The sequence below is a fragment of the Lygodium microphyllum genome, chromosome 15 (assembly GCF_053477565.2).
Source record: "Lygodium microphyllum isolate KBCC chromosome 15, Lygodium_microphyllum_v1.1.10, whole genome shotgun sequence".
NCBI classification, from domain to species: Eukaryota; Viridiplantae; Streptophyta; class Polypodiopsida; order Schizaeales; family Lygodiaceae; genus Lygodium; species Lygodium microphyllum.
In genome coordinates, this window is record NC_141149.1 from 50,710,686 (window position 1) to 50,782,774 (window position 72,089).

Here is a 72,089-nt window from a genome sequence, read left to right on the forward strand (position 1 = left end):
AAGCAAGTGCATCTGCAATCTTCTTCACCTTCATGTGGTAGTCATTGATGCTCATACTTTCTCTTTGCACATTATGCAACTCTTGCTTGAGCTGCATTTTCCTGGCTTGTGTATTTGTGCTATATATTTTTGACAAAGTATCCCATGCCTCCTTTGGCGTACTTGCATCCTGAATATGCACAATCATAGAGTCTGAAATACTGATAGATAGCCAGTACATAACTTTCCTGGCTCTCTCATGCCATGCTTTGAATGCCTGCATTTGCTGTTGACTGGGAACATCAGGAAGAACTCGTTCTTCTTCATTTCTTGCAACAAATTCCCAATATCCTTTTCCCATAAGGAAATTTGTCATTCTAAACTTTTATGCTTGGAAGTTGTTCTTGTCAAGCTTTTCAGTGACAATCTGTGAAAGAGAATCAGATGCCATTACAAAACACTGCAAAAAATTCTGTCAGTGCAAAAAAACACAGCTTCACCCTCACAAGGGAAAATCTGTAAAACTGGCGAAAGTAGTATTTGACCACACAGTCACTTCCTAGTGACGATTTTGCATCAACAGGCAACAGGGATGATTCTGTAACTCCCAATGTCTCTGCGCACAAGCATACGATGCAATTTCTACAGTAACTTTTCACCAACCTGTAGAACAGTGGCTGCACACCATAAAACAGGGCCTTTTCTTGAGTGCGTGCAGAAAACTTCCACCTCCAAAACAGGCCCCGAAATGGCCTCAAATTAAAAAAACAAGGTCACCATGAGCTAAAGCCCTCTCCCACAGCATATACTGCCCTCTTACTTCACCGCGAAGGGCGTCTCAACCTGAGACAATGCACTCCTGCACTTTCCGGCTGTGCTACCTGCAGAGATCTGCTCCCAAAACAGAAAATGAAAGCACACTGCTCCTCTTACCAGAACACCGCGAGCTTGGCTTGCTTTCTTGAGCTCCTTACCACGAACAAGGCTCTGATACCATGTCAAGATTGTGGGAGAGAAGGAAGGAGTCTCACTTGTAGCTTTCTTGCTTGCACAATGGGGGAATACACACAGAGGTGGAGGCTGAAAACAATTTTCCTCTTCTTAGTTGTGTAAGCCAAAAGAACTCTCGTACAAAGAAATAGAAGAACCCTATATATGGGTCTCAAACCAAACTCAACTAACTAAGGTGGCATACTAACTGAGCCACGAACTAGAGTAGATAAGGATAGCTATCATGTAGCTATTATTCATGGGCGGTGTACCAACCGCGTCTACAAACTGACAAGTCGGTGACATAAATACACAACGATCACCCTGGCGTATCACGAGTGGATCTCGATATCTCAACAAGCCCTACTGGTGAAGTTGTGCATTGTCGTGACCCTGCGTATCCATCATTGCAAACCTGAGGGCAGAGTTTTTTGCCAATAATTTGAACACATTAGTCAGCATCATTAGGAAAAATTTTTCCATTGTGTGTCTTTTTGTTTGCATTTTTGCATGACGTACGAGCACATATAGTTTGGCTAGGCACGTTCTCTTCAGTGCATTCATAATTTTTGTGTGGAAATTGTTTGATTGGTTGCATATCATGGATTTGACATTGCATTTGATCTTGAATCATGAGTGGATGAGCTCAAAGTTCTATTCCAAAGCATAGTTTGGTAGGACACATTGCATAAACAAGTATATATGGAGGAGTTTTCATGATTTTGTGGAAGATACTACATGGAGAGAATGCATATTATGGAGTGATGAATTGAATCATTGCTTCCATAGAGTTTGTGCAAGGTGGATTTGGCTAAGTAAAATGTTTGAGGACTATATAGGAGTTTAATGGAGTTGTTATAATGCCATGGTGGCTATTTTATTGTTGATGGGAATGGAGGAAGTATGTTTGATGTTCAATGTGGATGAAGTCACAAGCAAAGATGAATGCACAAAACTTGTACAATGTATGGAGGAGCTTGTTCAAGGATTGAATACCTTATATATTAGAATGTTAAAGATAGTTGTTTCTAGGGACCTGTCATTAATATTGAAGAAAAGGCACCGAAGATGAGGTTGTCTTATCAATGACATTTAAAGGGGTTGAATTTGGGTGGTAAATATGAAGATTAACCAATTCAATTGCAAAACTTTACAAACCGCTTCTAGATTGGACAAGGTGAAAAATGTAAATTGATTAAAATTGACCATGTGAAAAGAGCTTGAGATGGAGGAGGTCGAGGACAGGCTCTTCCATGAAGTCATTAGCACCTTCAAGGTCCCCTTTCCCTACGACAAGATCTCACAACACCTGTGGGTTCGCCTCCCAGCCTTCTTTTGAGACCTCCATGTGGCATGCCCCTACTGTGGTAGCCGCCAACCCATCAAATACCACTACCTTGACAGCATCAATATGCTTAGAACCAAGAAAAAGGAAGAGCATTGTGCTGAGCTCAAGTGATTGGTGCTTGGAGGTGGCACCCACATGGCCCCGCAGGATGGTCCCTGCATGGAGCTTAGCCACACTTTGATGCGCACTCTCAAACCAAGCGTAGTAGTGCCTCATTCCGCTCCATCTCCTAGCAACTTCGATACGAGTGCAAGAACAAGGAATGTTTCGAGAAGCTGGCTTCAAGGCTAGAACCACAACTGGTATTGACACTTGCAATGATCACTTTGTCGACATGTCTGCCCTCCCTGCAATAATACTGTCCCATTGCCTTTCACAACATAGGGTGCAAATTGAGGACCACACCTGTAGTTCAGTCATATTGAGGAGATGATGACAGTGGCACAACAACGTAATCTATGATGTTAATGAGAGACAGAATATAGAATTCTTTTTTATAAAGCTTTTTATTTTTTCTGATGGTGCCTCAAAACAATATTATTGAGGATGCCTTCAACGTCATCATTGATGTTATGAATGATGCTTTTTCTAAAGCTTTTCTAAATCTATCCGAGGTGGCAGATGGTTATAAAGACGACAAGAAGGCGACAATGCTGAAAATGAGGGGATGGAGTGTAGCACCAAACTAATCTCTCAAACCTGATAACTTCTCCGACCTGACGTCCTGCATTGATTGGATGGGAGAGCGATGATGAGGATGAAACCATCTTCCTAGCTACCTGCCTGTGAACGAGGCATTATGACCATCTTCTTCAACGTCTAAAATGTCTGATTCTCAATTCTGTCACCTACTCCTCTTCAACAATGAGAATATACATGCTGAAGAATAAGTATGTCAATCAAGCCATGTCAAGGCTTCTTCTACAGTAGCACAAAGACAATTATCTGTGGAAGATGCTGGTGAATTAAAAGAAAAAGCAACCCTTTGACTTCTCCACCGACTAATGATCAATGGACGAATGCAAATCTGGATTGATGTTGAATTAGAAGCCGCAAATATTTTGTAGAACTCTGGAGCTACTTGCAAAACTATAGCGAAATTGATGTCAATTGCTACAAAAATTTAATGCTATCTTACTTGAGTTTTGATGTGTTACAAGTTGGCAAGTCGAGAATATCATGGCAAAAATAGAAATAATATTAAAGGAGCATAGGAGGCTAATGTTCTCTGGAGACAAAGTAGATGATAGGGAGGGAGTGATTTCTTTTTCTCAAGGAAAGATGAAAATTTATCGAGCTTGAATTTTGATTGTATAAATTTAATCTTTTCTATAGAAAGCACCCCTATCCACGTGCACATCTCTAGTTCTCCACTCTTCAAACATTTTTGCAGCTCTACAAGAAGCCATTGTCAAGACCACATAAGGTGTTGACATCTTAATTGGACTAGAATCTTCAAGGAGTTGTATGCATTAACAGTTGGATTACCTTCCATGACCTACTCAAGCCATGCTTATCTTGCCCTACTCCTTTGTTAACCCCAACACGAAGAAAGCAAGAGAAAGTGGAAAAGACGTAGGGCAAAGGCGGAAAAAAGGTAGCCCGACTGAAGACAGAAAAGGAGAAAAGGCCAAAAGTGCAAGGACAACCTTAAAAGTCCAAGGCAAACACAAAAAGGGAAAGGTGCATTTTTGAATAAAAAGGCGCACCCTAAAATCTTGTAAAAGAGTGCCGGGCTGTCACCCGTGCAATTTGTAAATGTAGAAGGGCGGTGAAAAGGAAGCTAGGAAGATAAAAGGACAATGGAAAACAGGGCCTAGGCTATGACCGGCCATGTAAAAAAGGGAAAAGGAGATGACCGCCCAAAAGGGAAGTAGGGTTTTGTATATAAAGTTGAAAAGTGAATGAGGAGCTCATTCTTTGGTGTGTGGCAAAACTAGTCTTCTTCTTCCTCTCTTCTTCTCCCCTTCTTGTTTGTGTGTGCTCTTGAGAGAGGGAGGGTGAGAGTGTGAGGGAGTGAGTGTATGTGAGAGTGAGGGATCAAGAGGGTGAAGCTCTTCACCATCTCCTCTTCTCTACTTCTCTTCTCTTCTCTTCTCTTTTCTTGCGCGCGCGGCTATGGAAGATGGAGCTTGGAGATGGAGGAGGCTTGAGGATGCTTGAGCTAGCATCTAGAATCGTGGAGCTACCGGAGTGCAAGAGAGAGGAGGGTACTCGATCGAGCATCAAGGTAAGTTCACTGCATTTGTAGGATCGACGGCGCGTCGGCTAGGTGAGAGATAGCCATTAGTGCTCGGCTTGGAACGCTTGAAACAATAAGCGGTCCGTGGGTCTTGGCAGTTGAGCGAAAGCTCCCACATTTTGGTTCCGTTGCCGGGACCACGGATTCAAGCTTGAGCACTTGCGCACCTCATATCGAGAATCGAAGTAGGGTATTCATCCGTGAAACAGAGCTTGAGATAGGTAGGAAGTTGGGTGTTTTCAAACTTCAGAACATGTAAGTATTTTGGAATATTTTGGTTATTGATGATTGGAAAACATGGAGAAACTAGTTCAGTGTTTTGCTTTCGATTCAGGTTGTGTTTAGGATAGATTAGCAATAGGAAATCACACACGAAGAGGCAGAGGGCTGATGCTGTGAAACAGGGGGAAAACCACAGGAAACAAAAGGAAAAATGGAGTAAATGCAAAGCTAACTGCGTAGGAAATGCCAGGGAAGGAATCTATAGTGTTCAGGGAAGAACTAGCAGGGTATAAACTCTAGGAGGGGAAGAGAACCCCATTTCCAACCAACAGAGAGTGAGAGAGATAGAGAGTGAGAGAGAGAGCGAGCTTGGCAACCGTCCGATCAACCAGGGCACGGAGGACATCGCATTCAGCGACTCCCAGGTAACCGATCTCCTCCTCACCACTTCAACTCCGTCGCTGGTTAATCGCATGGTCAATAGGATAAAACATCTGAAGAAAATCGAGCAAATCCGTGTGCGCAAGCTCATCAGATTGGACACTCGGACAACCGTCCGATCGGAACAACCTGTTCGAATACTAGGATCGGATCAACTAGTCCGATTAGATGTGCCACATGGCACTCGGACCAACCCGTCCAATTTTGAGAATCGGACGCTCGGACCAACCTATCCGACTCGGACACTCGGACCGCTCGGACGCTCTGACTCGGACCCACCCTGTCCGATCGGATGAAGTAATACACGTCACCAATTGGACCACCCAGAATCGGACCGCCCAGAATCGGACCCCCTTGGCCGATTCTTCGAACACTTGCTCGTTCGATTTTTGAGAATCGGACACGCGGACCTTAAGATTGCCACTCAGCCCTAATATACCTGGTCCAATTCCCACAATCGGACCACTGGTAAATCGGATGTCCGATTCCCAGAGTCAAACCAAAACAAAACCTGACCCATCCAGGGACACACTGGGGCACTCCCCCAGCGACCAACCCCGCGTGAACAACATGAGGCAGCATAGGACCCTAGGACCCGTAGAATGGCTAGAACTAGAGTAGCAAAGCCTGTCAGGCCTAAAACGAGCAAGAGTGAGGAAGACGCCGGGGAATTACTCATAGCACTCAGGTTGAATTTTCGCACTTGAAGTACACTTAGGAAAGCCGAAAGCCTGATTGAGCACAGGTGCACGAGGAACAACACACTCACGAGTGACCATAAGTTGAGCACTGCATTCAAAAATTAAAGGAACTCACTCAGATAAATCGCCCAAAAAACCCACCAATAGGAGAAGACCCAAGGTGTATGCAAACGCGCGGAGCGTAGGGTAGGATCAAGCAAGGAGCGTCAACAACAAGGATCTGACTTACGACCAGGCGCAAGAATTCAACCATGAGAGAGGGAGGCTCAGACCATCGGTTTACAGGGGAGCTAGATGTTAGCGCATTTCCAGACGCCATACAACAAATGGTGAGCAGTTACGATGCGCATGCCAGGTACGAACACCGTGGCAGGATGGCAGATGCAATCATTGCGGACCTAGAGGAGGCTAGCCCGCAAGGCATTGCAGGGCATACCCGAGTACAATAGGGACCAACAAGCCAGGAGCCTAAGGCAAAGCATGGAGCTGCATGAGGTGCATCGAGTGCTGAACTTGGCTGGCCGGAACCGGACAGACCAAGAAAGAGCACTAGAGGAAGACCTGACGCTGGGTGAGCTCCTCATGAAACGACTGCTCGATAATACCGCGATAGAACAGAATGCCACTGCGCTAGCAACCTCGCTACTTGCAGGGCTGAGGGCAAACCAAGGCTCAAAGAGCCAAGCCAAAATACCTATTGTCGCTAAGCAACTCAACAAGTACTAGCCACTGGACGACCCGTGCAGCTTTGTCGAGTAGTTTGAGCAAGTCTGAGAAGCCAATGGCCTCAACGACCAGGCCCAACGTTTGCAAGCATTCGGACTTTGCTTAAGCGATAAGGGTAGAACGTGGTATACAAGCCTAGACGCCATAGAACGAGCCAACTTCAATAACCTCAAGGACCTTTTTGTCAAGAGGTTTTTCGAACTCGGATACTCTGACAACCTGCTAGTACGCCTAATGAACGTCAAGCAGAAGGAGAAGGAGGGCATCCGCGACTATGTGACCCACGTGAGAAGCCTCCTTAAAAGAATCCCCTTAGGCGAAAGACCGACTGACAGGGCAGTGTCGACCGTATTCATCAGCGGGATTCGGGATGAGGAATTGTACAAGGCACTAGTAGGAAACTCAAGCTTGCAATGAGACGTGGTGGCTAGGGATTTTGAGGAAGCCATTAGGGTTGATGACCAGTTGAAAGAGCGGAGCTCCAGGAGCTCAAACCTAGAAGAAACCAATCCACGCAGTTTAGAGCGAACGCCAACCTCTAGCGAGTGATCAAACCCATCATCCCAAGATAAGGGAAAGGCCACCGAGACGGACCACGGCTTGGCTGAGGTCAAGACGGAGTTGGCCAAAATACAAGACATGTTGAGGCGACCGACGCGACCGCACGTCCTGTGCGTGTATTGTGGAGGAAACCACCTGCCAACAGAGTGTCAGGACCCTAGGTCAAGACCCTGTGCTAAGTGCGGTAGGTTTGGCCACGATGCCGCACACTGTAGACCACCACGAAGACTACCATATATGCAATCCTACGCCCAACTTTACCCGGCTAACAGGCCACAGCCATTCTTCGGAAGGGGAGCCCCGCTAGCCCTACCGGTGCCTAACAATATGAAACTAGTGGTCCCTAGGCTGGACATAAATCATGTCGGTATTCCTAGACCGCTTGGTCCCTATGTGACCCACCCACCGAGCAATGCTCCCGTACACTACGTAGAGGAGCCCAGTGACGAAGAAACCTACATATACCCTTACGTCTCGCATGATGACGAGGGCAATGCAATCCTCATGGATTACTGACCCATGCCGGTGATGGCATTAGGATGAGGACGGGGTACAGGCCTAGGAGGGCAGCCACAAGATCCGGTCACTTGTTGGACTTGTGGACATCCCGGTCACGTCTCATCACGCTGCCCCGAAAGGGAGCAGCAAAACAGGGACAAAGCTGACCAAAGGTGCGCAGATTGCGGAATCACCCATCTTTTCATAGACTGCCCAAAACGGAAGTCGTCTTCCGGTTCAGCTAATTTGTTGTCCGTCCTGCTGTAGCTGTTTGGTGTTGAAAACCCCGATGGGGAGGCCACACCTATTCCCTTGCGAGTTATGACCCGAGCACAAATGAAGGAGGCCGGCGTCTCTCTGCCAGGACCTAGCAATCTTGACGTGACCTCAGTAGGAAAGAAGAGCCGTAGGTGGAAAAAGAAGAGATCAGAAGCTAAGGTCACACTAAAAACCGACAGCGTTACGACCTTACCCTAGGGGAAGAAAGTCTCAGACACAGAGGCAGAGACTTCAGCCCCTAAAACAGCCCAAAAGGGAAGCGCTAAGGTAGGTGAATACCCACACCCTTAGTGGCAATTGGAAGCCATAGAAAAGGTGAAGGAATGGGCGAGGGAGGCTCAACAGCACCTCAAGGATGTTGAACCCATCACGGAGGATGAGATTGATGATCTCTCCAGCATGAGCACGCCACTATCACTGCCCCAACCACAAGCAGTGCCATCAAGGCCAAGCCTAGATGCAACAGATCCGCAGGTCAGGCGCGGCCATTGGCCCGGACAGTCTGAACTAAGGGAAGGATGAGTGTTTAGCAATCTCCTGACCACACTAGTGACCATCCCCATAACGGTTGGCATGGGAGATCTGCTTAGGCAGCACTCTGCCCTATGGCAGGACCTCAAGCATTGGGTCGAGAGACCGCACGAGCAAGCTTCGGAAGATACTCAAGACCAGGATGCGGAAACGCACTTGCCAAGTTTGATGCTACACTCCAGGCCTAAATCCTTGCACGTCAATGCCTTCTGGGAGGGCTCGGAGATGCATGCAGTCCTGCCAGTCCTAGCCCTGGGAGACGCAATGAGAAAGGGGATTGTAGACACAGGAGCTGGGGTTAGTGTGCTTAGCCACACAGTGTTACAGAAGTGGGGAAACCCTCCTGTCAAAGCTGCTCAGTTTAACGTCACGCTAGCAAACGGTATGCGAGTGAAACCATTCGGGGTCTTGAAGAATTGGCTAGTGAAGATTGTAGGAGTCCAGTTCTCTGTCGACTTTATCATCATGAAGGGAGTGGACTATGATATCTTATTGGGTCGACCCTAGATGCGCAATGCTAGAGTTATCGAAGACTGGGGTAACAGCCTGATCTTCCTGGGCAACCGAACTAATGATGTGAGAAAAGAGATGGACACTTGGAAGACCTCGCCAGTCAACCTAGATGCCATCTCTACTCTACTCAAGGGAAACACCAAGGACAAGGAACCGTATGGGTCCTTAACTAAGTATATCCCATGCCCAGAGGACGAGCTGGATTGGATGCACGTTCTTGCTACACTCGACCTGCCGTTCTCAGATCATGAGGTGTACGAGCAGGCTGTCAAAACAATTGGCAAGCCAAAAGAAACACTTCCTACACCTGTCTACATGATGGAAGCAAGCCTCCATGAAGGGCCTAAGCTTGTCGCTTTCCAGGTGCCTACCAATAGGAGGGAACTCCAGGGAATACTAGGGCACTTTCGACTGGCACGCAACGCAGTCGCCAATCTCAAGCCTCTCCAGGACCTCTTGGAAGAACTCGAGTGCAAGTGGACTAGGGTACATGAACTGAACCTCAGGTACAACTAGGCGTTGGTTCCCGACCAACAAGACGAGGCAGAGCACGCCTTGGGGGATGATGAGCAGTCTAGCGATGCAGATTCCTGTGATGAATATGAAGATTGCCAATCCTTCGATGAAGAAAGTGAGGGTGAGGTGGACACCATAGAATACGACACCGAAGGGCGAGAAATTGAGAAAATCCGGGCAAATGCTAAGCCGCAGACGAGACCGGCCCTTAGAGTGGACCAAGGAGTCATGTGTACGGAATGCGATTGTGCTTGGTTGGAACAGATGGGAGCTATGGATTTTGAGCACGCCGGCCTGGCCCAACCAGGAACGGCAGCAATGCTTAGAACCAAATCGCCATCCGAACTGCAGCCGCCAGGGGAGACCACCTCCTCTAGTGAAAATGGGGAATTCGACTCTGAATCTGAAGTTACTTCAGATGGTGACCCAGAAATCCCTAGGTCACCCATGACTAGACGCACCAAGGGAAACTTACCTATCCACTTGAGGCACAGACGGTTATGGTAGAATGAGGATAGGCGTCCCAACGATGCATGATCAGAGGAACAAAGGAAGCCACAAGACCTCCCTAAGCGCTTTTCGAAATTCAAAAGAGGGGACAGGGTAGTGGTTATGCTAAGTGCCAAGCGCCAAGGGCAAACCCGCGAACCAATTGAAGGGCCAGCCAAGGTCAAGGAGGTAAACCTAGCCCTGGAAAAGGAAGTACCCCAACCAGTGTTCATTGCTGAGGACTTGACCACGGAAGAAGAGTCCACTCTTGTCACTCTTTTATGGGAGTACCGGGATGTATTTGCTTGGTCTTTAGATGAGCTATGAGGGGTAGATCCGAGTGTTGTGACTCACAACATACCCATGACAATGGATGCAACGCCGGTCAAGAAGCGACCATACCCCATGAATCCAAAGCAGATCATGCTGTCAAGAAGGAAATTGACAAGCTGATGAGAGCCGGATTCATTTACGAAATTGAGCACACAGATTGGGTGTCACCCATAGTCATTGTGATGAAGAAAAACGGCAAGATTCGAGTGTGCGTCAATTACAAGAAAGTAAACGCCGCTACAAAGAGAGACAACTACCCCTTACCGTACACCGAGCACATGCTTAAGAGGGTGGCAGGTAAGGAAGCCTATAGTTTTCTGGATGGCTTCTCGGGGTACAATCAGGTGCAAGTGCATCTTGCAGATAGGCACAAGACCGCCTTCGCCACTGAGTGGGGTGTCTTTGCATACGTAGTTATGCCCTTTGGGCTAACCAATGCCCCCGCCACCTTTCAATGCCTCATGTGCACCATATTCAAGGACATGCTTCGCAAGGAGTTAGAGGTCTTTGTCGATGACCTGTGTGTCCATTCGGCCTGGACCCAACATCTCGACAAACTTTGCGCGGTCTTTGAACAGTGTCGCTTATATCGTCTCTCCCTCAACCCCCTGAAATGTCAGTTTTGGGTGAAGCATGGATGCATCTTGGGACATGTGGTGTCAAAGAATGGCATTGCCACGGACTTCTCGAAGGTCAAGGTCATCGTGGACCTTCCACCCCCAAGTAATTACAGGGGAGTTCAATGCTTCTTAGGTCACACAGGATACTATCAGCAGTTTGTACTAAACTACACGCTGATCGCTAGGCCATTGTACAAACTGCTAATTGTCTTTGAGTGGACTGAAGCGTGCCAACGGGCCTACGAGGAACTGAAAAAAGTCCTAACAACAGCACCTATACTACGAGGCCGAGATTGGACTATGACTTTTCACGTACACATCGACGCCTCTAAGTTTGCTGTGGGGGCAGTGCTGTGCCAACCTGATGAGCATAACTTAGATTACCCAGTGAGTTTTGCTAGCAGGCAACTCAGTGAGACAGAGATGAATTATTCGACAACGGAAAGGGAGGGATTAGCCATGGTATTCGCCGTGAAGAAGTTCCGGCATTACCTACTGGCCACCCCCTTCACCTTCTTCGTAGACCATCAAGCCCTGCTCTATTTAGTCAACAAACCTTGCGCTACACGACGTATAGCTCGATGGCTTCTCCTGCTCCTAGAGTTCGACTTCTCAGTGGTGGTACGGAAGGGAAAACAACATTACATGGCTGACCATCTGTCCCGTATACCCACAGGAGAAGCTGCTAGACAAGGCATCATGGACGAGCTACCGGACAGCCACTTATTCCATGTGTCCAGTGAAAGAGACCTATTCAGGGCCCATCTGATACCATACTAGGCAGACGACATAGTCCAAGTGCTCGAGCATGGGCTACCCAAACGACCAATAGAACGGGCACGGCTCAGGTGCTTAATCCTGAAAATCCAGCCCTATCAGCTGATTGCAGGCCAGCTCTATAGGATGGGCAAGACGGATTGCTACGTAGATGCGTATGTGAGCATGAGATGCATGATGTGCTCTCAGAGGCGCACAACGGTATTGCAGGAGGACATTTTAGTAGGGACACTACAGCACAAAGGTGTTGCAGTCCCAGCTATGGTGGCCCACACTCTTCCGCGATGCCACACAATTTGTCAAGCATTGTGACGAGTGCCAATGGACAAAGGTCCCGGTTTGTAAAGATTAGATGGAGTTAACCCCTGTTATTGCTCACCAACCCTTCGAAAAATGGGGGATTGACTTCATAGGACCCATCAGCCCCGCGTCACAATATTCACAAGCCACGTACATCGTGGTGGCCACGGATTACCTCACCAAATGGGCGGAGGTGAGAGCCACGCGGAGAAACGACGCTAGGACGACTGCCAAGTTTTTATGGGAGCAAGTAATCTCACGTTTTGGTTGCCCCATCGAACTGGTTAGCGACCAGGGAACGCACTTCATCAATGAAGTGATAGCCCATCTCCTATCCACCTTTCTCATCATCCATCGCAAATCCTCACCATACTACCCTCAGGCTAATGGCCAGGTTGAATTAACCAACAAAATTCTCATCACTGTCCTGACCAAAGTAGTCTCAGCCTCACGAAGTGACTAGGATAACAAGTTGATGGTGGTAGCCTTGTGGGCCTACCGAACAGCTTATAAGACGGCCGTCGGTCAAACGCCTTTTAGGCTAACCTATGGGACTAAAGCTATTCTCCCATTAGAATTCTTCATCCCTAGCATGTGGATAGCAATCCAAGAACGATGGGAAGGGAAGGAAGCATGGACGCAACACTTGGTTGAGCTAGAACGCCTACTGTCAGAAGTTTGTCTCCTAGCCACCCACGCACTTATCTGTGAGAAAGCCGGACGCAAAAGCTAGTTTGACAAACATGTCAAGCAACGAGAGTTTGAGCAGGGTGACCTAGTGCTCCTCTACTCAGTTAAAGGACATAAGCAAAAGATGAAATTCAGAGGTCTCGGACCCTTTAAGGTTCGCACAATCAGCCGAACTGGTAATGTCAAGCTGGAAACACTGGATGGTGAGGGAATGGGCTTCTTCAATGGCAGTCGAATCAAGAAGAACCATCCACCCACTCATCCGCTGCATGAACCACCAATGGTAGAACCACCTGTCAAAATATAAGTAGCCACAATTACGAAAATCTGCGAGAATGAGGAGGAGCCTGTAGAACCCGCCTACCTCCACATCATGGTCATGGCCAAGCAGACGTGCTCCTTCAATGCCCTGATTGACGAGGGGGCAGATTTTAACATTTTGACGCATGAGCATTGGAACCGGCTTGGTGCACCAATACTTCATCCCACAACAGCCAGATTGAACCCATACGGGGCTCAATCCTACCCGATCCTTGGCACGTGCAAAGTTGCCGTTTCTATCGAGACTGAAGCTATTCCCATGCTGTTTTATCTCTTACCAAATGCCATGGATGCAAGCATAGAGTCATTGCTCGGGCGAACTTTTAAAAAGCAGACCCGTTGCAATGTTGATTATGAGTCACAACGCATCCACCTAACGATCGGGAGCGTACCTATTGTCACGACTTTCAGCAAGGGCCTCGTAACCCCATCACCGCCGCTCACGGGGCCACCGATAGAAACAGCTGCACCTAGGACTAAGGAGGGGGGCCATGCATATCTACCACACCCAGATTCCCACGCACCGCGGCCTACCGCACCCAAAGCAAAACCCCAACAGACTCGCTTGCAATGGGTACCTAAGAAGCCTCGAGAACTGCCTAGAACTAGACGCTCGTGTCCGTGGAACACCTACAAACTTAAACCTAGGAAACCAAGACGCCATCATCGCAAGTGCCACGTGATTAAACAAATATGGATCCCTAAAGTCCTCTTGCATGCACAAGGCTACTATGAAGGGAATGCCTTGTTGTGGATCTCCAAAATCCCAATTGTCACAAGCCCTAGTTCTACGTCGATCTCAAGGCCTTGTCCCTTGACACCTCAAGACCACGAATCGCAGGGCCCACCCCAGTCATCCAACTCCTCTGCGAGTCAACCCACGGGCGTCACACACACCCAACGACCCAAGCAACGGCCATCACCACCGGTGGCATTATCCAACCAACCCAACCCACAGCTCAGCAACCCCGCTGACCGCAGTAGCATAGCCCCTAAGATCAAACTCGATCCATCCGTCCAACCAATGCCCGGGTTGCCGACTCAAACGGGCCCCCAGCTGTTTACAGCTTTGTAGTGTCAGAACCTCCAGCTCCAGCAAACCCCAACCACCCGCCGGCCTTAAGTCCTCCTATGAACGGAAGTCATTCCTAACGCTGGCTGCTGCTGACCTCGCAGAGGACATAGGGGAGGATGTGGTGGATTGCATCAAACAACTCGATGCCACCTTTGTTGCACTGGTCCTCAGCTATGACCGCTTGGATTTGGGACTATTAGCAGAACCCCTTGCAACTAACGTGCGCAATATGCCTTGCTCTTGGGAAACTTTTGAATTCGCCTTTGCACAAGCACTGAGCTACTCGCTCGCGAGGTCTCCAAAGAGCAGGCCATTAAGCAATGCCTCATCACATCATTTGACCCATGCACGACGTCCGCCATCACTAGCCAAGAGAAAGCAAGGTTGTCCCACCTGGCGGACACGAAATCACCCTTCTTGAAGCAGTGATACGCTCTTAGATTGAAATGGGAAGTTGATGGATGCCGCATAATGACCAACGCCGAACAATGCCGAGCCATCAAAACGGCCGAGTATGATCCCACCTACATCGCGCCTACCTCGTATCAAGTGTTAACCACTCTTCGAGGTCAGACCATGGAGGATCATATCTTAGGGCAGCCCTATCTCGACTGCATCTTGACAGAAGAAGAGCTCCACATTGCAAGTTGGGTCAACTCCAGTGATTTGCTCACAGATGTCCTCACGTACATCACCCATGTAGGCATCCAACCCTGTGACCTGGACTGCGCTGCACACTTGGAATATAACCCCAACTTCTATGATTGGCTCCTCCACAAATAAACATGAACGCCTTGGCCCCACAACCTCCAATCCTGAGACAGATTTTTCTTTTCCATGAGGGGGATGGGGCAGTAAACGGGGTTAAAACTAAAAAGTAAACCAAGCATGAAAAGGCTCAAAATTGAAATGCCATACAAAAGTAGGTGATAGAAGTTTGAAAGGAAAAGTTAGGGTTATGAACGATAAAATCTGCTATGATTGTGGTCGTCCAGCAAATTGGTTGCCAAAAAATACTAAAAAGTTAATTGATTGAATGTACAGGTGGTGACCATGGCAAGTCCAGAAAAAGCTAGCAAACTCCCCTTCTCGGAGGAAGAACAGGTGTAGTACGGCCTCACGGTGGAAACAAGAGCGTTCAATCAGCTGAAGTTCCGCCACATATTCAACTTGGAAGATGTGGTCATTGAGGAACCAACGGTACGATGAATTATATAGCAATGCCACTTACAAAGGTACCTGGATGTAGTGGGCCAGAGGATAAACTACATCCTGTGCGCCGAGTTCCTGCGCACCTTCAACAAAAACAGGGGCACCATCACGGTGCGGGACAGGGAAGACACCAGACAAGTGTAGGTCGCGAACTGACCCCCGAACTGATAGAAAGGGCACTAGGGCTTCCGAACAAGGTGGAGAAGAAACCAAAAAGGGACGTCTATGCCATGTTGGGAATGGACAAAGTGAAGGTCCACACCAACGAGACGGAGTCAGCCTGGCAGACATCCCCGATCAAGAGATTCAACTGCAGACGAAGATGGTGCATACCCTATTTTCGAGTCAGCGGTACAATAGCATCATGTCCAGAATCAATGTACCTCTACTCAAAGCATCATTGCTCAAGCATTGGACGAGGTGAACCTCAACGGGTTCGTAAGAAAGATAATTGAGGCTTCGGCAAAGGCCCTGGCAATAGGAGGAAGGGCCGTAGCAGGAGAATCCCCTTCACCCCGATCAACCCACAAAGCCTCATCCTCCAAGGCCTCCACCATAGGTTTTGGAGGTGCCCTCACCGTGATCATCCATGAAGAAATAGGGCAGGGACGAGCAGGAGAAGATAAACAGGGAGATGAGGGGAAAAGTGGCGAATCGCCGTCGTAGTCCCAGTCTCAGGCGGAAGAGCAGTCTGATGAAACAGAAACGGACACCGACGAGGAGGGAGAACCACATGCTACGCCAAAAAGGAAGGCGGAGCAACGGACTAAAGCCCTGCATGGAAAAAGAGAGGACAGCCAACCTGGAAGCGCAAAGTCACCTTGAGAAAATTAGACAGGAGGCTGCAGAGCTGGATCAGTTAAGGGCAGAACAGGTGCGCAGGTTGTAGGTAAAGCTGGACCAACTCAATGCGCAAATCGCAAAGGAACACCAAGAGCAGTCCCGCCTGGCAACAACAACTCATGGCAATGACCCTCCATCAGGGGGAAAGCTTGGAAGATATGGAGAGAAGGGCAAAAGAATGGTCCAATCATAATGAGCAGAGAGTACGGGACTTAGCACGTCGGCTAGCCAAGGCCGAAGGAGACAGGGTGCTGGCTGAGAATCAGGCAGAGATAGCCCAGCTCTTTATGATAGCTTAACAGCGCACTTTTATCAACATGCTGCTCCACACCACCCAACCAGAAGTAGATGAAGCAGAGAAAGCTAACCATTGCGCGTAGAGCTCTCACAGCGGGCCTACACATACCGCTGCAGCTAGGAGGGCCGCCGCAGAGCCTAGAAGAATAGAGAAAATATCTGGCACAAGTAGGCCTGACGGCACAGGAGATGGACGACCTTGGGTTCACTGAGGAGAAAACACAGGAAGACGAGAAAGCAGAAGGGGGTGAATCAGAGCTTGACCTGGGGCCTTAGGAAGAGGAATATGTCCCACCACCCCCTCAACCACAACAAGCGGAAGTACCACCCCCTGACACATCTGCCGAGCGAAGAGCGGCCCAAACCAACCGAAGAAAGGAGATGGTGGAAAAGGCAAGAAGAAAGCTGAAGGCCAGACTTGTCCAGAAATAGCCTGCCCCTCTTCCACTGTGCACCCAAGTCTCCCCTGCTGAATACCACACCAAAATGATTATCTGGGAACAGCAGGAGTATAGCGGAGACCCCTTCAATCTGCGCTTCGAGTTTCCCACCGCCTTGAATAGGGTGCTTCCCATTCAGCTGGTGGAGGATGTCATTGCCATGGGGGCCATGCTCAAGGCCAAATGGTTAGTAGAGCGTGAGGCCCATCCAACTGCTTGGGGAGCCGAGGACCGCGAGTTTTGGCAAGACAAAGTCCTCCAGGTACCTCGCATAGTGGAAGGCTATAATTGCCAACCCACCTGGAGGAGGCCCATTTTTGACGTCAACCTGGAAGCATGGATGGCATTTTGCAACACCCTCCCTTCAAAGAGGAACGACCCCACCTTTATGCCGTATCCTCGAAGGGTAGGAGTGGACTTCAACCCGTCCATCCATGGCAGGTTCGACTTCCCCATCATTTATAATCCCAATACCACTTCCCATAGGAACGCTCTCCTCTTCACCCTTCCCGACTTGTACAGCTCTATAGATAAATTCCTTAACGAATTCACCTCTTGCCCCGACCCAGCATTCATCACCACCTGTAACTATCTTAGGTTAATTAGAATCCTAGTACACCAAGAATCCGCACCCCAAGAACGCCACCTTCCACCCCTCTATTTTCACCCCAACGCCATAGACAACACCACCATGACTTGCCTCATGATGTGTGCTGCTCTTTTGCCATCCTTCTATGGTGCACTGCTGAAAGACATGAATGATAGCAAATTCACCCAGTGCAACCATCCCTTCCTCTCTACCACCACCCTCAAAACCCGCCTCCACATTAAGGGCTACTTGCTAAGTCGAAAATTCCTTAACAAGCCCCCCCCCCCCACCCTTACCCACTATTCGGATGATGAGTAGAACTCCTGTTATGCCTTGTATCGCTGCCTCCATATACACGCCTCATCATGGCAAAAAAAAAAAAAACGAAAGCAAAGCTTCGACGACAATGGAAAACCCATAACGACGTCTCCAGCAATCTTCAAAAGTGTACTCCATCTTCTTATCAACACACTTTTTCACCAACATAGCTCCTTGCTCTACAAGGCACCATGCCGACCAGTCTTCTAACTAAGTAATACCTAAGTATGCACAAGCATCGCACTCACATAATGCCTACACTGAACTATATTCACAGTTTGGGTCCTCAAGTGCAGGACAATACGCTCAGCTTTCTTAGAGTTTGACCTGTCTCCCAAACTAATAAAATATATATTGTGCACAATATCGAAGACTAGCACTACCCTTAGGGAGAGACCACCTGAGAGGTTTTCAATTGCAGGTGTTGACGACAACAACGAAAGTGTCATTCGTTCTTCACCAACGCCCAACGCTAATTGCCCCCTCAACATCCAACAAGCCCGGAAAGAATCATGCAAGGCAGTATCCCCAACAAACCCCCACGTGTGCCGGTCACCAGTGTACGCCCCAGGCGTCCTTGTCCCCCAAGTCTTCGGTGCATGCTCCCACCTGCTACCTACGACAATGAGTGCCATGGGACTGGCACTCGTCTAGGAGGGGGTAATGTTAACCCCAACACGAAGAAAGCAAGAGAAAGTGGAAAAGACGCAGGGCAAAGGCGGAAAAAAGGTAGCCCGACTGAAGAAAGAAAAGGAGAAAAGGCAAAAAGCGCAAGGACAACCTTAAAAGTCCAAGGCAAACACAAAAAGAGAAATGTGCATTTTTGAATAAAAAGGCGCACCCTAAAAACTTGTAAAAGAGCGTGGGGCTCTCACCTGTACAATTTGTAAATGTAGAAGGGCAGTGAAAAGGAAGCTAGGAAGATAAAAGGACAATGGAAAATAGGGCCTATGTAAAAAAGGGAAAAGGGGATGACCGCCCAAAAGGGAAGTAGGGTTTTGTATATAAAGTTGAAAAGTGAATGAGGAGCTCATTCTTTGGTGTGTGGCAAAACTAGTCTTCTTCTTCCTCTCTTCTTCTCCCCTTCTTGTTTGTGTGTGCTCTTGAGAGAGGGAGTGTGAGAGTGTGAGGGAGTGAGTGTGTATGAGAGTGAGGGATCAAGAGGGTGAAGCTCTTCACCATCTCCTCTTCTCTACTTCTCTTCTCTTCTCTTCTCTTCTCTTGCGCGCGCGGCTATGGAGGATGGAGCTTGGAGATGGAGGAGGCTTGAGGATGCTTGAGCTAGCATCTAGAATCGTGGAGCTACCGGAGTGCAAGAGAGAGGAGGGTACTCGATCGAGCATCAAGGTAAGTTCACTGCATTTGTAGGATCGACGGCACGTCGGCTAGGTGAGAGATAGCCATTAGTGCTCAGCTTGGAACGCTTGAAACAATAAGTGGTCCGTGGGTCTTGGTGGTTGAGCGAAAGCTTCCACATCCTTGTAAAGTTTATTGTATTTGGATAAGTGTCACTCACCTTATTTAATATATTGCCTTCTTCGAAGTTTTCTATTGAATCCAAGAGTGAAGGCTTGAGGTCGAGCTTTAAGCCCCTTGCCTAAGCTTGAGATCGAACTTTATGTCCTCACCAACATCAAAGTTTCTGAACTTGTAACTTGCCTATATTGATAATCAAGAAATTGTTAGCTCACTCAAAAAATTTGTTGAATCCTCCCATCTAAAGGTGTCCCAACGGTGAGTGACTTTCCCAAACTTTTGCACATATTATTCCATACAGCATCCGGTGAACACGACGTGAAAGCATCACTTTTGATCATCCAGATGGGAGACTCTTCGAATAATCCACCCACTTCATCGAATACTTCTTCCCTTTTGATTGATGAGATGAAGACTTTATTGCAAACTCTTTTTTCAGCTATTATGATGCAGAATCAATAAATGTAGTTTTCTATGCAGCAATGGCAGTAGTTACATCAATAGCAATTGGATCAACAACGAACGTTGCATCAAGAATGAGAGCATATGAATGGTGTGACCAGGGTGATCGAGGTTGTGGTGGGCACAAATTATTTGATGGTCGGAATGTTTTAGTCTATCTTAAAGCCTTTGAAATCCAGATGCGATTCTTCGGAGTTCCTACCAACTTGAGCAACTATTTCCTACGGCTTGTCATGCATGCTTTGCAGGTTAGGGTGACATATTTATTTATGCAAGACTTAACTTGAATGCTTTCAAGAAAGCGCTCAAAGATGTATATTTTTTGGAGGATTATGATATTGCTACACAAAAAACATTCAGAGAGTGGGTCTATCATCCCCTTGTTGCTTTTGAGTTGTTGTGGGAGTTTGAAGAGTGATATAACCAGTTGGATGTACTAGAGCAAAGAGCTCTAAACTCGGAGAAAGTGGAGTTATTCTTACAAGCAATTGATCTTGTAGTTCAGGATGAGTTAGGAGAGCTTCTTGAAGACCGTACGAAACATATGGGATTGAAGATGGATTGGCAGGATGCTGTCAATGTAGTTTCTACTCTAACAAAGAGGCGAAGATGGAACGCTCGCTTGTAGAGCAGAATGCAAATACCATCAGCAATGTCTTCTCCTACCATGACCTCTCCTACTTCTCCTATTGCACCATCCACTACTTCTCCTATTTCTCATCTTGTGTAGATGCCTACTTGTATGACTATACCTATTCCTGCTATGGTTGTCAAATCAATTGTCAAAGATATGATGGAGGACATATTAAAGAACTTAAAAGACCTACAAAATAAGATGACTAGAAAGGATTAGCAATTGCTTAGTCCACCTCTAGTTTTAGCCCCAATTTCATCTATCCTTACAAATTTTTCCATGATGGTGAAATCTCAAGGAGTCGAAGCCCTTGTTGAGGAGAAGTAGAAAAGAGATGATAATCTAGTTTCTCGGCCTTCTTCTTTAGACCTAGAGCAGAGTATGATTGATGTTCAGAAGCCGCATGTTTTAGAATATCAAAAAGCCTCGAAGACAAAGGATCCGAAACTGGAAAAGCAACTTGAAATTAAGCTGCTTTCCAATATTGAGACAACTACGGACTTGAAGAAGATTGAGGAGAAAAATTCTAATGAGAAGATTATTGATGGTCTCTATGATGGGCTATTATGCTCAAATCCTATGGAGGATCTTTCAGCATTGCTAAAAACTGAAAAACAAGAGTAGTCATGTGTCTTACAAGTCAATTCTCTGGCGATGAATTGCAAAATTATTGATTTCATGCTACAAGAAAATTTGGATGCTGAGAATTCTCAGCAAATAGTGTTCTTTGCTAAAATATTTCAGCAAAAAGATTTACAAAGTGCCAATTTGTAGCAGCAAATAGAATTTACAGCTGTTGTAAGCTGTGAGCCTCACTGTTAGGCTATTTATGCAGTTTGCAAAAGATATGGATGATTTTTGTCAATCAAAAGATTTGGGTACTATTTATACACAAAAAAACTTGTGTTTACTAGGGTATTTACCACAAAAGCTTAAACTTCTAGGTTATAGCAAAGAAGCCAAAGTAGAGAGACAATATAAGTTAGTTGACCAAAAGGTCAGATTATCTGTGGATAGTGATGAGGATTTGCCTATGATGGATATGGATATAAACGTCAATGTGGATAAGGCACAAACAAGACTTTATCCATTGAAGGAGAAAAGAGAATTTGGAGTGACGGGATTAACCAACCAAAATAGATTTGAATGTTTTGAAGAAGATTTTTGCAGGAGAGAAGACTATGCCATTGGATGCTATAATGATCTACAAAAACTTACCTGCTTTGATTTGTACATATGATCCAGGAGGATGCTATGATAACTTATGCTAGTCTACCTACTTGTCATATTACCCAAATGATTTCCCATATGATCCTAGTGAAAACAATGTTGCGAGTGGTAAACAAGTTGGTACATGTCGGAGGATGTGCAGCTTTGGAGGGGCCCGATGTCGTGACGCTGTGCGTCTACCATTGCAAACTTGAGGGCGGAGTTTTTTGCCAAGAATTTGAACACATTAGTTAGTATCATTAGTATTTTTTTTTCCATTGTGTGTGTCTTTTGCTTGCATTTTTGCATGCCGCACGAGCACATATAGTTTGGTTAGGCATGTTCTCTTTAGTGCATTCATAATTTTTGCGTGGACATCGTTTGATTGGTTGCATATCATGGATTTGACATTGCATTTGATCTTGAATCATGAGTGGATGAGTACTAAGTCCTATTCCAAAGCATAGTTTGCTAGGACGCATAGCATAAATAGGTTGTTGAGATATCGAGCTCCACTCGTGATACGCTAGGGTGACCGTTGTGTATTTATGTCACTGACTTGTCAGTTGTAGATGCGGTTGGTACACCACCCATGAATAATAGCTACATGACAGCTATCCTTATCTACTCTAGTTCGTGGCTCAGTTAGTATGCCACCTTAGTTAGTTGAGTTTGGTTTAAGACCCATATATAGGGTTCTTCTATTTCTTTGTATGAGAGTTCTTTTGGCTTACACAACTAAGAAGAGGAAAACTGTTTTCAGCCTCCACCTCAGTGTGTATTCCCCAATTGTGCAAGCAAGAAAGCTACAAGTGAGACTCCTTCCTTCTCTCCCACAATCTTGACATGGTATCAAAGCCTTGTTCGTGGTAAGGAGCTAAAGAAATCAAGCCAAGCTCGCAGTGTTCTGGTAAGAGGAGTAGTGTTGCTTTCATTTTCTGTTTTGGGAGCAGATCTCTGCAGGTAGCACAGCCGAAAAGTGCAGGAGTGCATTATCTCAGGTTGAGACGCCTTTCGCGGTGAAGCAAGAGGGCAGTATAAATGTTGCGAGAAAGGGCTTTAGCCCTTGACGACCTTGTTTTTTTGATTCGGGCCTGTTTTGGAGGCGGAAGTTTTCTGCACGCACTCAGGAAAAGGCCCTGTTTTATGCTGTGCGACCATTGTTCTACAGGTTGGTGAAAAGTTATTGTAGAAATTGCATCGTATGCTTGTGCACAGAGACATTGGGAGTTTCAAAATCATCCTTGGTTCCTGTTTATGCAAAATCGTCACTAGGAAGAGACTGTGTGGTCAAATACCACTTTTGCCAGTTTTGCAGATTTGCCTTTGTGAGGCTGAAGCTGTGTTCTTTGCAGTGACAGAATTTTTTGCAGTGTTCTGTAATGGCGTCTGATTCTCTCTCATAGATTGTCACTGAAAAGCTTGCCAAGAACAACTTCCAAGCATAAAAGTTTAGAATGACAAATTTCCTTATGGGAAAAGGATATTGGGAATTTGTTGCAGGAAATGAAGAAGAACTAGTTCTTCCTGATGTTCCCAATCAACAGCAAATGCAGACATTTAAAGCATGGCATGAGAGAGCCAGGAAAGTTATGTACTGGCTATCTATCAGCATTTCACACTCTATGATTGTGCATATTCAAGATGCAAGTACGCCAAAGGAGGCATGGGATACTTTGTCAAAAATGTATAGCACAAATACGCAAGCCAGGAAAATGTAGCTTAAGCAAGAGTTGCATAATGTGCAAAGAGAAAATATGAGCATCAATGACTACCACATGAAGGTGAAGAAGATTGCAGATGCACTTGCTTCCATTGGGTCGCCAGTGGAAGATGACGATTTAGTTTTTGTGACCTTGAATGGTCTAGGAAAGGATTATGCATAGTTCCGAACATCCATTTCCGTCCGTGAAAGATTTCTTGATTTTGAGGAGTTGATTGCTCTTCTAATTTCTGAGGAGCAGAGAAATGGTGGTGCATTTTCTTCAGGAGGAACTTCAAAAGAAGATGTCTTCTACTCAAATGTTGGAAGAGGTAGAGGCAGAGGTAGAGGAGGCCGATATGGAGGCCGTGGTAGAAATCAGAATATGCAGCAAACTCAAGAAAACCAGTCCTATGGAGGAGGACGTGATAACTCTAGAGGCAGGGAGAGCCAAAGAGGTCGTGGTGGATGGCAAAGAGGCCAAAATGCAAACAATAATGTTGAATGCTACTATTGTGGTAAAATGGGTCATATGGCTAAAGACTGCTATAAAAAACAGAATAACATCATGAATGGAAAACTGCAACAAGGAAATTATGCATCTTCTAGTAGACAGGGTGATGACAGAAATGAGCACTTGTTTATGGTGCAGCACATGAACAATTCTGTGACAAGTGGAGAAGAAAGCAATGATGTATGGTATGTTGACTCAGGTACATAAAACCACATGATAGGTCATGCAGAATGGATGGAGGATGCAAGAAAAATGGAAAAACCAGGATTTGTGGAGACTGGTGATGATACTGCACATTCTATTGTGCAGATTGGAAAAAATCCTTTGTCTATGCAGGATGGGAAAAAGAAATAACTGTCCGATGTATTTCATGTCCCGAATATCACCAAGAATCTGGTTTCTGTTGGTCAAATGGTTGAGCAGGGCTTGCAGGTTACATTTAATCCTCATGGATGCTTTGTTGAGGATATGAAAAATAAAGGTCGCTTGATAGCAAAAGGAAAGAAGAAGGGTAGAATGTTTACGTTGGATGCAGACATGTCTGAATTGAGTGCAGCAATGTTTGCACATGGGACCGGTGTAGTTGCAGATATTAATATCTGGCATAAACGCATTGGTTATGTTAATGTACAGCGACTTAAATCAATGCAGGCCCAAAATATTGTTGCAAGATTGCCTAAATTCAAGGTTGCAGAAATGCATAAGGTATGTGAAGCCTGTCAGTTTGGAAAACAGGCAAGGAAACCATTTCCTAGACATGTTCAAGAGAGTGAGAAGCCATTGGAATTAATCCACTCTGATGTGTGGACTACTAAAGCTGCATCTCTTGGAGGCTGTCATTATTTTGTCACTTTTATTGATGACTATAGCAGAAAAGTTTGGGTGTATTTTATAAAAAAGAAAAGTGAAGTTTTTGGGCACTTCAAAACTCTTAAAGCTATGGTTGAAAAAGAAACAGGCATGCAGATAAAATGCCTAAGGTCAGATGGAGGGGGAGAGTACCTCTCAAATGAGTTTGCAAGGTTCCTGCAGGAGCATGGCATAAAACAACAATATTCATAGTCATATGCCATAACAAAATGGAATTGCAGAAAGGAAAAACAGGCATATTGGAGAGGTATCTCATGCCATGCTCAATGAAAAAGACTTGCCAGATTTTTATTGGGCTGAAGCAGTTGCTACAGCAGTCTACATAATGAACAGGACTCCCACTGCTGCAATACATGGAATGACTCCAGAGGAGAGGTATATTGGTAGTAAACCAGATATTTCTCATTTGAAAATTTTTGGTTGCATTGCCTATGTACATGTGCCAGATGAGTTGAGATCCAAGTTGGATCCAAAAGCTGAGAAGTGCATCTTTATTGGTTACTCTCTGCAGCAAAAAGGGTATAGATGCTATAACCCTTCTACTTGTAAGTTTACAGTGAGCAGAGATGTTGTTTTTGATGAGATGAGTAGCTGGTATAAACCAGTAAATGTGATTGATGATGTAGATGCACAAAATGGTAATGCTACATAGAATTCACAATAGCAGTCACAAAATATTAGTGGACTTGGAGCGTCCTCTAGCAATGGTTCACATTCTTCGCCATGGACAGGTAGATTGAGATCAAAAGAATCTTCTCAAAGTAATGCAGATAGTGGTATGCATGTATCACGAAAAGGAAAAGAGAAGGTTGATCAACCCATGTTTGATGTGAATGCAGGTCACTCTTATGTGGATGGTGAATCCAGTGGCTCAGAACAGAGCATTGATGATGAGTTGGGTATTCCTTCTATTGTTACACATGGAGCAAGGAAGACCAGGGATGTTTTGAGAGTACCTGGGAGTGAACCTACTTTGCGCAGGTCTACGAGAGCTAGGTATCCTGTGGATAGGCTGAAATATGATGGATTTACAACCATTCACTATGCATATATGGTCAAAGTGATACAGGAACCAGAACCCACTTCTTTTGAGCAAGCCATGGAAAAAGAAAAATGGGAGAAAGCCATGGATGAAGAAATGGATGCCTTGGAAGCAAATGTTACATGGGAATTGGTACCTTTGCCTAAAGGTAAAAATGCAATTGGCTGTAAGTGGGTTTATAAGGTGAAGCACAATGCAGATGATTCTGTGAACAGATACAAGGCAAGATTAGTAGTCAAGGGGTATGCACAAACATATGGCATTGACTATGAAGAAACATTCAGTCCGGTTGCAAGGATGGCAACCGTAAGAGCAGTCATTGCTATGGCTGCATCAAAGGGATGGTCTTTACATCAGATGGATGTAAAGAATGCCTTCTTGCATGGTGATTTGCAAGAAGAGGTCTATATGGAGCAGCCACCAGGTTATGTGCATGCTGTTCATCCTGAGTTTGTTTGCAGGTTGAAGAAAGCCTTGTATGGCTTGAAGCAAGCACCTAGAGCATGGTCTGACAAGATAGGACAGTATCTTGTCACTATTGGCTTTCAAATTTCCAAGGCAGATTTCTCACTTTATGTGAGAAAAACAGAGAAAGGTATTATGCTACTTGTCATTTATGTTGATGATTTGATTATGACAGGTGACAGTGATGAAGATATCCTTCATGTGAAAATGCTATTGAAGCAGAAGTTTGAGATGAAGGATTTGGGAGAGCTGCATTATTTCTTGGGCATTGAGGTGATTAGATCACCAAGTGGGATACAGCTCTTGCAGAGGCAGTATGGATTGGACATGCTGTCCAAATATGGGATGACAGGTTGTAAGCCTATTTCAGTTTCTTTGGAGCAGAATGTGAAGCTGAGCACAGATGCAGGTGAGCTTCTAGAAGACTCTACTATGTATAGACGCATAGTAGGAAGTTTGATTTATATGACTATTACCAGGCCAGATTTGAGCTATGTTGTTGGATTGGTAAGTCAGTTTATGCAAGCTCCAAGGAAACCACATTTGGATGCGGCTAGACGCATACTCAGGTATGTGAAGTCCACATTGCAGTATTGACTATTTTATGAGACTGGGGTTCAGATATAGTTGCATGGATACACTGATGCTGATTGGGCTGGTAGTATTTCTGATAGACGATCTACCAGTGGATTTGTGTTCTCTTTTGGGAGTGCTGCAGTCACTTGGAGTAGCAAGAAACAGCCTACACTTTCCTTGTCGAGCACAGAGGTTGAGTACAGGGGTGCAACAATGGCTGCATGTGAGGTAGCTTGGTTGCATAAGCTACTTTATGATATGCATCAGTCTACAGATGGGCCAGTTGTCATTTATTGTGACAACATGAGTAGTATACACTTGGCAAATAACCCAGTCTATCATGCTAGAATAAAGCACATTGAGGTGCATTAGCACTATGTGCGAGAGAGGGTTTTACTAGGTCTTATTGATCTAGTTTATGTCAGCACAGAGGATCAGGTAGCTGACATATTCACGAAGGCATTGGGCGCAGAGAAGCTGCGCAAGTTCAGAGACCTGCTTGGTGTACAGGAATTGGGATTGAGCTTGAGGGGGAGTGTTGAGATATCGAGCTCCACTCGTGATACGCCAGGGTGACCGTTGTGTATTTATGTCACCGACTTGTCAGTTGTAGACGCGGTTGGTACACAGCCCATGAATAATAGCTACATGACAGCTATCCTTATCTACTCTAGTTCGTGGCTCAGTTAGTATGCCACCTTAGTTAGTTGAGTTTGGTTTAAGACCCACACATAGGGTTCTTCTATTTCTTTGTATGAGAGTTCTTTTGGCTTACACAACTAAGAAGAGGAAAACTATTTTGAGCCTCCACCTCAGTGTGTATTCCCCCATTGTGCAAGCAAGAAAGCTACAAGTGAGACTCCTTCCTTCTCTCCCACAATCTTGACATAGGTATATATGGAGGAGTTTTCATGATTTTGTGGGAGATACTACATGGGAAGAATGCATATTATGGAGTGATGAATTGAATCATTGCTTCCATAGAGTTTGTGCAAGGTGGAGTTGGCTAAATAAAACATTTGAGAGCAATATACGAGTCTAATGGAGTTGTTATGATGCCATGGTGGTTATTTTATTGTTGATGGCAATTGAGAAAGTATGTTTGATGTTCAATGTGGATGAAGTCACAAGTAAAGATGAATGCGCAAAACTTGTACAATGTATGGAGGAGCTTGTTCAAGGATTGGATACCTTATACATTAGAATGTTAAAGATAGTTGTTTCCAAGGACCTCTTATTAATATTGAAGAAAAGGCACCAAAGATGAGGTTGTCTTATCAATGATATTTAGAGGGGTTTCATTTGGGGGGTAAATATGAAGATTATTTAGTTCAATTGCAAAACTTTACAAACCACTTCCAGATTGGACAAGGTGTAAAATGTAGAGTGATGAAAATTGACCATGTGAAAAGAGCTTGAGACGGAGGAGGCCAAGGAAAGACTCTTCCATTAAGTTATTAGCACCTTAAAGGTCCCCGTACCCTACGACGAGCTCTCACAATGGCTATGGGATCGCCTCACAGCCTTCTTCCGGACCTGCATGTGGCATGCCCCTACTGCGACAGCCGCCACCGTATCAAATACCACTAGCTCAACAACATCAATAAGTTGAGAACCAAGCAAAAGCAAGAGCACTGCACGGAGCTCAGCCAACTAGCACTTGGAGGTGGCGCCCACAAGGCCTCGTAGGACGGTCCTCGTGTGGAGCCTAGCGATAGCTCCTGGCGTGGAGCCTAGCGATAGTTCGACGCGTGCTCTCAAACCAAGCGTAGTAGTGCCTCATTCCGCCCCATCTCCCTACGTCTTCGATATGAGTGCAAGAACAAGGAATGTTTTGAGAAGCTGGCTTCGGCCAAGGCTAGAACCACAACTAGTATTTACGTCTGCAACGATCACTCTGTCGACCTGTTTGCCCAGCTCCCCTACAATAATACTACCCCATCACCTTTCACAATGCAAGATGCAAATCAAGGACCGCGCTTGCAGTTCACGGTCTGATTGAGGCGATGGTGACGGTGGCACAACGATGTAATCTCTAATATCAATGAGAGACGAAATTTTTTACCAAAAAATTTGTTTTTACTGATGGCGCCTCAAACAGAATTGCAAAACGCTATTATTGAGGACGCCTTCAACATCATCATTGATGTTATGAACGATGCTTTTTCTAAAGCTTTTCTAAAGCGATTTGAGGTGGCATATGTTTATAAAGAACGCGGGAAGGCGACAACACTGAGAGTGAGGGGATGGAGTGTAGCATCAAATTACGAGTCTTGAACCTGATGACTTCTCTGACCTGATGTCCTGCACTCGATTGGATGGTGGAGCAATGACAAGGATGAAACCATCTTCCTAGCTATGTGCCTGTGGACGAGGTGTTATGACCATCTTCGTCAACATCTAAAATGTCTGATTCTTGATTTGATCACCTACTCCTCTTTGACAATGAGCAGATACATGCTGAAGAATAAAGGCGTCAATCAAGCCGCGCTGAGGCCTCTTCTACGACAGCACAAAGACAATTACCTGTGGAAGATGCTGGTGAATTAAAAGAAAAAGCCACCCTTCGACTTCTCCATCGACTAATGATCAATGGACGAATGCCAATCTGGATTGACGCTGAACCAATCTTTTTGTAGAACTCTAGAGCTGCTTGCAGAAATATAGCAAAATCGATGTCGATTGCTACAGAATTGTAATGCTATCTTACTCGAGTTTTGACATGTTACAAGTTGGCAAGTCAACAAATCTCATGAGAAAAACAGAAATAATATTGAAGGAGCATAGGAGGCTGCCGTCCTTTAGAGTGAGTGTAGATGGTAGGGACCGAGCGATTTCTTTTTCTCAAGGAAATTTAATCTTTTCTACATAAAGCATCCCTATCCACATGCACATCTCTACTTCTCCACTCTTCAAAGCTTTTTCTAACCACATGAGGTGTTGACATCTTGATTGGACTAGAATCTTCAAGAAGTTGTATGCATTAACAATTGGATTACCTTCCATGACCTACTCAAGCCATGCTTATCTTGCCCTACTCCTTGTAACGTTTCTTCTATTTGGATAAGTGTCACTTGCCTTATTCAAGATATTACCTTCTTTGAAGTTTTCTGTCGAATCCAAGAGTGAAGGATTGAGGTTGAGCTTTTAGCCCCTCGCCTAGTTCTAAACTTGTAACTTGCCTATATTGATAATCAAGAAATTATTTGCTCATTCAAGAATTTTGCTGAATTTTGTTAACCCTCAGACGAACAAGGTGGAAAATCTAGAAAATCTAAAGCGGAAGACATGGCCAAGGCAAAGTGAAACAGAAGACAAAGGCGCATCAAGAAAAATATAGAAACACAAGAAGTGCTAAAAAGTCCTAAATCAATAAGAAAGATGCACAAGAAAAAGCACAAGTCAATACTTTTGCAAAAGAGCGCAAGGCGTACCATGGTTTATTTTAAGAGCGCATGGCTTGCACTCGTGCAAATTATAAAAGTAGATCGGCAGTAGGAAGGAAGCTAGGAAGATAGGAGGACAATGGGAAAAAGGGCCTAGGCCACGGCCGGCCATGTAAAAAAGGGGGATAAGGGGATGAACATCCAAAAGGGATTTAGTGTTTTGTCTATAAAGTTGAAAAGTGAATGAGAATCTCATTCTTGTGTGTGGCCAAAAGTAGCTCTCTTTTTCTTCTTCTTCTTGCTTCCTTGAGCTTGTGGTTGAGAGAGGGAGTGTGAGAGTGTGAGGGAGTGAGTGTGTGAGGCTGAGGGACTATGGTGGAGAAGCTTTTCATCTTCTCTTCTCTTGCTCGCGGCAATGGAGCTTGGAGCGTGGAGCTTGAGAATGGAGCTTGCTTGAAGCTTGCACTTGGATCGTGGAGCTACTGGAGTGCTCGGGAGAAGAGGCCGCAACTCGATCGAGCATGGAGGTAAGCTCACTACACTCATAGAGATGGATAGCATGTCGGCTATGTGAGAGGTAGCCATTAGTTCTCAACTTGGAACACTTGAAACAATAATTGGTCTGTGGGTATCAACGGTTGATCACCTGTACAGATGCTAATTAGAGGTAGATTAAAAGCTAAGATTACAGGCTGATTAGGGTCTATCATGACTGAAATCAAGAGAAAGAGACAATATCCAACTGGGTAAAAAAGAACACAAATATAGTGAATCAAAGGGGTGTAATTGTGTGATTTGAATGTTAATCCAAGTTAAAATTGGCATACATTTTCTTTGCAGAATGCAAGAGCAGGACGTACCAAGAGAAAGAGAGATATTCACTTTCAATTAGAGGGTAAATATGCACCAATGTTCAAAAGAACTATGGAAAGGGATGATGCAATAAGATACAAGATGTAACAAGAAAGAAATGCAAGGAAAAAATATGGACCTTTGGGTTGATGGGTGCATTTATCCAGGAAAGACAAGCATTAAGAACTTTTGGCACATGGGATGACCTGAAGGTGACCTTTCTTACCAAATTCAAGTATAAATTTTTGAAGAGCAGATGTGAGAGGAGTTCATGAACTTAAGTCAACAGCCCTTTGGAAAATGGGCGGAAGTATATGTCTATAGAATGAAATCCATATTGAAGAAATGGACAAACCATAATTTGGATGAAGATATCCAAAAGGGAGTTTTTCTTAGAGACCTACATCTAGAAGTGCCTAAGTTTGTGGAACTAAGAAGACATGTCAACTTGCAAGATGTAGTGAAAGGTGTAAGATTGTATGATGAAATTGATGCAAGGTTGTTTATGATCTCAAGAAGAGGGGTCTTACCTCCTCCAATGCTAGGAATGGTATTATCCACCAAATGAAGTCTAAGGGACTATTTTCTACCCCTATCCCCAGATGCAAATAATGCCAATATAATGCACCAAATCCACATTGGTTGCAGATAGTAGTACCTCAAATGATGATTCAACCACAATAACAGTGGCCTCAAATATTTTCCCCAATGGAAACTCAACAACAACAGTGAAACCCTACCAAATAGAACCAACAATCAGTATCCTCAATAAGAGCTTTGAATCAAAATCAAGACAAAGGATCCTCTGGACTAGTCTATATATTGATTGCAGAGACTTCCCAAAACCTTACTACAAGTACTCTAAGAGACAATATATTTTGAGGGAATATTTATCCAATTCAGTTAAGCATCAAGAAAGAGTTGATGGATGTGATTATAGAACAACTACAGATACTGAAAATGAATATAGCTAGCATATATAATATTGTAGGAGTAGGAAGAGATGTGATGAGATTAAACACGTGGTGTGGGAAGTGCCATCAAGTGGAACATTTATCCAATACTATAGGAGTAGGAAGAGATGTGATGAGATCAAACACATGGTACATGAAGTGCCATCAAGTAGAACATTTAGCCACCCACTGAATATACCCAAAAGCCAACTATTCTTGGAGAATTCTATTCTTATTACCTAAGCAAAATCACACAAAGAATATTTTCTCTCTGAAGGAGATGTATAAAAGGAGGAAGAAAGATGAGGAAACAAGTTTCAACGCACTAGAATCCAATATATTGGACCAAAGCCTAGAGAGTTTGGTCCAACTTTGGCCCAATGAGGTTCCCCTCCCAAAGCTACAGAGGAAGACACTCTAGTGGTGATTAGAGATCAAAAGTGGAGTGTTATAGATGTGGAGAAAAGGGACATATTTCACCAAATTGTCCAAACCCTAGAAGGACTATGGACTACAAGCCCTTATGTAGTTGATGCAAAGAAGGACACATTGCCAAGGACTATTCCAATTTAGCCCCTGTGAAGGATAACACCACTAATAACCAATAGAAGGCCAAGAGTCTACCTCAAATTTAGCAAAATTGAAAGTTGCCACAGTAATGTGTGCTAGGAAGAAAGAACCACTCATCTAGAAGGAAAATATTCCCCTTGTCGAAACTGTAAAATTCAAGCTCCAACAAAAAACCAAAAGTAGTAAAGTCCAAGACAATATAGTGCAGAGCACTCTAGTTCCACAGAAGGATATGGAGGCAATTCCATGAGTAGGACTAGAGGTCTAGGAGATAGAAGAGGTGGATGTATCTCCAATAATAGAAGAAGTGGTGATGCAACCATTTCTTGAATATAGAGAAAAAATAAAAATAGGTGTTGCCCCGTTCCAGTGATAGAAGTGGTGACATAACCATTGCTTGAAGATAGAGAAAAAATAAATCTAGGTGTTTCCCCATTCCCTTGTTGGTTAGCAAAGCCAATGGACCCCATAAAGAGTATGACCTAATTAAGGACCTAGCTAATTAGACATTTCGATAACTATTGATGTTATCTCCCAATTGCTACAAGAGGTTCAAAAGAATTCTAACATGAAGACGTGGACTAAGACTTGCCAATCAATCATCTACATCAAAAACCAATAAAGCTCGAGCCTATGAAAGAAGTGGACATGGCCAATTCCTTCATGGATCTTGGCACTCTAGAGATTAGTATTATGATAGAAGGATACTTCATTACAAGTGCATTGATAGATAGAGACTCTTCAGTGAACATCATGACCTTCTAGTTTGAAGTGATTTTTTAAAGCTATGTGGTTTTTATGCCTTTCGTTGACCTTCTGTAATGTTCTTATAACTTTTGTATATGTTCTATAAGCCTATGTTTGCTTCTATATATGTTTTGAGTGATATATGTTTAGCTTGGGGATGTTTTTTGATCTTGAAAGAGAAGGAATAAAAACTTGAAATAGCTCCAAGAAGAAAATAAAGTACCTGACGAAGACTTGAAGTGATGAATAAAGTGATAATGAAATTGATGAGCTCTCAAGGGCCACTATAGTAGCTCTAGTGACTATCAAGCATAGATCTTGGGAGGGGTATCCACACCTAAGAGAGGATTATTGAGAGTTATTCTTGGTTATTTCAATGTACTATTGAGAGGGAGCATATGTGAGAGAGATGATATATGAGAGATGGCCAATTTTCTATGAAAAATATTATATCTATGAGTGAGACTATGAGAGAGATTGAGAGAAATACTATGAAGATGATGAAATATAAATACTATGTGATGAAATCATTCAAAGTTGATAATTCCTTTTTGTTCTTTTGGTGCTTGGATTGTTTTTATGAAGAATATGTTAAAGATTTATTGTGATAAATCAGTAGGAGAGTTAGTTGCTATATGATACTATTGGTTGTTCTTGGTGTTCCTTTTCCTCTTGTGGTTGATTAAAATATAAAGAATATGCTTGTTGGTGTGACAATATATATTTTCTTATAGTAGCTTCCTTGCTTTCTTAGTGTTCCTGTTGGGGCTCCATGTCTTTTGTGTGCAGCTAAGGAAAGCTGCCATCAACAAGCACCAATAGAGGCTAAAAATGGAAATGCATTCTTAAAGAGGAAGAAAAGCAATGGAAGGTTGTAAAATTCTTACTATTATTGAAGAATTGGAGATCTTCATTGCCAAAGCCACTTTCTACAAGAAGTGTATTTCTCAATGGCGGAAACATGCCACTATGTTGATGTAGGCTCTATGTGACAGACTGATCCCATTGTCTTTGTAAGCTATGACAATTCATATTATTATAGCTAATTGTTTCCAACAAAGCTAAAGAGTAAAGCAGAAACATAGAGAATGACCATCCATGGGAGATTTATTCTTCATTTAAGAATTTTTGGACATTGTCAAGTGGAAGATTGTGAAGAAGCTTCAAGAGTTGTGGTTACAAATAAGAAGGAAAAGAGTTAGAATTTATTCCTGGATGCCCAATACCAAGATACGTGAGATGCATTATGGTGCATTGACAATCTTTTGTTTCTCTAATTGGCAATCCACTAAAAGCTAGTAGATAGTGTTCTTCATAACCCATGCTATTGAAACCCTTCAACGTTGGTATTATCACGATAATGGCACTATGGTGATTCTCAGAAGAATGAATTTTGATACCTTCAGAATAGAATATATTCCCCTCTATGGTGGAATGAAAGTCAAATTTAGAGATATTAAGAAGAAGAAAGTAGAAGAAATATTGACAAGAGAGTCCTCTAGAGACTGAAGCCCTTTTGATTCCCTTCTATTGAGTATAGACAAACTAGGTGGAGCTAACTCCTTGATGAATGATGCGATCAAGAGTCAAGCACTAGAATGAATCTAGAGGTACGTGAGAAGAGAGAATGAAAAAATCAAAGCTAAGAATTAGCTAGCAGCAAAAGCCTGCTTTGATGGCTTTGCAACACTCTTTATAGAACTCCCGATGGCAACCCAAGGTTCCCTTTCAAGCCAAATCTATCCTAGAAATGTTCATGAAAGGCCACCAAATATAGTATTGTTTCCAATATTCAAGGGAGAGTACACTGAAGACCCAAATTTTCATGTAGCCAAGTTCATGGTAGCATGTATAGCCAACAATACCAAAACCCCCTAGAATCAATTGGCAATTTCCCTTGTCACTTTCAAAGGCACAATGTTTCAATGGTATGAGAGACAAGCAACATATACTTTTGGCACATGGGACAACCTAAAGGTGGCCTTCGTCAAATTCAGGCGTGAAGGTTTTGAAGAGCAAATGTAAGAGGAGTTCATGAACTTAAGTCAGTCCTCTGCAAAATGGGTGGAAGCATATGTCTCGAGAATGGAATCCATACTAAAGAGATAGACCAACCATGATTTGGATGAAGGTATTTAGAAGGGAGTTTTTCTTAGAGGCCTACAACCAGATGTTTGCAAGTTTTTGGAGTTTAGAAGACCAATCAACCTACAAGTTGCAATGGAAGGTGCAGGATCGTATGATGAAGTTGAAGCAAGGCTGTCACAACAATGACTTCAAGAAGAGGAGTCTTACCTCCTCCTATGCCAGGAATGGTATACCCATCAAATGCAGTCACAGGGATTATTCCCTACCCCTACTCTTACATGCAAATAATACCACATTACAAAGTACCAAATCCACAATGGCCGCAGATAGTAGTGTCTCAAATGATGGTTCAACCAAAACAATAATAGCCTCAAGCTGTTTCCCCCAATGGCAAGTCAATACCAATAGTGGAATTCTACCAATTGGAACTAGCCCAAAAGTCTCAACAGGAGCTCTGAATCAAAATCAAAATAGAGGATCCATTGGACAAACTCAACCAATTTATGCAATGATTACAGAGACTTTCCAAAACCCAATAGGAAGTACTCTAGGTAGACACTAAATGTGAATATTGCCAATATATCTAGTACTTTAGGAGGTGGAAGAGATGCTGGATGTGATTTTACAGAACATTTGTTGACATTAAAATATCCAATACTTTAAGAGGTGGAAGAGATGTGATGCAATTGAATACATGGTACTAAAAGTGTCATCAAGTAGGACATTTAGCCATTGAATGTACACAAAAGCTAACCATACTAAGAGCCTTTTGTTCATATTGTCTATAGAAGGAGATGCATGACAGAAGGAAGAAAGACAAAGAAGCAAGATTCAATCTATTGGAATCTAAGATGAAAACTCAAGATATTGGACCAAAGCCTAGAGAGTTTGGCCCTAATTTTGGCCCAACGAGGTTCCCTGCCCAAAGTTACAGAGGAAGACAATCTAGCAATGGTCAAAGATCAGAAGTGGAGTGTTACAAATGTGAAGAAAAGGGACATATCACCCCAAATTGTCTTAACCCTAGAAGGTTAGTGGACCATAAGCCCTTATCCAATCGATGCAAAGGAGAAGGCCACAGTATAAAATACTATCCTAATCTAGCCCTTGTGAAGGGGAGTGCAGCTGAAAGTCACAAAAAACCTACCTCCAACTTGGTGGAATTGAAAGTTGCCACAATCACATGTGCTAGAAAAAGGAGCCACTCATCCAAAAAAAAAAATCCTCTTACCAAAATCTATGAAGTTTAAGCTTCTAGCAAAGCCATAGAGTAGCATAGTATAGGGCAATCTAGTGCCATAGAAGGATAAATAAATAGCTATAGAAGTAGGACAAGAGGTCCAGGAGATAGATGATACAGAAGTATCTCCAATAATAGAATATGTTTAGATATTTCTGCTTCTAGAAGAAAAAGGAAAGATAAAAGTGGGTGTTGCCCCATTCCCTAGTCGGCTAGAGAAGCCTATGGATTCTATCAAAGAGTATGACTTGGTCAAAGACCTAGACACCTTCAAAGCAAACCCAACATTCTGACAGTTGTTAATGCTATCCCCCAACTGCCAAAAGAAATTTATAAGCATACTGACAAGAAGATGTAGCCTAAGAATAGCCTAAGAATAAGGCCCTAATGCTACTAAAAGAAGTGGATGTGGCTAATGCCTTCCTGAATCCTGGCACCCAAGAGATTAGCGTTTGGATTGAAGGACGTTTTATTGAAAATGCATTGATTGATAGAGGCTCATTGGTGAACATAATGATGGATGTGATAATGAAGGATTTAGGCTTACAAGGTCTGTAACCTACACAGTAGCTTATGAGACTAGCAAACTAGAGTTGAATTAAGCCTTTGGGTATTCTTCCATATGTAAAGACAACCCTAGTAGGAAGAGACTGGTGGTTGACCTACCTCATGATGAAAATAAATTCCTATGGCACCTCATATCCTCTGTTGCTGGGAACATCGTGGCTTTTTGAAGGAAGGGCACAGACGGATTGGTTCAAGGGAACCCTAACCCTGGGTAGAGGGTCCAACAAGGTGGTAGTAAAGTTGTATGGCTCACAAAAAGGTAATAGATCCACCTCTATCAAAGTCTTAACATACTCCTTCAATGAAGTTATAGATAGTACATCAGCAAATGACTAAGTTTTCAAACATATATTTCCTAAGAAAACAAAGGCACAATCCTTGATAGTGGGTATCGTAGACCAACTCCAAAAAGAAGTAAAGTCCTTGTCAATGGGAAAATATCTCCTACTTGAACCAAGAATGACTTTTGAAATTACCTTTGATATATGTATTGTTCTCCTTGTTACATGGCCACAGTAGAGCTAGAGTCAGAAGCACAAGCAGATATAAAAGTAGAAGCAAAAGTAGAAGATGCAACAGAGAGCTTGTTTTGCTCTTACATAGCCCCTACAGAGGCAGAGATAGAGTATGATGAGGGCGATGATAAATGTCAAGACACATATAATGAAAATGATATGGAAGAAGCTATCCAATCAGAAGAGGATAGAAATGAGGAGGAAGTTCCAGAGGCTTTCAAAGCTAAAGATCCCATGCTGTTCGATAGAATGACCCAGATATCCTTCAAATTGGTAAATAAATCTCATCACATACAAAGGATTTATAAGAAATGGATTAAGAAAAATAAGCCTTCTTTTAGTAATGGCTCTTGCTGCTCTCATTTTCCCTTCTCAAGAAAGGATAATGATGATGCACCTTGCTAACAAGAACTAGTCTTGTAGCCCAAATAAAACACAGATGGTCCTTGTTATGTAAAGTTTCTGGAGGCATCTTCAAAAGATAATTCCTTAAGTTAAGAAGTAAAACTCTCAAACAAAATAAAAAATAACCATGATATCATTTCAGTATCCCAAAGAGCCTAATGAGCCACCAATGAAGGAAGAAGTAGGTTATAGCAAAGTATCAAATGAGGAGGCCACTCCTTTGAACAAGTCAGATCTATATCTAGAAGTAGTCCATGAGAGCTTCATCCACAAAGTGGAAGTTGAAAAGAAATCATCTTTTGTAGATGCAAATGGCATTGAACATCACTTGAAGGAGGTGGATATAGCCATTTAGAAGAGGAGCTATTGGTCCAGTGTGACCTACTAAAGAAAAACTTGGATGTGTTTGCATGGTCATATAAATATTTGAAAGAAATTGATCCTATAATGTGTCAACATCATATCGACCTAGAGCCTCATACTAAGCTTGTCAAGTAAAGATAGAGGAGCATGAATCCAAATTACTCAGTCTAGTGAAAGTAAAATTGTTGAAGCTCTTAGAAGCTGAGTTCATCTATCCAGTGGCCAATAGTGAATGGGTCTCACCCATCATAGTGGTACCCAAAAAGAATGGAAAGCTGTGAATATGTGTGGACTTTCACAAATTGAACTCCAATACAAAGAATGATCATTTCCCTATCCCGATATTGGATACAGTGGTGGGACATGAGCTCTATTCCCTACTAGACAAACTCACTGGATACAATCAAGTACAGATACCAAAAGAGGACCAATCCAAGATAACCTTTGCAACAGAATGGGGAACCTGTGCTTATAGAGTGATGTTGTTTCGGCTCTGTAACACCCTTGCCACCTTTCAGAGAGTGATGATGCCTCATTCTAAAATCATTTACATGACTTTATTGAGGTATATTTAGATGATTTTTATGTCTTTAGTCCACTCTGTAAGCATTACGGACACTTGGAGTAGTGTTTTGATCAATGGATCAATGTTGGAGGTATGGGATGTCCCTCAACCTAGATAAATACAACTTCAAAGTCTCTTCAAGCATTTTGTTAGGCCACATTGTCTCTGCACAAAGGGATAACAACTCACCCTGCCAAGATTGAGAAGATTGTAGCTCTAATAGTACCACAACCAACCTCAAACAATTGAGGGGATTTCTTGACCCTGCGGGCTATTATAGCTGGTTCATCAAACATTTTGCAACAAAGGTGCCCCTTGGACATAAGCTCTTGAGGAAAGATATAGAGTTCATTTGGACAAATGATTGTGAAGAAGCCTTTAATACCCGAAAGTAGTGTCTCATCAGAGCACCCATCTTGCAACCTCCTGATTGGAAAAAGGAGTTTCATGTGTGTACTAATGCATCTATAGAAGGCTTAGGCACAATTGTATACTGAAAAGGCTCCTCAAAGCTACATCATCCCATCTACTATGCTAGTTGAAAATTCATTGATAGGGAGAGGAACTACATAGTGACTGAGTTTGAGTGCCTTGCAATGGTATTTGCCTTGGAGAAGTTTTGACACTACCTATTGTCAACATAATTAAAGTTTTATATAGATCACAAGGTGCTATTTTTCCTAATGAATAAAGCCAATGTCAAAGGCTAAATGATGAGGAGGTTACTGTTTTATTTCAAAGTAATTACAAAGCTCGGTCACTCCCATGTTTTGGTGGTTGATTATCTATCGCGGATCCCTTAGACGGAAGTAGAGAAGTAGGATGATTTGGACCTCCCTAATGATTCTCTATTTTTAGTCAAAACAATAACCCCATGGTATGCAGACATTGCAACCTCTTGGCCACACAGCAGTATCCCCTTGGAATCTCTAGCAATAGAGAGAGGAAGAAGCTTTTGTTGGAATCAACTCCCTAAACTCTGCTAGGCGACACTTTATACAAGAGAGACAAAGATGAGGTGTTGTAGGAAATGAGATCGAGATCTTGTTGAAAGCATGCCATGATGAGCCCTATGGCAGACACTTTGCTAGAGAAGTGATAGCCAAAAAGGCTCTGCTTACTTGTTATTTGTGGCCTACATTGCATAAGGATACCTGTGACTATTGCAAAGATTGTGATGCTTATCAAAGGATTGGAAAATCTACCAAATCTAGTGCCATGCTACGATAGCCCATCCTTCCCTTAAAGTTGTTCAAGAAGTAGGGCATCGACTTCATGGGCCCCATTGACCCTCCAACTAGAAGAAAGAAGAATAGGTACATCTTGGTATGTATGGATTATGTGACAAAGTGGTGGTATGAGGCCAAATCTCTCAAACAAGATTATGGTAATAGTGTGGCAGTGCTCCTATATGAGAATATCATCACCCATTTTGGTACAAATTTAGGCACGGGGAAGGGATTTGTGGGTTATGAGGCCAAGGGGTGTGGGGTTTAATGGCCCCACGGAAAAGGGTTAAGGCCTTAAGACTGGGGTGGGGTGAAAGGATTCCAAATGGGGTAAAACCAGGGAGGGTGTGAAAGGGTAAAGTATAGGAAGGGGCTTGAGGGTTTTAAAAACCCGAGGGGGGGGGGAGGGGGGAAATGAAAGGGATATGAGGGGGTGAAAGGGGGCTTAATTAGCCCCCCCCTTAGGAAGCTTCTTCAAGGAAGCTTCCCTATCCCACATGGCAGGAGGGGTGGAAAATCTGGTGGCGATGGGGGCGAAAAGTCCCCAAGTGGCAAATGATGGCGCCGTGGGGAGAGAGAATGGAGGTGACACGCGGCAGCGGTCCCTCGGCAGCACCAAGCGGCGTTCTCCTCCTCTTCGACCTCCCTGGATAGCAGTACCAGCAGCGCCAAGGTTCTGTTCTACTCTCTCACGACCTCCCTGTCTTTGCCGCCCACCCCTGATTTTATAGGGGAGGGGAGGGAATCCTCCCCCCCTTGACGTGTCCACCTGCATGGAAATGGAGCTGAGCAAGCTCCAGCGAGGAGCTTGCTGGCTCCCTACCCCCATCCCCCTTCCAGCACGACGCGCAGTGGATGGGAGGATAGGGGAAAAAAAATTTCCCCTTGTGTTAATTAATTTGATATATTACATTCTCTTCCCCTTAGAGGAATTGAGATGTCCTCGTCTTGAGATAAACTGGGGATATTGATGGTTGAGAGTGCCTTCATCTATCGAAGTGGCATCCTCTTCGGGATAATCTTTCCACTGGACGAGGCATTCTCTCAAGGTTCTGGATCTTAACTGTCTCTCCCTAATATCTAAGATCCTATCCGGCCTTAGTTCAAGGACTCCTTGACTAGGCATTACAATTTGTTGGTCGTCAAGTATATGGTTAGGGTTGGATACATATTTTTTCAATAGGCTGATATGGAATACATTGTGAATCTTTAGGTTCTCAAGGAGTTGCAATCTATAAGCATTGGGTCCTAGGCATTTAAGGATTTTGTACGGCCCACAATACCTTGGACATAGCTTCTTACAATCTCCTAGGGATAGAGAACTCTTTTTAGGGCGTATGTGAATGAAGACCATGTCTCCTTCTTCGAAGACTCTTTCTTGACGCTTCAAATCTGCGTATGCCTTTTGTCTATCCTTGGCCGCTTGTATGTCTTGTCTTATTGATTTTATTTGATCATCCATGTCTTCTAACATCTGTCTTGACGCTTCAACCCTTAGGGTTGGATCAGAAAAGTTTAGGGGACTTCTGCAATCATGACCATACAATGCTTGGAAAGGGGTCATCTGAATGCTTTGCTGGTAAGAAGCATTGTAGGCAAATTCAACCAATGGAAAGTATTGAATCCACCTCTTCGGCTCTCGACAGCAGTATGCCCTAGGCATATCCTCGATGACTTGATTTACTTGCTCTGTTTGGCCATCCATTTGGGGATGGTAGGCAGTGCTAAAACAGAGTTGAGTCCCAACAGCTTCAAAGATAGCTCTCCAGAAGTGTGAGGTGAAGAGAGAATCTCGATCACTAATGATTCTTCTGGGTAAACCATGTAGTTTGAATATCTCTTTGATAAGCAATCTTGCAATGTCGGAGGCTTTATAGTTTGTCTTTACTGGAATCAGGTGTGCAACCTTGATAAGCATGTCAACCACAACCATGATAGAGTTGTATCCTCCTTGGACTTGGGGTAAGCCTACAACAAAATCCATACTGATGAATTCCCATTTCATTTGGGGAATGTCAAGCGGTTGTAGTTTCCCTGGCATCATGGCATGTTCGGCTTTGATATGTTGGCAAGACAAACACTTAGCGACATATTTGAGAACGTCACCTTTGAGCCTCTCCCAATGATTGCTCTTCCTAACTACATTAAGAGTCTTAGCATAGCCAGGATGTCCTGCGAAAGGGGAATCATGAGCTTCCCACATTATCTTCTGCTTAAGTGACTGGCTTACTGGTATACACAGCCTTGTTCTGTAGTAGAAAAGTCCATTATCAATGGAAAATTCCTGATACTTAGCTTGCAACTTTTGATTCTGCTCCTTGGTAGATATTTCCTTTAGCATTGTTTAGTAGGCCAAATCATGGCATGCTTCCTCTCTAGCTAACTCAAGTATAGGGTTGTTTGGCATAGATACTTTTGTAGCCAGAGATCTGGCCGTTGATGGATTCTGCAAGATTAGGGAATTTAGGAATGCCTTGCGACTAAGTGCATCAGCAACTACATTCTCTTTCCCTGGTCAGTACTTGATTTCAAAATCATATTCCTCCAACACTTCAATCCACCGATGTTGCCTCATGTTGAGCTCATTCTGGGTAAAGATCCATTTGAGACTCTTATGATCGGTTACTAGAGTAAACTTGTTACCCAACAGGTAGTGTCTCCAAAGCTTTAGAGCATGGATAACAGCTAGTAATTCCAGGTCATGCGTAGCATAATTCTTTTCATGACTCTTCAATTTCCTTGAAGAGTATGCTACTGGATGACCTTCCTGCATAAGTACACACTCCAAGGCAAGAATGCTAGCATCCGTTACTACCTCGAACTCTTTATTGAGGTTTGGAAGTTTTAGAATAGGTGTTGATACCAAAATTTGCTTCAATTTGTCGAAGCTGTTCTGTTCGGGAGTTGACTATGTAATGGAAGTCTGCTTCTTTAGTAAATCCGTCAGAGGTGTTGCAATCAAAGCATAGTTTTTGATGAAGACCCTATACCATCCTGTTAATCCAAGAAAGTTGTGTATTTCTTTGATAGATACTGGTGTTGGCCATTCAAGCACATCTCTGACCTTGGCTGGGTCTACTGATATTCCTTCTGATGATACTGTGAATCCCAGATATTCAATCTGATGCTTGAAGAATGCACACTTTTTCATTTTTGCATATAGCTTATGTGACCTCATTGTCTCAAGGACAATCCGAAGTTGAGGTTCATGATCTTCTTCCTGTTTACAATAGACTAAAGTGTTATCGAAGAAAACAAGCACGAAATCATCAAGATATGGCCTAAAAATATCCAGCATTAATCTATTGAAGGTAGCAGGTGCATTCGTAAGCCCGAATGACATAACCAGGAACTCAAAGTGCCCATATCTTGTATTGAAGGCCATCTTTGGGATATCTTCTTCCTTGATCCTTATCTGATAGTAACCTGACCTAAGATCAATCTTGGAGAAGAAGCTCATCTATTCTAGGAATAGGATACTTGTTTTTTACGGTTGATTGATTCAACCCTCGGTAATCAATACATAGTCGAAGCCTGAAATAGTACTGGAGCTCCCCACGGTGAATTGCTAGGCCGGATGTAGCCATGATCTAACAGTTGCTTGAGTTGTTCCTTCAACTCAATTGCTTCTGGTATGGACATTCTATAAGGTCTCTTTGCAATTGGCGCAGCTCCAGGTACTAACCTAATCTCATGATCCACTTCTCTTTGAGGCGGAAGTTTGGTCAACTCTTCACGGAATACGTCCATGTATTCCTTTAGCCAAGAAGGTCCTTCATGAGACTTTTGCTTTTGATCTAACTTGTTGAGTTTGATCAACTAAATGGGTAATCCTTTTCTGACTCCTTTTATGATTCAAGATACTTTGGTCAATTGGATTCTTGGCACTCCTGCCTCACCTTGAGTTGTGACAAATTCCCTTTCAGAGTTTCGAAAGGAAACTTGACCCTTTCCACAGTGAATGTGGACGTCGTTGGGCTTAAGCCAATCCATTCCGAGTAGACACTCATGGATACCTAAATTCATGACTCTAAATTTAACTGAAGTCTTCTTTCCTCCCAGAAAGAATTCCACCTTAGCAGTTTTCCTGGTACAAGTTACCTCACGACCATTTGCCAATTCCACAAGCAGGGTAGGTGCTTCTACTGTGGCTATTCCCAATCTTTTTGCACATGCTGGTGAGATAAAGGAATGTGTACTGCCACAATCAATCAAGGTTTTGAAACCTTTACCTTGACAGTCCGACGGTGTTTGAATCACCGAGAACTGGTGATTCCGCCCTTTCTTGTGTAAAGCGGCATGAACTGTCGCTTTTTCGAATTCTGCTTCCATGGTCGGATCTTTCTCTTCTTCTTCTTCGCATCTTTGCCTATTGGCAATGCAGACGGTTCTTCTTCTTCCTTGGGTAGCGGCTCCTTGACCACGGCCTATTCCTTGAAAAGGCGCTTGGCGATGTCCTCCACCAAGCTTGGGACATTGCCGCTTGAAGTGACCGGGTTCGTTGTAGTGGAAACAACGGAGGTTTTGGCCATTACTTTGAGTAGGAACAAAGTTGTTGATGTTATTCATCCTTGCTTTCTTTGTTTGTCCCTGATTATGACCTTGAACTCTCTTCATTTGAGGTCTGAATGCTTCCCCGGCGAGCATAGCCTGATTGGTGGGTGCAGTACCGGCTGCTTCGAAGTAATCCTCCATGGATTCAATCCAAATTTCAACATCAGCCTGGACGAATCTGCCTCTTCCGTTAAACTCGGGTGGCTTAATCTGCTTGAGAAGGAACTTCTTCTCCTGGATCACAGTAGTACTTGATGTAGGAGGTGAATTGGGAACCTGTACCTGGGGTTGTGCCTGAATAAAGGTTTTCTTAACGTTATTATATCATAATCGACGTTAGCATATCTTTAGTTCAGCTATCTCGTAAACAATGTAGCTACTTAACTTTTTATCATCTCTTATGCACAGCCACACATTGATAAAAAGAAGTCTTTATTAGTATATACATGGGCATAGCCCTTTCGAATACAACGTTTCATGTGATGATAAGCCTATTTTTACATTTAGTTTGAGGAGAATAACGTTGTGTTGCATTTATCTACAGGAACTGTGTAATAGTAGGGTGTTGGGTCATGGATCTTCAAGAATCGATAAGTCATTGGAAGTTCAGGATATCCTTTCCGTTGGAATCCATACTTCTCATGGCGGCCCAACACTTTAATCCTGTCGGCGGGGATTACACGAGTTACTTTCTCATATACATATGAGTTCATCTCAACCCTCCGACCTTGAATATGTAAAGTCGAATTTACGTGAGCTTCCACAAAAACGAATAGCTTCACGACTTTCAAGTCTTCCAACCACTTGATCCTTTTTAGGTTGGTTTGTAGATAAGCAAACCGGTGGGCGGCTATATAGTAGATTCCTGAAGCACCCGTCCATCTTCGTTCCATGTATAAAGGTGATGGATTATAAATCTGCTCCACGATGTTCATCATCCCAATTCTTTGTCTATAAAGCGGAGAATGCATTGTTGTCATAAACATGACTCGAAATACCAAAAACTTCTTCCACACTTCGTAATTCTGCAAGACAGGATTGAAGGTAAGGAAATGTTTGGACAACAACAATTTCTTTACTTCATTTTATTGAGATCTCATAAAAACAATTTCGTTTGTTGGTCGGCTCTGATACCAACTGTAATGTGTCCACTTGGTATCATCCAGGACACGTCTTAGCAGTCCATCGGAAAGGATGTCTAGAAAGCTTCGTCCGGTACTCCCATGGAATGTTACGGGATTTGCGATCTAGGTCTTCCCGCGTCTGCCATGTAGCAGAAGTATCCTGGACGTTCCCACTTAGGATCGATCAGAATTAGGGTTTTCCTGATTGATCATTACCTAACAGCAACTAACGTCGAACCCGAGCGAACTACTTTACGCAGAAACGCCAGGTCCGAAGCTGATTCACGCTGCACTTGGTTCAAGAAGAATGGGAAACGAGAGGGAGGCAAAGCTCAACCTCTCTGCCATAAGGAATAGTTCCATTCCGTTCCCCTAAAACAGTGTAAATTGGGTAAGGCATAACTCTAGGTCATCGCTTTCGTTGTTCGTGTCCTTTGACGATCATCTCACTGTTCTTCAAGATTTGAGAAAAGTTCTCGGCTAACCGGGGCCACCCATCCGTAGGACGGACCCATGGCCCATCCTCTGCACTTTTCTTGGTTTGTTTTAGTTATGTAATTATCTAACACATTAATTTGACATGTAACAATCAGCTTCTTTAATTAATCCGTTAAGCACTGGTTCCTTCACGTAATCTTATCACGTGACATAGAAAAACAGTATCAAACAAGTTCTTTATTAACATAACATCATTCTTATCTTTGAAATACATGGAATTCCGCCCGTAGGCTTGTCCATAATCCGCCCGAAGGCCATCTAGTAATCCACAGGGGTCATTAATCCACGCTTCTGCCCGTAGACTAGTATGCAGGCCTCGAGATCCAATCCCGAGTCATGTTAGCCTCTTGTGCAGGACTCGAAAGGCGAGGGATTTACGGCTAGAGCCCCCCTGGCACCCAAGCGTTCTTCTGCTCCAAGTAGAGCTCAACGGAGAGACCTCTCGCGGCGGGTTCGGTCCACGTTCCCGGTGTGGTCAAGAACCCCCTTGGTTAAGGTCAGGCAGGCAGTCGGGGGTAACTGAAGTTGCCTCTCCCTTCAGGACTTCAACCTGAAGTATAGATATCCATTTAATTTGTAATTCTTAAATCAAACAGTACTCTAAATTCTCTAGCAAACACAAACACTTTCATTAACTGAACTTGTTGTTGGCAAACTGCTAAGGAATGATTCTTTCCTTTCGAATGCATCAGCACTCGTTCCAGGGTGTCTTGCAACTTGGCAAAATCCCTTATATTCTGGGTTAGGGCGTACCCTATTAACCCAACTTGGTCAACCTTAAAGTTCATTGGATACTTTAGTTTCCGGTTTTTAACCTTCCTTACTTAGAAGGATATCAAAGAATACATCATTTTGCAAGATAACTTGCGTAAGGATTTGCCATCCTTGTTAAGGGTACTTAACCTTTTTTTCTTGTGAATCAATCACAAGACTATATGACTAGTTGACGTTTGTCGGACCTAGGGTCTATTTTTGAGAACCTCAGGGACAAACCCTAGTTCTTTTACATTTACGAATTTATTGTCCCTACAATCAGGAAAGGTAGTCAAGTATTTAAGGTATAAACATTTCCTGGTTTTTAAATTATTCCCAATACATATTTCGCAGCATAAGTATATTTAGATTTACATTAATTCGGTTAACTTTTAGAAGGTAATATTGAGATCACCTTGGCACGATTTGTTATCCTTGTGACAATTGATTTTTTTTTCAGTCCTAAACTTTTTCAATTAAACTTCCTTTTTCCTTGCGAACGAACTCATGCCAAATAACAATCTTTTCCTTGCTAAGATATGCAGTTAGCAATGATAACTTCCTAGAGTTCCAGCAACGTAAGAAACCTTTCATGAATTTTCATCTTCTATGATGATTCGTTACAAAAAAAGAATAGGGGTTAATAGTGCAAGATGTAGTTTTTTTATACCTTCAAGATTTAACCGAAATATACTACTATAGTAGGTAGATAATCTCGCTCGTAATTCGTTTCAAAGCATGATGCTATTTGAAGGAAACTATGTCTATTATATTATCATTTTTGCATGTTCAATTAAACTAAACTCCTTCATCGTAAATAACTAGGACAAAATATATCTTATCCCAAACAATTCATCTTGCATGATTAAATTAAAACCGATATAAAACCAAGAAGGAAAAACCTGGTTTTGGGGTGAGATATCCACATGGATACCGGGAGATGACCCTCCCGCAGCTACTCCTTGGACTTTCTTAGGCGGCATCGTAGTCCAAACGTGAAGGCAGCTTTTACTCTTTCTTTTGGATTTCCACCGTCTCTCTTTCGAGGCAAGGAGCCGTTTAAATAATTGACCACGAGAAGGAATAATATAACCTTTAGGTTCTTAGCTTCTTCGGAGAGGGACATGTTTATAAAGCCTAAGAAGGCCCTATAGGGTATATACACAGCAAAAAGGTTATGGGTGAGTGTGGCTTCGCAACCACATGAACCTTTGGAGAACTTTGGGCTTGGGGTAAAAGGTATAGAAAGGGAATTTTTAGAGTAGTAAAGGTTTTTGGGATTTTAACCTGGAGTGAGAGGGAAAGGTGAAGGGTGAAGGCTTATAGTAGGGGGGAGAGAGAAAAGGGTGTGTAAGGAAAAGGGAACATGGGGTTAGAAAGGGCTTAGGGGGGTGTGTTAAAAGGAATATGAGGGGGGTGCAACACGGTTTCAAGGAAACACAAGAAGGGACTTTACAAATTTAGGCATGGGGAAGGGATTTGTGGCTTATGAGGCCAAGGGGTGTGGGGTTTAATGGCCCCATGGAAAAGGGTTAAGGCCTTAAGACCAGGGCGGGGTGAAAGGATTCCAAATGGGGTAAAATCGGGGAGGGGGTGAAAGGGTAAAGTATAGGAAGGGGCTTGAGGGTTTTAAAAACCCGGGGGGGGAGGGGGGAAATGAAAGGGATATGAGGGGGTGAAAGAAGGGGGCTTAATTAGCCCCCCCCTAGGAAGCTTCTTCAAGGAAGCTTCCCTATCCCACATGGTAGGAGGGGGGGGGGGAATCTGGTGGCAGCAGTCCCTCGGCAGCACTAGGCGGCGTTCTCCTCCTCTTCGACCTCCCTCGATAGCAGTACCAGCAGCGCCAAGGTTCCGCTCTACTCTCTCCCAACCTCCCTGTCTCTGCTATCCACCCCTGATTTTATAGGGGAGGGGAGGGAATCCTCCCCCCCTTGACGTGTCCAGCTGCATGGCGATGGAGCTGAGCAAGCTCCAGCGAGGAGCTTGTTGGCTCCCTTACCCCCATCCTCCTTCCAACATGACGCGCCATGGATGGGAGGATAGGGGAAAAAAGAATTTCCCCTTGTGTTAATCAATTTGATATATTACAGAACTCACATGATATCTTACATGTTCTATAAGGTGCACTCCCTAGGGTTGCACAAGTCTATTGCCAAAGCTTTCATTGCCTTTATCATTGTTCTCAATAACCCTTTGCACTGACTCTCTTTGAAGGCATGTTCTCGGTCTCTACACTTAAATCAATTAAAGGTTTTCAAGATGCTTGTGCAACAAGTTCACTATTGTGTTCCAACTCTCCACTTCTTCATTAATTCTAGCATCACTATCATAGCACCGAGTTTCTCCACTAGACAATACTTGTTGTTCTATTTGAGGGGTGAGGGCTGAAATGATGAACGGGTTGCCTCTTACCCATCCAACCTCCAATCCTCACTAAGAGAACTAAAGAGAGGCATCACCTAGCCAAAGGGAGGATGGGCTAGGACATCCCTTTTCTCAAAGAGAATCAAGAGAACCAAGCCACAAATTTACAAGAGAGAATATATGTACTAGACACCATATTGGAATATAAGAGAGAGAGATGAGAGGAGAGGGAGACAAGAGGAGAAGAGGTAGAAGAAGCTTGCCATTATGCTACATGGAATGAGAAGATGAGAAGAGAGGGAGATAATAGGAGAAGAGGTAGAGGAAGCTTGCCATTATACTACATAATAAAAGAACTTACTCATAGCTTACCTCAAAGAGATGAGGATATTCTAGAATGCTCTCATGGACTTGTCATTGTCCTTCTTCATTCTCCATGGGCTCTTTATATAGCCTCCATGAGGGATTAGATCAAGCTAATCTTCTTGATTAACATAATCTTAGATGATGTATGGCATCTTTGAAAATATGGAGAATAGTGGATGGGACAAGTCCCCACCTTGGTCATCATGCAAGAAGCCAAGGGTGGTGGTAGACAAAATAGAGAAATTGAGCTAGATTACAAGAGGTGGGTGCCCAAAGCACATTATTATAATATATTTACAAGAAGGACAGAGTGGAAAGTTGGTGTGGTGAAAGAGAGAAGAAAATTGCATGTAGCCAGCAGTCTGCGCCTTCATAACTTCAAATCCATGAGTAATTTGAAAAAAGTTTCTTCTACAACTTTGTAGACCAGGTCAAAACCAATCGGGCAGCGCCGAAATTTTCTTAAAATTCTCTTTTTCTTGGGAGTTATTGAGATTATAAAAAATGGCTTTCAAAAGCTGCTTTGACTTTAGTCCCACATATGTATATAAATACATATAAGCATGTGACAAAAGGGATCCATGCTTGTAAGCTTTTGTGCAAGATCCAAATGACACCATGATGTGGATATTGACTTGTGTGCTAGGGTGAGATGTCCTCTAATGACAGTGATAGATTCCAAATCTTAGTGATGCAGACAGGGCCCATGTGTAGTTGGAGGCTAGTCCTTTGAAAAATCTATGCATTCACTCAACTCCTAGGTGTAATCCATTTTCATCTTCACTAAGATAACCATCCCTTTGACCCTTTACATTGACATGCCTTCTAAGAACTTGTTCCCCCCATTTTCTAGAGTTATTATAATCGAGAAGCAATGTAGCATACCTAGTGCTTGAAGAGTAAATCCAAAGTGATATGGTAAGCTCTTGATAGGGGCTTTGGCCAAATTTTGTGGTAATAATCCAGGTTGTAAAAAACCCGGATCATTAGCCCTCCCCTTAGGCTAGAGGTATTCATGCCTCTAGCTTGATAATGATGGTCCAATAGAGTAAGGAGGACTGCACCCCCTCATTGGTGGCTCTTCATTGAATGATTGCTCCAAAGTGTTCATATTTCTTTGAAAATAAGGCTTCAGCCACCATCCATTTACCCTTGTCTTGTGAACCTTCCCATCCATGTCACCTAGCTTATAGCTGCCATTTGGATATCTCCTTATGACCATGAATGGCCCTTCCCACTTGAACACAAGTTTAGCATCCTTTCTGTTATCAAAGTGGTTATCATAGCGTAGCACAAGTGATCCTTCCCTTATGTGTTTGCTAGTCAACTTCCTATTAAAGGTCTTCCTCCTCTCTTCAACCTGCATCGAATAGTGTTGGACTGCTGCTTCTCTATCTAACTCTAGCATCTCTAGATCCAAGATCCTTTCCTCTAACTTCTTATCTTGATTCTTCTCTCGACTGGCTACTAAAACACACAAACTGGCCAGTTCCACCTCTATAGGAAGCAAAGCTTCTTGGCCATAGACGAGGTGAAATGGAGTATAGCCAAGTGAGGTTCTAAATGAAGTCCTGTAGGCCCAAAGAACTGCATTCAATTTTTTATCCCAGTGCTTGGGGTGCATGTGTACCTGCTTGGTAATTATCTTACAAATCAGCCCATTCACTTTTTCGACCAAACCATTACACTGTGGATAGTAGGGAGTAGAATTCCTGTGCTTGATTTTTAGCCTTTCCATTAGCTCCCCTACTAGGTTCGCCCTAAAACCAGGACCCCGATCAGAGATCATTTCCAAAAGTGTGCCAAACCTGCAACAAATATTTTCAAACACAAAATTTCCCACTTCTTGGGCTGTGATCCTACTAGTTGCTGAAGCCTCTGCCCACCTCGTCATGTAGTCTACTCCCATTATGATGTATTCCTTGCCAGATTGAGTTCGTGGGAGTGGCCCTATTGCATCAATCCCCCATTTCTCAAATGGGCCATATGTAGTTATGAGATTTTGTTTCTCATGCACTAGCTTCCTTGGTCCGACCTTTTGGCAATTGTCAGAAGTGCGGCACCAATGTTGCACATCTCGATGTAGACTAGTCCACACAAAACCGGCTTGGAGAATCTTCTTGCTAGTTATTTCTTGAGCAAAATGTCCGCCACAAACCCCTTCATGGCAACTATTAATCACATCTATAATCTCATTTGCTGTTGGCACCCTTCTAAGCACTGCATCCTTTCCTTTGCAATACAACACATCATTTATCAAGCGGTATTTAGTGGCCTTAGTAGCTAGCCACCTTTTCTCACTTTTACTCATATGTGTAGGTGCCTCACCTTGCTCGAGAAAATAAAGCACATCTTGTAGTTGAAACTTACCCTGAAACAAGGGAAGCTTTACTGTAATGATTCCCACCATTACCTCTTTCAATTTTTCAGCTGCTAGAGCATCTGTGTCGCCATTTGTGCGCCTTGGCACAAAATAGATTTGGGCTTTCTGTAGCTTTCTCATGAGAGTTTTAGGTTCCCTCATTTTCACTACTAAGTTATCATTTTTACAAGCCCAGATTCCTTTCATTTGCTTAACAATTAGCATAGAATCCCCAAAAACATTAAGTCGAGTGACACCATGTGAAAGACACCACCTCAAACCTAAAAGCAAGGCTTGATATTCTGCCTCATTATTAGAATGGACATCCTCCAAGCTAATACCTTATCCATAAAGTTTGTCACCTTCGGGACTGAACACCACTATTCCTGTTGCCGCTTTGTCTTTAATACACTTGTAGGCTCCATCAAAGTAGAGGGCATGGGCATTCTCCACCCGCGGCGGCTCCTCAAGAGGAGGTGTCTCCTCTTTTACCTTTCCCTTCTCCTTTTCCTTCTTTTGATGGCATCTATGGGTCAACAAATCAGCTAGGCAAGCTCGAGTAGAATCCTCCACCTTGAAGGTGTAGTCAAACTCTTGGAGTTGTATCACCCACTTAGCGATTCTAGCTGAAACATCCATGTGCTGTAAGGCATAGGGAAAATGCTCTTTTGTCATGATCACTGTGAATGGCCTAGAGAGAAGATAAGGACGAAACTTTCTTATAGCAAACATTAGAGACAAAACCATCACCTCGACCAACTTGTACCCTCGTTCCGATGCTGTCATTACTCTACTAGAAAAGTAAACCGGTCTCATTAGGCCAGTTTTAGCATCCTTTTGTATTAGTGCTGCCCCTAGATCATCTTCCCCAAAACTCGGATTGACAAAAAACTCCTGATCCCAACACGGCTGTAAAATTATAGGAAGGGTGCTAAGAGCCTTCTTCACCTCGTGAAAGCACCTTTCGCTGTCGTCACTCCACAGGAGCTCCTCAGAGTGGGTTAACTGTTGCAGTGGAAATATTAATTGGGAGAGGAGATGAATGAACCGCCCCATATATCGCACCTTCTAAATGAAAGAGGTTAGTTGCTTCACAAAAGATGGTGATGGCACTGCCAATAGGGCCTTAACTTTGTTTGGATCTGCTTCAATGCCCCTCTCACTTACGACATGCCCTAACAAAGTTACACTGCTTTCGCTAATGCGACACTTCTCATGGTTTAACTACCCCCCCATTTGTGCGAGTCGGTTGAAAGCTTTATCTACCTTCCCTAGATGTAGAGCCTTAGAACTAAAATACCAAAATCATCAATAAAGACCCTAATGGATTTCCCAAAATATGGCTGGAAGACATAATTCATGAATCATTGGAAGGTAGCTAGGGCATTTGTTAATCCAAATGGCATTACTTTGTAAGAAAAACAACCCCAAGGTGTAATGAAGGTGGTCTTCTGTTGATCCTCCTCAGCTATTCGGATCTGGAAATAACCTGAATACCCATCACAAACCATGTATCTCTCATGCCCGGCCACCTCGTTGAGTATTTCATCCTGAAAGGGAAGAGGAAAGTGATCTCTCTTTGTTGCAGTATATAGCGGCTTGTAATCCACACAAATCCTCCATTTTCCATTCTTCTTGGGTATCACCACCATAGGTGAAACCCACTCTGAGTCCCCTATTGGATAGATGAAGCCTGCCTTTAAAAATCGTTGCACCTCAGTGAGTAGAGCGCTTTGTTGAACTACTCCCAATCGTCATAGTCGCTGCACCACTGGCCGTGCTCCCTCTTTTAGATTAATGTGATGTTGTACTGCTGTCACACCTGTGATGTGTTCATAATCAGAAATAAAAAGTGCAGAGTGTTTTATCACCACTTCCATGTAGGCTACCTTCTCCTCAACTGATAGATCCTTAGCCAACATTTTTTCTAACCCCTCCTTCTCGACCTTTGGAAGCTGCTGTGGAATTTCAATACTAGAAGGCCCTTTTAATGTAATCCCCATCACTTCTAGAGAGCTTTCTTCCTCCTCATTAGAAGACTCTCCCTCTGTCATAGATGACCAACCCTCGCTGGAACTCCATTCATCAGCGGTGGTCTCTAAAAAAAGATCCTCCTGTCGGCCCTCCTTCATGTTGTAGATAGTGCTCTTCCATTTTTTATGCAGCCCCTTTTGTGGCCTTAGCTCTAAAACCCCTGTCTCCCAATCTTATCTGGCTTTCATTCCCATTAGCCATGGTCACCCAAGAATGACCGGATAGTCGTCCCCCTTCATTGGCATCACATACATGTCAAGCTCCAATTGGACTCCACACACCTTTACCTTGACTTTTTTTATAACTCCCAAACAATTTACTACTACATTGTTAGCCATTTTGGCCCCAAATTTAGTAGTTTCATTTACCTCTAATCCCAAACGATGCATCAACTTTTCCGTCATGACACAAATCTCTACACCTCCATCCATATATGTCTTTGACACTCTCTGCCCATTGATTTCGGCTTCCACTAGAGACACAATATCTTTCATCTTTCTAGCTTGGATTGCATTCACATGTCTATTCTTCATGGGTCTAATGCTTACCGTCTTTGACCATTGTCGCCGCACTGTTGGAGATAGATGTAGTAATTGGGGCCATGAAATTTTTGGCCCTTGATTCCTCACATCAGCAAAGCAAATCATAGGCTCTAGTACCTTTACCCAGGGAAAAATCATCTCGCTCAATGTGTCGGCGTGAGCCCTCCTCTTTTTACTGTTGCGTGTCTTTGCAGCCATTGATGACTCTGCCTCCTCTTCCATATTTTCAACCTCCTTTGGTGGTGTAGGCTCCATTCTCTCAATTCTCTGGGCTTTCTTCACCGGCATTGCTTCAACCTCTACTACTTTGGCTTTCCCTTTGACATCACTCTCATCTAAACTAATTATCCTAACATCGTGATTCTCTGGCGGTTGGACAGGCAAGGGCGGCACCTCTGTAAGTGGTCAAGGATGCTGGAGAATTTGAACCGGTGGTGGAGGCCCTGGATTTGGTGGAACAAACCTTTCCCTAGGTGGTGTCACTTGTTGTCCCCTCCTTCTTGGTTGGAACCCATTTCCTGGAAAACGCCTAGGATGCGGGAAAAAGTACATACCATGGCCAATCTCCCCACAATTATAGCAAACATACTCTCTTTATTGTCCCCTTGGACCTCGATTGCCTTCATTTATGAGGGGAGGGGGCCGCACTCCCTGCACCAAATTTAATGAAAGGCTTTCAAGTTGATTAGTAATGCGTTGTAGGAGCTCTTGTTGTGGTATCTCTGGTTCAGGTGGGCCCTCTGCTATTTCCCTAGGCCTTGGCATGGTTGGTAAAACCTGTATGGGCTCAACTCCCCCCTTCAACTGGGCTTGATACTTCAATTTTCTATCTTTCTCCCTCGCATAAGTGACCGATTCTTCATAGGATGTGGGAAACTTTCCTTTGACCTTCTCCCTTAGTAGAGGATGGATCCCAGCTAGAAAACAATCTTTCTTAAGGCAATTAGGTACTCTTTCTCCCTCGGCTAAAGAGGTTGTCCATTTATCCCACAATTTTATAAACATGTCTTCATTGGTTTGGTATTCCCCTGCTACGGTTTGGCGAAGATCTAAGAGTTGTCTCCAAATATCTTCAGGTGGCTCTGTATCTTGGTACTTGTGCATGAATGCGGTCTTGAGATTCTCCCAATTACCCCTTGTAGCCTTTGGGAGAGCTTGATACCACACTCGAGCATCACCTTTTAGAACTAAAGAGAAGGCCCGTACTTTGGTTGCTTTGTCATCCTGGCCTGTGACTAGGAAGGCCATTTCTAAGTCATCCAAAAAGTCTAGAGCTTTCTCCCCTTTGTGCCCAAAAAAACTTGGAAATGCCATGTTGCCTTAGTAGAGTATGAAGATGAAAACGTCTAGACTTAAGTTGTATTTTATAAGGGGAAGGATGAATGGGTTCACAGATGCATTGATTTTAGCAAGACGTCTAGGCCCCAGTATGCTTCTAATAATGCCTTGGAATCTAAGCTTTCTGCTAGCTACAATATGCACAGTTTGCATAGCAAGTGGACGGATAGGTCCATACAACTCGTTCTGATTCATGAGAAACTATTATAATAGGATAAAGACATGTACATTGAAGGATGCATTATAGTCTAGCATTGGGAAGATTATAGGTTCTGGTGATACAAGAATGCATTATAGTCTAGCATTGGGAAGATTATAGGTCTCCATACTTTGCACTTCTACAAAACTCCACACCGTTCATGCATAATTGTCCTCCTTTGATGTGGATTAGGCCAGAGAGAGAGAGGGATTTGATGATTTGGAGACAAGGACCTCTCGGAAGGGCCTTCACTTTGTTTGCAAAACACTCACCACAATTATGAGAACCTAGCAATTGATGGCAACATATTTTTTTCCGTTGTGAGAGAATGGAATTTCTAAAGTGAACACCTTTTACCCGCATGCGTGCCGTCATCCGATAGGCATACTTTCTTTCTTGAGATTCTTTAGGAGACAATTGTGGGAGTCGTGGACTTCGACCAGCTTCAAAAATAGTTGGTGAAGGCATTGAGGAAGAGCCACTTGGGGAACTTGTTGTAGAGGATGCATTACCATGTGTTGTATCATTCCACATAAGTAGGTAGAGAATTGTGGTTGAGAATGTCCTCAGCGGGGGCACCAAAAATGAGGGCTGAAATGATGAATGGGTTGCCTCTTACCCATCCAACCTCTTGTTGAGATATCGAGCTCCACTCGTGATACGCCAGGGTGACCGTTGTGTATTTATGTCACCGACTTGTTAGTTGCAGATGCGATTGGTACACCGTCCCTGAATAATAGCTACATGATAGCTATCCTTATATACTCTAGTTCGTGGCTCAGTTAGTATACCACCTTAGTTAGTTGAGTTTGGTTTGAGACCCATATCTAGGGTTCTTCTATTTCTTTGTACTTGAGTTCTTTTGGCTTACACAACCAAGAAGAGGAAAACTATTTTCAGCCTCCACCCTTGTGTGTCTTCCCCCATTGTGCAAGCAAGAAAGCTTCAAGCGACACTCCTTCCTTCTCTCACACAATCTTGACATGGTATCAGAGCCTTGTTCGTGGTAAGGAGCTCAAGAAAGCAAGCCAAGCTCGCGGTGTTCTGGTAAGAGGAGCAGTGTTGCTTTCATTTTCTGTTCTGGGAGCAGATCTCTGTAGGTAGCACAGCCGGAAAGTGCAGGAGTGCATTGTCTCAGGTTGAGACGCCCTTCGCGGTGAAGCAAGAGGGCAGTATATGCTGCGGGACGGGGCTTTAGCCCTCGGCGACCTTGTTTTTTTTATTTGAGGCCATTTCGGGGCCTGTTTTGGAGGCGGAAGTTTTCTGCATGCACTCAGGAAAAGGCTCAGTTTTATACTGTACAGCCACTGTTCTACAGGTCGGTGAATAGTTACTGTAAAAATTGCATTGTATGCTTGTGCGCAGAGACATTGGGAGTTACAGAATCATCCCTGTTGCCTGTTGATGCAAAATCGTCACTAGGAAGTGACTGTGTGGTCAAATACCACTTTCGCCAGTTTTGCAGATTTTCCCTTGTGAGGGTGAAGCTGTGTTTTTTGTAGTGACAGAATTTTTTGCAGTGTTCTGTAATGGCATCTGATTCTCTTTCACAGATTGTCACTGAAAAGCTTGACAAGAACAACTTCCAAGCATGGAAGTTTAGAATGACGAATTTCCTTATGGGAAAAGGATATTGGGAATTTGTTGTAGGAAATGAAGAAGAACCAGTTCTTCCTGATGTTTCCAATCAACAGAAAATGCAGGCATTTAAAACATGGCATGAGAGAGCCAGGAAAGTTATGTACTGGCTGTCTATCAGCATTTCAGACTCTATGATTGTGCATATTCAGGATGCAAGTACGCCAAAGGAGGCATGGGATACTTTGTTAAAAATGTATAGCACAAATACGCAAGCCAGGAAAATGCAGCTCAAGCAAGAGTTGCATAATGTGCAAAGAGAAAATATGAGCATCAATGACTACCACATGAAAGTGAAGAAGATTGCAAATGCACTTGCTTCCATCGGGTCGCCAGTGGAAGATGATGATTTAGTTTCTGTGACCTTGAATGGTCTAGGAAAGGATTATGCACAGTTTCGGACATCCATTTCAGTTCGTGAAAGATTTTCTGATTTTGAGGAGCTGATTGCTCTTCTAATTTCTGAGGAGCAAAGAAATGGTGGTGCATCTTCTTCAGGAGGAACTTCAAAAGAAGCTGTCTTCTACTCAAATACTGGAAGAGGTAGAGGCAGAGGTAGAGGAGGCTGATTTGGAGGCCGTGGCAGAAATCAAAATATGCAGCAAACTCAAGAAAACCAGTCCTATGGAGGAGGACGTGGTAACTCTAGAGGCAGGGGAAGCCAAAGAGGTCGTGGTGGATGGCAAAGAGGTCAAAATGTAAACAGTAATGTTGAATGCTACTACTGTGGTAAAATGGGTCATATGGCTAAAGACTGCTATAAAAAGCAGAATGACATCATGAATGGAAAACTGCAACAAGGGAATTATGCATCTTCTAGCAGACAGGGTGATGACAGAAATGAGCATCTGTTTATGGTGCAGCACATGAACAATTCTGTGACAAATGTAGAAGAAAGCAATGATGTATGGTATGTTGAGTCAGGTGCATCAAACCACATGACAGGTCATGCAGAATGGATGGAGGATGCAAGGAAAATGGAAAAACCAGGATTTGTGGAGACTGGTGATGATACTGCACATCCTATTGTGCAGATTGGAAAAATTCCCTTGTCTATGCAGGATGGGAAAAAGAAATACCTGTCCGATGTATTTCACGTCCCGAATATCACCAAGAATCTGGTTTCTGTTGGTCAAATGGTTGAACAGGGCTTGCAGGTCAGATTTAATCCTCATGAATGCTTTGTTGAGGATATGAAAAATAAAGGTCGCTTGATAGCAAAAGGAAAGAAGAAGGGCAGAATGTTTACATTGGATGCAGACATGTCTGAATTGAGTGCAGCAATGTTTGCACATGGGACCGGTGTAGTTGCAGATATTGATATCTGGCATAAACGCATTGGTCATGTTAATGTACAGCGACTTAAATCAATGCAGGCCCAAAATATTGTTGTAGGTTTGCCGAAATTCAAGGTTGCAGAAATGCATAAGGTATGTGAAGCCTGTCAATTTGGAAAACAGGCAAGGAAACCATTTCCTAGACATGTTCAAGAGAGTAAGAAGCCATTGGAATTAATCCACTTTGATGTGTGAATAACTAAAGCTGCATCTCTTGGAGGCTGTCATTATTTTGTCAGTTTTATTGATGACTATAGCAGAAAAGTTTGGGTGTATTTTATGAAAAAGAAAAGTGAAGTTTTAGGGCATTTCAAAACTCTTAAAGCGATGGTTGAAAAAGAAACAGGCCTGCAGATAAAATGCCTAAGGTCAGATGGAGGGGGAGAGTACCTCTCAAGTGAGTTTGCAAGGTTCCTACAGGAGCATGGCATAAAGCAGCAATATTCATGCAGTCATACCCCACAACAAAATGGAATTGCAGAAAGGAAAAACATGCATATTGGAGAGGTATCTCGTGCCATGCTCAATGAAAAAGACTTGCCAGATTTTTATTGGGCTGAAGCAGTTGCTACAGCAGTCTACATAATGAACAGGACTCCCACTACAGCAATGCATGGAATGACTCCAGAGGAGAGGTATACTGGTAGGAAACCAGATATTTCTCATTTGAAAATTTTTGGTTGCATTGCCTATGTACATGTGCCAGATGAGTTGAGATCCAAGTTGGATCCAAAAGCTGAGAAGTGCATCTTTATTGGTTACTCTCTGCAGCAAATAGGGTATAGATGCTATAACCCTTCTACTCGTAAGTTTACAGTGAGCAGAGATGTTGTTTTTGATGAGATGAGTAGCTGGTATAAACCAGTAAATGTGATTGATGATGTAGATGCACAAAATGGTAATGCTGCACAGAATTCACAGCAGCAGTCACAAAATATTAGTGGACCTGGAGCGTCCTCTAGCAGTGGTTCACATTCTTCGCCATGGACAGGCAGATTGAGATTAGGAGAATCTTCTCAAAGCAATGCAGATAGTGGTATGCAGGTAGCACGAAAAGGAAAAGAGAAGGTTGATCAGCCCATGTTTGATGTGAATGCAGGTCACTCTTATGTGGATGGTGAATCCAGTGGCTCAGAACAGAGCATTGATGATGAGTTGGGTATTCCTTCTATTGTTACACCAGGAGTAAGGAAGACCAGGGATGTTTTGAAAGCACCTGGGAGTGAACCTACTTTGTGCAGGTCTACGAGAGCTAGGTATCCTGTGGATAGGCTGAAATATGATGGATTTACAGCCATTCACTATGCATATATGGTCAAAGTGATACAGGAACCAGAACCCACTTCTTTTGAGGAAGCCATGGGAAAAGAAAAATGGGAGAAAGCCATGGATGAAGAAATGGATGCCTTGGAAGTAAATGCTACATGGGAATTGGTACCTTTGCCTAAAGGTAAAAATGCAATTGGCTGTAAGTGGGTTTATAAGGTGAAGCACAATGCAGATGGTTCTGTGAACAGATACAAGGCAAGATTAGTAGTCAAGGGGTATGCACAAACATATGGTATTGACTATGAAGAAACATTCAGTCCGGTTGCAAGGATGGCAACCGTAAGAGCGGTCATTGCTATGGCTGCATCAAAGGGATGGTCTTTACATCAGATGGATGTAAAGAATGCCTTCTTGCATGGTGATTTGCAAGAAGAGGTCTATATGGAGCAGCCACCAGGTTATGTGCATGCTGTTCATCCTGAGTTTGTTTGCAGGTTGAAGAAAGCCTTGTATGGCTTGAAGCAAGCACCTAGAGTATGGTCTGACAAGATAGGACAGTATCTTGTCACTATTGACTTTCAAATTTCCAAGGCATATTTATCACTTTATGTGAGAAAAACAGAGAAAGGTATTATGCTACTTGTCATTTATGTTGATGATTTGATTATGACAGGTGACAGTGATGAAGATATCCTTCATGTGAAAATGCTATTGAAGTAGAAGTTTGAGATGAAGGATTTGGGAGAGCTGCGTTATTTCTTGGGCATTGAGGTGATTAGATCACCAAGTGGGATATAGCTCTTGCAGAGGCAGTATAGATTGGACATGCTATCCAAATATGGGATGACAGGCTGTAAGCCTATTTCAGTTCCTTTGGAGCAGAATGTGAAGCTGAGCACAGATGCAGGTGAGCTTCTAGAAGACCCTACTATGTACAGACGCATAGTAGGAAGTTTGATTTATATGACTATTACCAGGCCAGATTTGAGCTATGCTGTTGGATTGGTAAGTCAATTTATGCAGGCTCCAAGGAAACCACATTTGGATGCGGCTAGACGCATACTCAGGTATGTGAAGTCCACATTGCAGTATGGACTATTTTATGAGACTGGGGTTCAAATACAGTTGCATGGATACACTGATGCTGATTGGGCTGGTAGTATTTCTGATAGACGATCTACCAGTGGATATGTGTTCTCTTTTGGGAGTGCTGCAGTCACTTGGAGCAGCAAGAAACAGCCTATAGTTGCCTTGTCGAGCACAAGGCTGAGTACAGGGGTGCAGCAATGGCTGCATGTGAGGTAGCTTGGTTGCATAAGCTACTTTATGATATGCATCAGTCTACAGATGGACCAGTTGTCATTTATTGTGACAACATGAGTAGTATACACTTGGCAAATAACCCAGTCTATCATGCTAGAACAAAGCACATTGAGGTGCATTATCACTATGTGCGAGAGAGGGTTTTACTAGGTCTTATTGATCTGGTTTATGTCAGCACAGAGGATCAGGTAGCTGACATATTCACGGAGGCATTGGGCGCAGAGAAGCTGCGCAAGTTCAGAGACCTGCTTGGTGTGCAGGAATTGGGATTGAGCTCGAGGGGGAGTGTTGAGATATCGAGCTCTACTCGTGATATGCCAGGGTGACCGTTGTGTATTTATGTCACCGACTTGTCAGTTGCAGATGCGGTTGGTACACCGTCCCTGAATAATAGCTACATGATAGCTATCCTTATCTACTCTAGTTCGTGGCTCAGTTAGTATACCACCTTAGTTAGTTGAGTTTGGTTTGAGACCCATATCTAGGGTTCTTCTATTTCTTTGTACTTGAGTTCTTTTGGCTTACACAACCAAGAAGAGGAAAATTGTTTTCAGCCTCCACCCTTGTGTGTCTTCCCCCATTGTGCAAGCAAGAAAGCTTCAAGCGAGACTCCTTCCTTCTCTCCCACAATCTTGATACCTCTAATCCTCACTAAGAGAACTAAAGAGAGGCATCACCTAGCCAAAGGGAGGATGGGCTAGGACATCCCTTTTCTCAAAGAGAATCAAGAGAACCAAGCCACAAATTTACAAGAGAGAATATATGTACTAGACACCATATTGGAATATAAGAGAGAGAGATGAGAGGAGAGGGAGACAAGAGGAGAAGAGGTAGAAGAAGCTTGTCATTATGCTACATGGAATGAGAAGATGAGAAGAGAGGGAGATAATAGGAGAAGAGGTAGAGGAAGCTTGCCATTATAATACATAATACAAGAACTTACTCATAGCTTACCTCAAAGAGATGAGGATATTCTAGAATGCTCTCATGGACTTGTCATTGTCCTTCTTCTCCCTTCTTCATTCTCCATGGGCTCTTTATATAGCCTCGATGAGGGATTAGATCAAGCTAATCTTCTTGATTAACATAATCTTAGATGATGTATGGCATCTTTGAAAATATGGAGAATAGTGAATGGGACAAGTCCCCACCTTGGTCATCATGCAAGAAGCCAAGGGTGGTGGTAGACAAAATAGAGAAATTGAGCTAGATTATAAGAGGTGGGTGCCCAAAGCACATTATTATAATATATTTACAAGAAGGATAGAGTGGAAAGTTGGTGTGGTGAAAGAGAGAAGAAAATTGCATGTAGCCAGCAGTCTGCGCCTTCGTAACTTCAAATCCGTGAGGAATTTGAAAAAAGTTTCTTCTGCAACTTTGTAGACCAGGTCGAAACTGATCAGGCATCGAGAGAATTTTCTTAAAATTCACTTTTTCTTGGGAGTTATTGAGATTATAAAAAATGGCTTTCAAAAGCTGCTTGGACTTTAGTCCCCCATATGTATATAAATACATATAAGCATGTGACAAAAGGGGTCCATGCTTGTAAGCTTTTGTGCAAGATCCAAATGACACCATGATGTGGATATTGACTTGTGTGCTAGGGTGAGGTGTCCTCTAATGATGGTGATAGATTCCAAATCTTAGTGATGCAGATGGGGCCCATGTGTAGTTGGAGGCTAGTCCTTTGAAAAATCTATGCATTCACTCAACTCCTAGGTATAATCCATTTTCATCTTCACTAAGATAGCCATCCCTTTGACCCTTTACATTGACATGCCTTCTAAGAACTTGTTCCCCCCATTTGCTAGAGTTATCATAATCGAGAAGCAATGTAGCATACCTAGTGCTTGAAGAGTAAACCCAAAGTGATATGGTAAGCTCTTGATAGGGGCTTTGGCCAAATTTTGTGGTAATAATCCGGGTTGTAAAAAACCCGGATCAAGGGGTATTGCCTCTCTTCCGTCTTTTAGCATATTTTATTGTGAGGAATAATAAAAGTCTATTAGCTACTACTACTTGAAGATTTATAAATTACATCGAGACCTCTCTTATTATTATTCAATTAAAATATATATTCGATGTCATTTAAGTTTCAATGGTGAACTATAATAATGACTAGCGATTTTGGATCATGGCCTCAAGTTTAAGTCCTTGATAATTCACTATATGTATACCCTCTATATCACATGCATTCAATGTCTATTTAACAATATCCTTATCTGTGAATCTTTTCTAAATAAAATATAACCCTTTTCTATTCAATATATAACTAATCTCTTTATATGGGATCCTTTTGTATGTAAAATATGTACAGAAATGATAATTTAAATATCCCTTATGTTGAACCCACGTGGTACATACATATATTTATGAATGACCTCCCTCAGGTTTAAGTTCAAGACTCACTTGTTGGTGCTAATAGTAGAATATGGATATGAGCCTCACATCCATGCACTAGGTTTATAGAGGTTGGGGTTTTTCAACTCTAGATAGCTAAAGTGCCTGGGTAAATCTCAAAAAAACTAAAGTTGAAACATTCAAACTCAAGTTTGAGTGTCTTACAAGTGTTTGGTTAAGAAGGGTTCTAACTCAATATTGAGCTTGATATTGATTAGCTTGGTGTTAGTTATTAGGATGTATGGAACAAGAAGAATTCAATTAACATCACAAGAACCAAAATGAATGTGAGTAAGCCAACTTACCAAATTTTGAAATACTATAGACTTAATTTGACAATTCAAATTTTGAAGAAGATACATGATGATATTATCTAGCAAACTTTATTAGATAAAACCTTCTTCTACATACTAGCATGAGAGAGAACTTTGCAAGCTTTCTCACTCTTGGATTTTGATGGAATATGGGCATGGAAAGCATCTTTGACCCTTGTATCCCCAACAATCTCAACATCCCTAACAACCTCGACACTCCTAGCATCCACAAGTTTTGTAGTATCCATAGCATGAGTTGCAAGAGCTTCACCTTGGTCAACATTTCTATAGTCCCCAATAGCTTCAGTATGTTTCCACTATTCTCAAACTCATTCTCTACATTCTCATTATCCACATAGTATCTAGTATCTTCAATATCTCCAATTTCTCTCTCATCATATATGTCACCTTTATTATCATTTGCATCATGTTCATCCTCATCCTCTGTACTTGGCTATTCATCAATCTCAAGATTGATCGGATCTTCATTTTTGCCTCATCTAGCTCTAATGTGTGCTTTGCAAGAGATCTCCTTGCACCACACCACTCTTGTAAGGAAGGTTTGTTATCTGGAAGAGTAGAGCATTGTGATTCTAAAGCCATGAATTTAAATTCATCTTTGCAAGGAAGGTTTGCTATCTAGAAGGTTTGAGCATTGTGATTCTAAGGCCATGGTTTTAAAATCATATTTGTAAAGAGAAATACAATGTTATTTATTTTGTAAACTTTTCTCCAACACAACTCCACCACGATATATCTCATGAATGTAGTTGTGTTTTAGACATAATCCTATAATGAGGCCATTAATGAAGCTTCTATCTAGTAAGTATTGATTTTGACTTTGAGAGTCTAAAATTTACACTTTTTGTGTCACGATCTTATCAATGGCCTCAAATTTTTCAATCTTGCTTACAAAGAAAAACCACAATTGCAATCTCAGTTGTTCCAACTATCCATGCATCATCTTGTTGTGTGTATCACACCATATTCATAGTGCATCTTTGTTGATTGGCTAATAGCTCCTTCAAAAAGCATCCCAATGTTGATAAAATCAATAAAGCACACTAGAACATATTCATATTGTGAATTAAGTGTGTTGAGGAAAGGTGCTGCAGGAGAAAAATTCCATAGAGAGATGTGCTTTTGTACCATATACATCCAACACTACTAGTTAGGGATATAAAAAATCTTTAATTTTTATGATATCATATCCCACCCCCTCAATTGTCCAAGGAATAGACGTCTGATGGGATATAATGCCAATAGCTACTCTACACAGGTGATTGAGCAAGGTCACTACACATTTTGGAAGTTTTTTTGTTTTTTTTTTAAAATTTGTTGAGAGAATCCCTAACACTAGCTATAGCTTCTCATATGATTGTACTAGTAATCCCCTAGCTTATATTTCTTACACACTTGTTCCCATCTAGATTTTCCCTTGTTAGATTAAAAAAAGAATGCAATTATTGTATTTTTTAGTACCTAATCTACATTCAACTACCAAGCCATCTCATCTATGTCCATTCTTTGAAGAGTATGCCTTCCCTTATTAAGTAACATTTCCTTGTTTAAGGAGTGCTTCCCGTAGTTCTAGAACTTCACTCCCCTCAAGGACTAAAAATCACATGAACAATGTGGACCCTAACATTATTGTTTGTGGTGCTTGTTGCATCTACCCACCCTTTAGAGTTTGGGTTCTTGAACTTTCATTTGGACTTACCGGTTGAGTTTCTCCTTTTGTATTTAGAAGTTGGAATTATGCATATAGCCTCACAATCTTTAGCAATTCTTCCATATGCCATCCTCACATAAAAGCAAATGCAAATCATTTTTGACAAATCCCTTTTAGTTTGATCCCTTAATAGCTACAATTTGTTGCTAGGGCTCATAAATCCACTCGAGTCTCACTTGATATTGAGCCTCACTTTCTAGTTTATGTTACCTTAATAGAGTATAACACTTGTGAGTTTGAGTTAATATAGAGAAGCTGAAACTCCTAAGTCTCACTTAAAAGTATAAGAGTACTAGTTGTGATTTCCTAAAAGCTACTCATATAGTGTAGAAGCTTCACAATATAATCCCAATTCTATGTTATCAAAGACTAGAGAAATTGAGGAGATAAACTTATTGGAAGAGAGCAATCACCATCACGCAAAAATGGCGCACACTCTGTTTAGCTGAGTAAGTTATTCTAGCTTGTTGCTTTTGAATAGTTATTTGTTAAGTTACCTAGTTAATAAAAATACATTTTTATTAATACTTCTAAATGAAAACTTGGATTAGAGATCACTAACTTACTTGTTGTGTTATAGCATGCTAATTAGCAACAATATTAGGTTATTATGAACTTGGAAAAGAGGGCTAGAGAGTAGTAGAGATTAGGAAGAGACTAGAGAGGAGGAAAAAGTGATTCCGAATGACTAGTGATAGATTAGAAATAGCTTAGTGATAGATTTGTTACAAATTAGTGTCAAGTTAATGATATATTGGGAAGGATTAGTGAGAGATTAGGAAGGAGAGAGATAGACAAAGAGAGATAGATGAAGGGAGGAGAGAGATGGACGAAGAGAGATGGATATAGGTTGTAGGAAGGAGAGAGATGGATACATAAACTTTTTATAAGGTTGGAGGAGAGAGACAGACGTAGGTGGAGGAAGGAGAGAGACGTGCACATAGGTTACTAACATGATTAGAGGAAGGAGAGCAGCTAGATAAGGTTGGATCAACAAAGCTTCTATTCATATTTGAAGAAGAGTAGAGAGAGAGAGAGAGAGAGAGAGAGAGAGAGAGGGAGGGAGGGAGGGAGGGAGGGAGGGAGGGAGGGAGGGAGGGAGGGAGGGAGGGAGGGAGAGAGAGAGAGAGAGAGAGAGAGAGAGAGAGAGAGAGAGAGAGAGAGAGAGAGAGAGAGAGAGAGAGAGAGAGAGAGAGAGAGAGATGGGAGGACATAGAGATAACGTTGTAGGAGGCGCAGGCAATGTCAAATGAGCTCTAAGTACTACTACCATGCATTGAGAGAAACAAAGAAAAAAATGTAAAATGTAAAATAAAATGGCATTAAAAACTCATATATGAGTAATAATAGTATTGAGTTTCCCACATGCTAGAAAAATTAAAGGGAGAGAATGGTAGTGATGGGTAATGGGTCCTAACACATCCTTAATTCCCATGTAGCTTCATAATTTGACATCATGATTGTGTGGCGGGTCATTAACTGCTCCATGGTCTCACATCATGAACTTGATATTTCCATAATCATAGATAAATTAATCAACTAATTAACTAAATTTTATGAGGTAATAATCTTGATGTTACCTAAAACACATTCTAGAACACTATCTCCATGCATAATTCAAAGTTTTTTATTATGAGAAATTGGTCTATCATAGCCATGGATGGTGACACAAATCCAATGTTAGTAGTCCATTATTGAAAATGAAGCCATAACCATCCCATGAAGCTCCAACTAAAGTTCAAGCTTCAAATGCAAAATTTGTCCAACAAACAATGTACTTTTTTTGAAACCTCATGTTGAGGTGCCGTGCTAAAATCAATATACTAAATAGAAATTTCAGCACATGCAATTCTATTAATGATATTCACTCATTTCTCTTTGGTTTTTGCAAGGATTAGAGGGTCTAAAAGAAGGTGATTCAATGTTTCTTGTTATGGACTTTCAATAAAGTCACATGGCGTTGTTCATTCTCTTTATGCATCTTAGAGGTATAGGTTTCAATTAATTGGTGCAAGATGTGTGGCCATACATGTTCTTGAGAGCTTTGATAATACATTCTTGATTCTATTTTTGACAATGGATTAAAGAAATATGTCTTAAGCCATTGGAAGCATCATCAAATGGCCATTGAATGGCATTATCATTCAAAGACAACGTTGGTATAAGAGGCAACATTTTTTAGGAAACAAACATTAAGCAAAGTCATATTGGAGAGCTTACCAGTACCTACACGGTGCTAGATTGAACTACACCAATTCATATTCAATCACCACAAAATCCTCTTTATTTGCATGATGCCCTGTAAAGAATCCAACATAGAAGATGAAAATAAGTTTGAGGATGAATCGAGAAAGTATGAAAGTGAAATAGATTTTTATGTGAACTATGATTCTAATAGAAGAATAGTTGAACAAGTCATAGTACATAAAAAACCTTTGAAATATAACCCATTCTTTTTCAATGTAAGCCTTGTCTATGTCAAGTCAGAGTTAGAATGTTTGGATTACTTGAAAGCCATGGACTATGATCAATTGCTAGAGTTACAACTGTTATACCTCTTCTTGTGTAATCATGAAGGGATTTTGTAGGAAAAACTATATATTTTTGTGAAAGGTAAATCTCGAGTGGAAGCACACAAGTGGAAGGAAGAGAAAAGCAAGAGCTATGACAAAGGAAGCATGAGAATAAGAGAGAGAGACACGGTATGTTGAACCTCCAATAGTCACAATGTGTGATTCCTTTATTCAAATATAACTGAAAGAATAAAGAATGAAGTGATAGTGATGGGTGCCCACTAATTGTAGTCTATAGGTGTGTGGGTACTGTTAGTGTAATGAATACACAAGTGGTTACGCATACATGCCTTTACCCCCAAAAACCTCCCATTCAAAGGTAATGATGTGCCCTTAGTGATGAGAGAATAAGAAAATAGGTGACAAAGGACAACTGTACATATAGTACACCAGAATGAGGAAATACATAATCTCATCTAATATCCATTTATTTTCTAGTAAGGAAGGCAAAATGCTCCAGTAAGAGACTTTTAATGAATAGATCTATAGGATTCTTACTAGCTGAGATTTATAGGATTCTTGACAAGCTCAGCAAACTTATCCTCTACCACCTCCCTCATGAAGTGATAGCATATCTCAATGTGCTTAACTAAATGACATTCATAGAATTTGAATATAGTGTAGGGACCACATCAATAATACCAATGATTATGACAAAATATCCTAACTAGAGAGCTTCCTTGAAAGCCTCATTGGTTGCAACATACTCTACCTTTGTTGTACTTAGATAGGGCTGTGCATTTCTCTACCTTGAAAATCCAAGAAACAATACCTCTAATAAAGGCAAGGACATAGCTAGAGGTGGACTTCCCATTGTCTACATGTCCTATATAATCAGAATCAATGTACCCCATGACTCATGTATCCTATATACAATATACCCCATGACTCGTGTACTCTTTACAACATCCCAATGTCGCATGCCAAGTATAGTCATATAGCATGCCACAACTCTCACTGCAAATGCTATGTTAGGATGAGTGGCTATCATGGCATATATTAAACTATCCACTGCATATGCATAAGGGATTTCAGCCAACTTGGCCTTCTCCTCATCAGAATTAGGATAATTAGCTTGACTAACCTTCACATGAAAATGTAAAGGACAACCAATAGGCTTAACATCTTACATATGAAACCAGTCAAGGACCTACTAGATATAATCCTTCTGTGATAAATAAAGAAGCCCCTTAGATAAATCACGCTTGATGCAAATTCCAAGAATATGTGAGGCCTATCCCATATCCAGGACACCTAGTCCAAAATCTCCCAGTTCACTCATTTTTCTTCTTCCAATTCAAAGTGTTGTTTTCAAACTGTTAATAGCAATCACGACGCGCGTGATTTTGCCCATATTTCTTTTTTATGAAAAATCCAAAATTGATTGAAAAAGCAACTTGCTTTTTGCATGCCATCATAATCTAGAAGCTTTCCTAACTTTTAGGATTTTTATAATAAATAATATAAAAAATATGCTAAAATTATCCAAAAATCTAGTATTTTTGGACCATCCATGTCACTGATACTAGCACTAATGACTCAAATGACATTGACTCTCTAGATCAATAAGAAAGCCGAATGACGATGCACTCTAGAGTTTTTCACATTGTGCTCGCATAGTGGCACAACACCACTACAATACTTCATATCAAGAAATAATTCCGGCTTGAGGCATTTTAAAAATTACTCGCTGAGTTATCACATAAGTAATCGCATGTAATTTTTTTAATATTGAGTCTCTTATTAAATCAATTTTGCAATCCAACATAAAAAGACACCTCAATGTTCCCAGCCAACAAAAAGAAAAGACGCCTTGTAAATAATATTACGAAAGCTTGATCATATAAAATTTTCCGCATTATATTTGATTTAGCATTTCTTCTGATTCCATTTAATACGTCAAAGATTGCATTAATTTCATAACCACAAGACAAAGCACAAAAGCCTTAATTAGTAGATGAAGAACATGCAAGAATAAGCATAATATTGACTAAGTTACGTATCAAAGAGTATGCCATGACTTTATAAACTAGATAAGTCATGAGAGGTAACTTGGCCAAAAACCACCAAATGAAGTCGTTTTGGAAAAAAAAGATGTTTTTGAAAAAATAGGCCAAAATTCATGACGGTTTTTATGCTTGGAGAGAGAGAAAGCATAAAATATTCATTCCCATGCCACCATCCAATAGGTAGACAATCAAAACACATTTTTAATAAATCTCACTCGGCTCTTGACAAATAGCCAAAATAATGAGTCGATTGCATGCTCCCCCTCATGCCTATAAATACCCCCCCTCTTCTTCACAAAGAAAGCAAGAAAGAAGACCTCTTGATGATGGAAAGTTTTCTCTACTTCTCTTTTCCATTGTAGCTTGAGCCTTGAAGGAGGAAAATACCCCCTTTCTACCTCATTTTCATTTTTTCTACCCCCTGCTATGCCTTCCCATACGACCATACTACTGAGCAAAACACTAGTGAAATTTTTTTGGATAACCATCAACTCTCCTTGAACTATCATATCAATTTCATGTGACATCCATGGCTCAGTAAGGTCACAGAAAATCAAAAAGTCCATTTGAAGCAAGGGAAGTAAGGAATGTTGTCAATAGAGAAAATGACGTGGTAGGAATTGGTGAAACCGCCGTTACTGCAAACCTCATAAAGGTAACATCTCGTTGGTTTGGAAAAAAATAATATTTTATATTCTTATCATTATATTTGGCTTAAAGAATTTATAAATGCATTCTAAAGAAAATGCATATAAACTGTCGCTTAGAAAAATAACGTAAGTAATATAATAATTAATTATTCAGTGAAAAGACTTGTTCACGATGTCGTATTGCTGCGCATTCGAGGAGTGAAAACCACCCGAAAGTTCTGTGTGCGATTTGATACTTTGTGCATACTTAGTTGTTGTGATTGCATTTATTCTCTGCGTATGAGTATAGTAGCGAGCATGAAGGGTTGCTTTCAGTCGATGTTGAACAGGGTCAAGGAGAGAAGACATTACAACTATTCAAACAAATGCATGAGGAGGATATCTCTTTGGATAGTATCACACTTGTCTGTGCTTTAAAAGCTTGTGGCA